This window comes from Peromyscus eremicus, chromosome 3 (genome assembly GCF_949786415.1).
Source record: "Peromyscus eremicus chromosome 3, PerEre_H2_v1, whole genome shotgun sequence".
NCBI classification, from domain to species: domain Eukaryota; kingdom Metazoa; phylum Chordata; class Mammalia; order Rodentia; family Cricetidae; genus Peromyscus; species Peromyscus eremicus.
This window is the reverse complement of record NC_081418.1, coordinates 141,388,893-141,460,981: the sequence shown is the minus strand read 5'-3', so window position 1 is coordinate 141,460,981 and position 72,089 is coordinate 141,388,893. Positions and strand designations below refer to the sequence as shown.

The window sequence follows — 72,089 nt, the reverse complement described above, 5'->3', positions numbered from 1 at the left end:
CATACATATATGATTAAAGTAGACTTTATTTATTCAAAACTTGTATTTCACTTATAGTAGGAAGTAAAGAAGAACCTTATTATAAAATTCAAGAGTGATAAAAATAGACTAAATTTAGTATCTATATGCCATAAGTAGTATGAATGCATATTAGATTTAATACAAGCAGCTGAACAGCTTGGAAAGATGTTGCTATTATAGTGTGATGGAGAAAGAAATGCCACAACTATGACTGACTCTAATGTTCTTATATGTTTTCACAGAGACAAGTGATTGATTTATTTGTACTCCTTTTCCTTTTAGAAATCGAGGTTCTATTTTAGTTGTTTTAGGTTGTTGTGGTTTTAAACCTTGTTAAGACCTCTGAATTGTCAAACATACCCTTCATTTTTACATTCTTAAAAATGTTTTAACATAAAAACAAGACAAAACTCTCTATTTCAAATGTAAAAGAGTGATGAAGTGCAGAAATTGCTATACATAATTCATAAACTAATCTGTAACCAATGAAATATAATCTATGAAATCAATGTGATAATTACTGGGAATTTCTTAAAACTGGTTTCTTAAAGTCTCATTTAAAATGGGAAATGAGAGGAATATCATAATAGAACCATTACAAGCAATTGGTAGTCTATGAGAGAAATTACAAATAGGCCAATTTCTCTTATGAACATAGATGCAAAAATTCTCAATAAAATACTTGCAAATTGAATCCAAGAACAAATCAAAAAGATCACCCACTATTATCAAGTAGGCTTCATCCAGCAGATACAGAGACAATTCAACACATGTAAATTGATAAATATAATCCACCTCATAAACAGACTGAAAAAAAAAACATGATCATCTCATTAGCTGCAGAAAAATCTTTTGACTATAAATACAGCACCTTTCATGATAAAAGTCCTGGAGAGACTAAGGATACAAGGGGCATACAGCAATATAATAAAGATGATTTATTATTATGTCAAGTCCACTGACATCATCAATCTATACAGGGTGAAATTAAAAGCACTAAAATCAGGAACAAGACAAGGATAGGATGTCCACTCTTTCCATATGTATTCAATATAATACTTGAAGCCTTAGAACAATGAGACAACTGAAAGAGTTAAAAGGGATAGAAATAGGAAAGGCAGAAAAAAAGCATCCTTTTTTTCAGATGATACATACATGACTCTAAAATCTCTACCAGGAAACTCCTACAAATGATAAATACTTTCAGAAGAAGTATCATGATATAAATTAACACACAAAAATCAGCAGTCTTCCTATATACAAACAACAAACAGCCTGAGAAAAAATCATGGAAACAATACCTTTCACAACAACCTTAAAAATAAAATAGCTTGGGGTAACTCTAACCAAACTTTAGACATTGAAGAGGATATGAGAAGAAAGAAGGTCATTGATCAGCAGGATTAATATACTGAAAAGGACCATCATACCAAAAGCAATCTTCTCGCATAATCCATATCAAAATGTCAACACAATTTTTCAAAGAATTGATAGGAAAATTTTCACCTTCATATGGAAACAAACAAACAAACAAACAAACAAACAAACATCCCAGGGTAGTAAAAAAAATCCTGGATAACCATCCCCTATCACAAATTATACTATTGAGTTATCATAATTAAAACAGCATGGTATTGGCATAAAAACAAACTTATTGACCAATGGAATTAAATTGAAGATCCATACATAAGTCATCACACTTAGGAATATCTGATCATTGATTATGATGCCAGAAATACATACTTGAAAAAACACATTTTTAATGAATAGTGCTGGTCACAATGAATGGCAGCATGTAGAAGAGTTCAAATATCTATCACTCTGCACAAAACTCATCTCCTATTGGGTCAAAAGCCTCAACATAAAACAAGGTACACTGAACCTAATGGTGAATGGTCTTTAATTCATTGGTATAGGAAAAGGTTTTCTGACAGAAAACAGAAAATCTGACAGAACACAGGCATTAAGATCAACAATTAATAAATGGTACCTCATGAAACTGAAAAGCTTCTGTGTGGCAAAGGACACCATCATTTGGAGAAAGTGCCAGGCTACAGAATGGGCAAAAATTTTGTCAACTACACATTTGATAGAAGCCCACTATCTAAAATATATAAAGAACACATAAAATTGAACATTAAGAATAAATAATGCAATTAAAAAATAGGATATAGCTCTAAACAGAGTTCTCAAGATACAAAACACAAATAGATGAGAAACACTTATAGAAATATTCAGCATCCTTGGTCATTAGGGAAATGTAAATCAAAATCACTTTGAGACTTCATCTTACACCAGTCAGAATGGCAAAGATCAATAAAACAAATGACAATTCATGCATACAGGAATGTCATGTAAGGGGACCATTCATCTATTGTTGATGGGAAAACAAACTTGTATGGCCACTATGGAATTCATTGTGATGTTCCTCAGGAAGTTTGGAATAGATCAAGCTTAAGGTCCAGCTATACCACTCTTGGGAACACCCAAAGGATTCTATTCTGTGCTACAGAGACACTTGACCACTCATGTTCATTGCTTTTCTATTCATAATAGACAGAAATTGGAAATAACTTAGATGTCTGTCAACAGAAGAATGGATAATGAAAATGTGGTACATATATACAACAGAATATTAGTTAATTAGGAAAAAATGAAGCATGAAATTCACATATAAATGGGTTTAGTTAGAAAAAATCATCTGGGGGTAATGAAGAACCAAAAGAAAAATATGGTATGAATTCTCTTATATGTGGATGTTAACTTTTAAGCCTTAAGTAGGGATGCCACTATCTGTATAACCACAGAGGTTAGTAGTAGAGTAAGAGACTAAGGAGGAAGGAAGGATTTCCTGAGGAAGAGGAATTAGAATATAGTTATGGAGAGACTGGGCATCAGGAAAGTGCGATAGGAAGATTAAACAGGGAGGGGGATAAGGGGGATGAATACAAGGATAGTCAGCTAAAACTAAGGGCCATTTGAAGGGACATATAAAAACCCATTGGACCTGGAAGTGTTATGAAAGAAACCTATGTGGAGTCACCAAATAACTGGGAGACAAAGCCCAAACTAGACATCTCTTGCCACCAAATGAAACTCCAGTTCAAAAAATAGATTATATTTGATTTTTTGTTCAAAGGGGTCCCATGGAAACCCACAAACAACTCAGTTGCCATTGCCTCTGAATTCAACGCTCAGCCCCTAACTCAGGAACTGATCTTTTACTTTGTTTTCTAGCTGTAATTTTTGGTAATTATCCCCTTTGGTATCCTCAGCTTATGTAGAAGATTCTTTGCCTAGGTGTGTGGATTAATGTCAGGGTCTTCAATTCAATTCCATTGATCCACATGTCAGTTTTTATGCCAATACCAAGCTGTTTTTATTACTATAGCTCTATAGTAGAGCTTGAGGTCAGAAATGCTGATGCTTCCAGATGTTACTTTATTGTACAGGATTGCTTTAGCTATCCTGGGTTTTTTGTTTTTCCATATGAAGTGAGTATCTTTCCAGGTCTGTGAAGAATTGTGTTGGAATTTTGATAGGTATTGCATTGAATTTGTAGATTGCTTTTGGTAAGATTGGCATTTTTACTATGTTAATCCTACCTATCCATGAGCATGGGAGATCTTTCCATTTTCTGATATCTTCTTCAATTTCTTTCTCCAGAGATTTAAAGTTCTTGTTATACAGGTTTTTAACTTACTTAGTTAGAGTTACTCCAAGGTATTTAATATTATTTGTGGCTATTTCATAGAGTGATATTTCTCTGATTTCTTTCTCAGCCTGATTATCATTTGTATATAGGAGAGGTACTATTTTTTTTTTAGTTAATCTTGTATCTTGACACATTACTGAAGGTGTTTATCAGCACGAGGAGTTCCCTGGTAGAATTTTTGAGGTCACTGATGTATACTATCATATCATCTGCAAATAGCCAAAGTTTGATTTCTTCCTTTCCAATTTGTATCCCCTTGATCTCCTTTTGTTGTCCTGTTGCTCTAGCTAGAACTTTGAGTACTATATTGAATAGATATTGGGAGAGTGAATAGCCTTGTCTTGTTCCTAAGTTTAATGGAATTTCTTTGAGTTTCTCTATATTTAATTTGATGTTGGCTGTTGGCTTGGTATAAATTGCCTTTATTATGTTCAGGTATATTCTTTGTATTCATGATCTCTCCAAGACCATTATCATGAATGAATGTTGAATTTTGTCAAAGATTTTTTCAGCAATAGTGGAGAGGTACCTGAACTGGCTTACCACAGTAATCTGATTGTGAATACCCTAACTGTCATCATAGAGCTTTTCCCCAGTAACTGATAGAAGCAGATGCAGGGATCCACAGCCAAGCACCAGGTTGAACTCCAGGAGTCCAGTCAAAGAAAGAGAAGAGGGATTCTATGAGCAAGAGGCATCAAGATCATGATGGGAAAACCTACAGAGACAACCAAACCAAGCTAGTGGGAACTCATGAACTTTAGACCAACAGCTGTGGAGCCTCCATGGACTGGACTAGGACCTCTGTATAAGCGAGACAGTTATGCAGCTTGATTTGCTTAGGGGGGTCCTGTAGAAGTAACCATCTTATTCAATAAGAAACACAGAACCAATACAAAGAAGAAAGCCAAGAGGACAGAACTAAGAGCTAAATCCTTACCATTCCTCTTGTGGTGGTCCTACCTCTCCGAAAGAGACCTACTTCCTGTGGGTCTGTCTTTATAAAGACTTTCTGTTCTGCCTTCTCATTGGTTGTAAACCCAACCACATGACCTCCTAGTCACTGCCTGTCTGTACAGACCTCCAGGTCTTCTATGATTGGTATTGAGATTAAAGGCATGTTTCTCTAATGGTGGATGTATCCTTGAACACACAGAGATCTACCTAGCTCTGCCTACCAAGTGCTGGGATTAAAGGCGTGTGCCACCACCACCCAGCTTTTGCTCTGGCTTGCTAATAGCTCTGACACCTGGGCAACTTTATTTATTAACATACAAATAAAATCACATTTCAGTATAAATAAAATATCACCATATTTCCCCTTTTCTATTTTAATAAAAAGAAAAAAGGAAAAAGGTTATGACTAACATAAGAAAAACTATATACAAAAGTACAATAACTATATACAATATATACAAGTAATAAATACCTAAACAATGTCTAGTCCATTTGTATTTGACAAATTCAGAGAAAATAATTCCATTATCTATCCTATTTTGGTAAGTCCAAAATGTACCTAATTCACTTTCCATCCTAACTAATCTTCAACTATAACTAACTAATCTTCAACTCCCTCAGAGATCCAAGAAGGAAAATAATATTACCTAGTAAAAAATAAAAACAGGAAGTGCATGCAAGCAGCTTCCAAAAAAATTGTCAGTTGACAGAAACAGCGAGCTGCCTGGACAGTCACCTGAGGTTCTCCGCAGTGTTGGGGCACCATATTCAGCCTATAGGCTTAGCATATCTGACAGACTCATTTGTGAAGTAGGATGTACACAAGGTCAACAGTTCAACCTCACATTGGGTGAGAGCAGTCCATGTACCAGAAACACCTGAATTCCACTAGTGTCCTATCATGATTCAGGATTTTAAATTCTGGAAATTGTTGATGGTTTTTTAATTCAGCTGTCCATTCTTCTTGGCTGTGTATATGTGTGTGTGGCTTCATCTCAGCATCCCGTTCTTTTCCACATCCCTCTATTAAATGCCAGTCTACTATTGAGAGGCGTGAGCTTAGTTACTCTTCAAAAATAACTGTTTCAGCTGCTGTTCCATTACACATCAGAAGCCATCAGCCCACTGCCTGTTCAGCTGCCTTCGAAGTAAGGGGCACTGTACCTTTTCCAGATTGCAAAGGCCACTTCAGGGATGGTGCCATATTGTCCTGGTCTCAGAAGTTGCCTTTTGATAAAGCCATAACCACATTTGTTTTGGCAAGAATCGGTAATCCTTTGTTTCATGTCCTGCCTGTCCTGTTTGTCAGCAGTTGATTTGAGGATACTTTGTTGTTCAATGGCTAACTTTTGGCACAATGAAAATTAACTCCATATGCAGTTTCTTCAATGCCCATATTTTCTCTGAAGTAGATTGGTAGTGCCAGGAGCCAACATGTCTCATAGTCATAACAAAAAGGAAAAATTTTCTAAGTTATTAAAACATTTTAAATGCCATATTCTGTAGATCTCTGAAGGGTTTGAAGATGACCTGTCTATCTAAAATATATCTTCTCAATCTGAAAACATATCTAATATGACTACAAGTTCTATTGTAATGTCTAACTACTAATTTTCATTTCTTTATATCCTAATAGTTGGTAATAATAACATTCAAGGATCAGAAAATTGCATTACGTTGTTAAATGAATGGTATAAGTACAATTAGAAATATACATATAGCATTTTCTAACAATATCAATTTCAATATATATAATTTGTATATAATATAAAACAATCCAATCCAATGTAAAGTATTTAAAACTAGTAATTGTCTTTTTCTTTTTTTTTAAAAAACAAGAACCTTAAATCTAATCTCCTTTGCTTAGCCCTTTTCTCAACCCTTGACAACTTGTAACCAACTCCCCTAAACAATGAAAATTATCCCAGACTCAAAACCCATTAAAAAGACCAAAAAACCACCCGCTCCACATCACCTCTTTGGGAATGTGGGTGTCGTATTCTTAAAATTGCTTCCTGCTGGGTATGGGCGAAGGTATCTTTATCGTGAAAAGAAAAAATTTAGGTTAATTGTCAAATTCTAGGAAAGGTAACTATATCCTTCATTATCCAGTCTGTGTTAATGCCAAAGTTCAGGGTTTATCTCAAGTCCTTATTCAAGTAGTCTTTGAGACTGGATCATCTCAGCTAGCCCTCTCAAATTTACTCTGAGCACTTTGTAGTTCAAACCTGATCTGTAGATGATGTTTGTCAGCTTAGTGATATTATTATTGTCCACATGGAATTGTTGTTGTTGTGGGGCCCCATCTTCTTCCTGGAGACTTCAGTTGATGTTAGGCCTGGCCGTGATTTCCTGCAGAAAACTGATAAGAGACTCCAACACAAAGACATATATATGCAGCTAATTGAAGCCTTCTTTCTAGAATTAGTTAGTACTCTATATGATCATTCATATCTTAACAAAGTTTAAAATGTATATATGTATATATATATATTAATCTTGTAAATTTTGATATAAAATTTATACTTTAAGAAAAGTTTAAAGAATCAGAATAGAATCAAAGAGTTGAGATTAGTAATAGAATAGTCCCTTAATTAATTTGGCTTTTCTCCTGTCCCATAGCAGAAGATGGCTCTTTTATTCTGGCATGATACAGGGAGTTTGCATTTTCCTTTTAACAACATGCTTGAGTTTAAAGAAGGAGAGAGCCATTCTCCAACTCCAATGTCAGCTTTAAATTTTAATTGAACTGGGACTATTAGAACACCAATAGTGTTAAATTTCTTTAGAGAAGAGCAGAAACAAACATTTAGGAAGACTTATAAAATTTTAGAGGTGATATATCAATAGGCCATTTTACTCTGTATCCTGGGATAGATGATTTGTCCCTTTTCTTCAGTTGTCTCATTTGTCCAGTGTTCTTCAGATTCCTTAGCCTTCATTCTCCTAAAAGACAAAAACAAAAACCTTTCCCCAAGACTAATTTTGGGGATGTTCCTTTTTGGCAAGTTATTATCTGATTAAATGAAAAGGCATGTGTTACTGGTATAAGTTAGTTTAAATTGGATGTTCATGATAGTTGATGAACTATCACCTCCTCCAATTAAGAGGCCTCTCTTGTTCAAATCGAACCTTTATCAATTTTAATGGTACCCACAGCTTATCTTCTCCTGTAGAAACAAAAGCAAAACCTCGTCCCCAATGTAACACATACCCTGATTTCCATTCTGAGGTCAGCACACCCTTAAAGTATATAGGCTGATTTAATTCTGTAGTTTTTTCTATTATCCAATGTCTCTTTGCAGCTGTTGTTCCTTTTTCATTGGCATTGAGAAAATTCAAAGTTAATAGAGCATTATGCAGTCTATTTCTGAGGGGTTATTTTACCCCTTTCTGTTTATTTAGCATAACCTTCAGAGTTCTGTTTGATTTTTCTGTAACTGCTTGACCTGTAGGATTATGTGGTATGCCTGTAACATTCTTTTTATTGTAATAAGCAAAAAACTGTTTCATTTTAACAGAGACATATGATGGAGCATTGTCAGTTTTGATTTGTGCAGGTATATTCATGATGGCCATAACTTCTAGCAAATGCTTGATTACAGAATCAGCTTTTACAGAACTCAAAGCAGTCGCCCATTGAAATCCTGAATAAGTATCAATGATATGGTATACATATTTCAATTTTCCAAATTCTGCAAAGTGAAACACGTCCATCTGCCAGATTTCATTCCTCTGAGTACCCTTTGGATTACATCCTGCTGGTAATGGCGTTTGATTGTAGAAAGAACAAGTAGGACATTTCTTTACTATTTCTTTGGCTTGTTGCCAGGTTATGGAAAAATCCTTTTTTAAACCTTTACTATTGACATGATGTTCTTTATGAAATTCTGAGGCCTCCAGCACATTTCCTATCAATAATTTATCAATCTCATTATTACCTTGTGATAGAGGGCCTGGCAGACCAGTATGGAATCGGATATGAGTTATATATAAAGGATGACTCCTTTTCCTGATTGTATCTTGTAATTGAATAAATAGTGAAGTTAATTCTGAAGCATCAGGGATAAATTCTTCAGTCTCAATATGTAATATCACTCTTTCAGCATACTGAGAGTCAGTTACTATGTTGAGAGGTTCTGAAAAATCCATTAATACCAACAGAATAGCATACAATTCTGAATTTTGAACTGAATTATAAGGACTTTAAACCACTTTACTTAAATTTTCTGATTTGTAACCTGCCTTTCCTTGTTTGTTGGCATCTGTATAAAATGTATGAGCTCCAGATATGGGTTTTCCCCATACAATTCGAGGCAAGATCCAATCACCTCTCTTTATAAGATCAATTCTATTGTTTTTGGGATATTTGCTGTTAATTTCTCCTAAAAAATTGCTGCAAGCTCTTTGCCAAGGTTCACTTTCTGTCCATAATTTTTCAATGTCCTCCTTAGTTAAAGGTATGACAATTTCTGCTGGGTCTATTCCTGCTAATTGACGAAGTCTCAATTTTCCTTTACAAATCAAGTCAGAGAATTTTTCCACATGTTTTTAATTTTTTATTCAGTTTATTTGGTAAAAATATCCATTCCAATATATTATGTTCCCTCTGCATTAATATTCTTGTAGGAGAATGCCTAGAAGGTAAAATAACCAAAATGCAATCCAGCTTTGGATCAATACGATCCACATGCCCTTCATGTACTTTCTTTTCTACCAAGGCCAATTCTTTCTCAGCTTCAGGTGATAATTCTCTTGGACTATTTAAGTCCTTGTCACTTTCTAAGTTTTTGAACAAGTTATGCAGTTCATCATTTTTTACCCCAACAATAGTTCATAGGTGAGAAATGTCTCCAAATAATCTTTGAAAGTCATTAAGAGTCTGTAGTCAATCTCTCCTAATTTGCACCTTTTGGGGTCTAATTTTTTGTAGTTCTATTTTATATCCTAAATAATTAATAGAATCTCCTCTTTGTGTCTTTTCAGGAGCAATTTGTTATCCCCAGCAAGGCAAAATTTTCTTTACTTCTTCAAACATTCTTTCTAAAGTATCTGCATTTGAGTCAGCTAGTAAAATATCATCCATATAATGATAAATTATAGATTTAGGAAATTTTTTATGTATTACTTCCAATGGTTGTTGTACAAAATATTGGTACAGAGTTGGGCTATTCAACATTCCCTGTGGCAGCACCCTTCACTGAAATCTTTTAACCAGTTGAGAATTATTGTAAGTAGGCACTGTGAAGGCAAATCTTTCTCTGTCTTTTTCTTGTAAGGGTATTGAAAAGAAACAGTCTTTTAAATCAATAACTATGAGAGGCCATCCTTTTGGTAATAGAGTAGGCAAAGGAATTCCAGATTGTAGGGAGCCCATTGGCTGAATTACCTTGCTAATTGCTCTAAGGTCTGTTACCATTCTCCATTTACCAGATTTCTTTTTAATAACAAATACAGGAGAATTCCAAGGGCTGGTTGATTCTTTGATATGCTGAGCATTTAACTGTTCTTCTACCAGCTTTTCTAAAGCCTGTAGTTTCTCTGTTGTTAAAGGCCATTGCTGCACCCATACAGGCTTGTCTGTTAACCATTTTAAAGGTAGAGCTGTTGGTGTTTTTGGAAGATCATCAGTTGTTGTGTCCTGTTCTTGTGTAATATGGATGGCTGGTGATCACTCATTAGAATAATATCTTCTAATATTTCTTTCAGAAACATGTGCTAGTTTATGATTTGTTTCTGAGGTTGGAGGGATGTTAATCTGAGTATTCCATTGTTGCAACAGTTCTCGACCCCACAGGTTCATAGCTATGTTAGCCACATATGGTTTTAATTTTCCTGTCTGTCCTTCTGGACCTATGCATTCAAGCCATCTTGTACTCTGTTTCACCTGAGATAATGTCCCAATTCCTAACAATTGAACGTTTACCTCCTGAAGAGGCCAAGTTGGATGCCAAAATTCTGGTGCAATTATGGTAACGTCCGCACCTGTGTCTACCAGACCAGACAACAAAACACCATTTATTTTTACTGTTAATTTTGGTCTTTGTTCATTAATAGAAGTTTGCCAAAAATTTTTCTTTATGTTTTCTCCTGAATTTTCTATTCTCTCTGTTTCATCATCCTGACCAGCATGATTTATTCCAATAGACATTTGGTTATTTAATTGCTCTGAGTAGGGGCTTCCTCTACAAATGCAGGAAAGGTTTGAACTGGATTTGCTGTGGGGGCTTGCCTGAGGCTCCTCTGGTAGTTTCCCAAAGCTCGAGGCAAAGGATTACTTTACCTGTCCCTTGTTGATCTGCATTCATTGGTCCAATGTTTACCCTTACCACACATTCTGCATATTCCAGAAGGAAGAGGCATTCTCTTACCAGTGTTCCTTGAAGAAACATTGTTTCTAGGAATGACCTGTTTACAGTCCCTTTTCAAATGTCCTTGCTTTCCACATCCAAAACATCTAACATTCCTCAAACCTTTTGAAATTGCTTCTCCTACCCTCATATCATCATGATCATGAGCCTCAACATTAACAGTGTCTTTAATCCAATTTTCCAAGGGTACAGATTTTGCCTTTAACAGCCTGATTATTCTTTTGCATGCTGCATTCGTGTTCTCAAAGGCCAAAAATTCAATTATTATCCTACTAGCTTGTGAATTCGGTACCATTCTCTTTACTGCTGAAGCCAGTCTTAGTAAAAAATCTGTGAAAGATTCTTTTGGGCCTTGTATAACCTTTGTAAATGACTCAGTTTTTCTTTCCTGCTGTTCAACATAGAATTAGGGCTTGGACATCATATAAACATTGTGTTTGTTGGAACATATTGGCCTTCTCCAATAAGCTGATCCTGGAAGACTTGTATTCCTTTATCCCTCCATGTTTTTCTATGTTTTTAGCCTCTTCCTTGAACCACATTTGCCACTGGAGCATTTGAGTGGGTTCTAGAAGAGTCTGTGCCAGCTCCCGCCAGTCCTGTGGTAGAATCCTATTATATGTTGACCAAGAGTTTAACATTTGCTTTACATATGGGGAATGCATGCCATAAGATACTATTGCCTCCTTAAACCTTCGTAATTCTAACATTTCAATTGGAGTCCAAATATTTTGTGTAGTCATTTGATTAGGCAACTGCTGTATGGTTACTGGATAAATTAAGAGTGACTGTGTCGAAACAGGCTTTCTTTCTGTAACATTATGATCCAGTCTTGAAACAAATTCACTGTTAATTTCTGTCTGAATTTGAATTTCTCTATAATTCATTTTAACAGATTTAACAGGTTTTTCTAAAACTTTTATCCTGGCACTTAAATTGACTATCTTTTTAAATAGTAAAATGAGGAGAAGAAAAGTAATAAAGGTCCCTGGCAGTAGGATCGGGATTCATCCCTCGTGTATGAGCTGGCTTTTTGGAACCTACTACCTGTGGTGGGACACTTTGCACAGCCTTGATGCAGGAAGAAAGGCTTGGATCAGCCTGCCTCTACTGAATGTACCAGACTTTGCTGATTCTCCATGGGAGACCTTACCTTGTCAGAGTAGAGAATGGTGGGTGGATTGTGGGGGGGAATGCACGTGGGGGGCAGTAAGAGGGAAGAGAGGGTGGTCTGTGGTTGGAATGTAAAATGAATACAAATTTTTTAGTAAAAAATTTAAAATAATTAAATAAATAAAAGAGGATTGTTTGCCTATAAACTGCTCTTAAAGTAGAACTGGAAATGTTTGGGTTACAGAGTGACACTAGCTGTGGTGGGGCTCCTCAGCATGTGTAGCTATCAATGGATATCTAAGTCCTGAATCTTCCCCACAATCTGTGAAGCTCCCTATGCCTGCTCTTTCCACAGAGCCTCATCCCAGGGTATTTTACATATCTCTTTGACTTTCCTGAGCTCATCATTGTTAACTGACAGGAACCACATCATATGGAACTGCCTTCCATTTGGTAAGTTTGCATTTTTATTTATTTATTTTATTATATGCAATAATATATATATTAAGGTTACTGAATATTTATATTTAATTCTCCATAAATATAATTCACTGAAATATGTCCCACATTCTTCTATTATACCTAAGTGTTAATATTTGTGGATATTTAAAAAGTAGATTGGATTCCTTTACTTTGCTCAATATTGTTTCAGGAGACAAAGGATAGTGAGCCTCTCATGCTATGCCACCAGGGTTATTCTATGTACTTCTCAACCACTTTTGATATTTACAATACAGTTTTTTTTCTGTCTCTGGAGGCAATGTTGAGTGTTTTTTTTTTTTTAAATTTTGTCTTTGTTTACTCTTTCCCTATTGAGGAGAAAGAAATCCTGTGATCCTGCTCTCTGCCCATTTCACCGAGGCAGCAAATCATCCTTGCCTTGCTTGGTTTCTGTAATGATGATTACAAAACAGATGTTGGGGGTGAGGGGTGATGGATAAAATCTGCAGGTCATTCATGACAATAAAATAATTTGTCTTACTGGGAAAGAGAGAGGGGCTGACACAGATTTACCTCATTGACTACTTCAAGGGAAGACAAAGTACCTTCCACCCATTTTCACTTGGATAGAACATATGACTCAAGGTTACTGAATATTTATATTTAATACTCCATAATGTGTACCTGAGGGTACTGTCTAAACAATGTTTAATACTAAGGCACTAATACTAAGATAAATATATAGTGCTGAGTAAAATAGCAAGCTGAGTTTTTACACTAGAGAAAGAGAAATTTGACACCAATTAATGTGCATGTATGTGTTTGCGTGAGTATACACACTTTTGCATGAAATAAAGTGATCAGTAAGTGTTATTCTCAGTATTAAGCACTTAAAAAGTCTTTATTTCAGCGAGATTATTAGTTATCAGTTTATACATTAATATTTGAATTATATCTATATCTATATCAATCTGTCTATCTATCTATCTATCTATCTATCTATCTATCTATCTATCTATCTCATTGTGCTGATCCATTTTTGAAGAGTCTAATGAGCCCTTGTGCTTAAGAATTTCCACACACTAGTACAGGTCTTTATTGCTTTTTATATTAAATAGAACATTAAATTTCCTAATACTCAATTATCCAGATAATAAAATATATTGAAAAGCAAACAAAAAAGCAACTAAATATTGTTATTTGTATGTTGGCATACAAAAACACAGTGTTTCCTTCAGCATCAACTAGAGAAGATTCCAGAATCCTGCAAGCTAGCCAGTGTTTGGATAAAGTTTCTGTGTGATCTTTAAGTCCAAGATTTTCATGGGGAAAGATGGAATGAGTCATTAAGAAAGCTTGATGCTTGTTTGTGTGATATTACATCTGCGAATTTTTAAAAGGAGTACAATACATCTTCTGAACAAACATTGGATGAATATATTAACAAATCCTCAGGAGTGACATCAGAAATTTGGGCATTGTTTTACAGACAATGGTTGCTGTCCTACAGAGAACATTTGCTATTATTTTCAGTGTGGAATTCATAATGAGAACCTTAGGAAATGGATTGATTGCTCTGACAAACTGTGAAGCCTGGGTTAAAAGTAGAAATATTTCTTCAAGTGGATCAAATCCTCACTGCTCTGAAAATTTCCAGAATCAGTGTGATTTGGTTGGTATTCCTAGATTGGTGGATATCTGTGATGACTGGAAAAATGTTAAGAGTATATTTTATCTCTTGGACAATGATTGGTCTTTGTAACCTTTATCTTATTACAAATTTAAGCATCTTTTATTTCCTCAAGATAGTCAACTTTTCTAACATTATTTTTCTTTACCTAAAGTTTAGAGTTTAAAATGTGGTCTCAGTGACTTTGTTATTGTCTCTATTCCTCTTGTTATTAAATACTATAGTTATAAAAATATACTATAATATGTGTGTTGATGGTGTTCAAAGAAATGTATCTTACACTTTCAGATTCTGTTAATATTCACAACTTTGCAAACTTCTTTCATTTACCAATCCTACGTTCTCATTCATACCCTTTTGTATATCCCTGTGTAACACAAATTGCTAAAAGATCTTATTAATAAAAAGAACCCTGGAGCCAGATATTGAGATGAAAGTCTAAAGATCAGAGAAACAGGACAAGCCAAAGTTCTTACCCCTACAAAATCCTCTGCCAAAAGAGAGTGAGTTCCTATTTCCTCACTCCTTATATACCTTTTCCTGCCCTGCCATCTTACTTCCTGGGATTAAAGGCATGTGTGCTTTCCAAGCAAAGGCATGAGATCTCAAGTGTTGAGATTAAAGGTATGTGCCACCATGCCTGGCTCTGTTCCCAGCGTGACCTTGAACTCATAGAGATCCAGACGGATCTCTGTCTCCCGAGGGATAGGATTAAGGGTGTGTACAATCACTGTCTGGCCTCTATGTCTAATCTAGTGGCTGGCTCTGACCTCTGATCCCTAGATAAATTTTATTGGAGTGCACAATATATCATCACATCCTAGGCAACTTTTTTCCTGCTCATCTTCTCCCTGTGGAGACATCTGAAGGGCACGCAGCAGCACAACATCAAAGGATTCAGAGACTCCAGCACCACAACCCACATCATAGCCCTGCAAACTGTCATTGTTCTGTTCTGTTATACACTATTTTCTTGTGAAAGTTTGTTCTGGTCACAGGATTGATACCTGATCCTTTTGTCTGTCTGGGCTCTGGGAAATGCTGTTCTTCCTGTTCTCCCATTTGTCTTGATTTTGGTAAGCAGTAGGTTGACATGGGCTTCTCTTTCAGTGATGTTATGGCTCAGGTACAGGTTCAAAAATATAGAAGCATAGGGGCCCTGACTATACAAGGAATCATTTCACATATTTTAAAGGAAAATCAGGAGACAAGAAATTCTCACATACATTAATTCATATATTGCAAATATTTTGCTGTATTTGTGAATGAAACAATGAAACAGTCTGGAAAGAGCATTGTGTAACCTTTGTTATAAACCTACATAGACAGGGATATCAGTATACACCACTTAAATACAGATGTCTATAGTTAGGACCTAGTCTAGAGCCAAGATCCACAAGTAAGAGAGAACATAAGACATTTGTCTTTCAGAGTCTAGGTTACCTCACACAGTATATTTCTAGCTCCACTCATTTACTTGTAAGTTTCATAATATAACCTGAAGTAACCACAGAGGCCAGGAAAATAGAAAAGGAACATGGGGGAGGGGCAGTGAAGGAACTCTAGAGGGGGATAGGACACAGGTGTTGTAGAGTTAAAAAGAAGAAAAACAATAGAGGGACTTTTTTTGATGGGACGGAAGAGGAATGAGAGAGAGATAAATAACACTAAGGATGTTTGAAAATCCATAAAGAAACATTATAAGTTCTCACAGATATAAATGTAGTGGAGTTGTATCCCATGGGGTGATAATACTAACCCAAGGGACATAATACACCTAACAAAAACTCTAGTGTCAGATATGAGAAATGTCTCCTCAAATGGTTGGTCAGGGTAGTGCAAGAGACTCCCAAAATGTAGGCTATTTTCATTGCCTCCCAGAACTTAAAGTAAGAGTCTATTGTTTTTTTAATTAAGAAAAAAATTCTTTTTTTTTCACTTTGCATACCAATCACAGATTCCCCCCTCTTCCCTCCTTCCACCTCTCCAGCCTCCCCTCCCCGAACTCCTCATTCATTACTATAAGAAGGTAAGGCCTGCCATGAGTCAGCAGAGCCTGGTACATTCAGTAGACACAGATCCAAGCCCTTCTCCCTGCCTCAAGGCTGTGGGAGGTGTCCCATCATAGATAGTGGCTCCAAAAAGCCTGTTCATGCACTAGAGATGGATCCTGGTCTTACTGAGAGGGGCCCCTTAAGCAGATGAAGCTACATAACTGTCTTGCTTAAGCAGAGGGCCTAGTCTAATCCTGTGGAGGCTTCACAGGTCTTGGTATAAATTTCATGAGTTCCCACTAGCTTGGTTTAGTTGTCTCTGTAGGTTTCCCCATTGCCACACCAACTCCAGTGTCGTCCATGTGACATAAACAATTATGACTATAATAGCAGACGGGAGATACATGTCCCACGGGACTAAGCTCCCTGGAGGTCCCTGACAGAGTGCCCGCATTATGCTTCCTTCTCAAAGAAGATGTACTTCACAGATCATGAGCTCCCTGGGCTATGGGTTCTGTATAACTGCTTTTCTGATAATGTTCTAATTAATCTATGAAGCACAGCAAAAATTAATGAATGCTTGGGTTGTGAACTATGGAGGAAAGGGGAAGCTGGACATGGATCTTAATTAAATATAACAAAATGAGCTATTTTTTAAGACCCCAAGCTGCTAGATAAAAAAAATATAAAGGTTCAGAAACTTCTAGGGAATGAACACTCACCCACTAGGAATTCTTTAGGAATCCCAACTGAAGTGATTTATGGTTAAAAAACAAAAACAAACAAAAAAAACGTTATCTCATAGAAGGCAGATGGTGGGCCCCTCTGTTGAGGAAGTTCAACATGGGAAACTTAAGGACTACAACAGAACCCCTTCCCCTTACAGGTGTAAAAGTATAAGAGTCCATATTCCAACAGGTAAAACAGTTTTATATTAAAAGATATGTGATAAAAAAAAAACTAAAAGAAGACTTAGGGAGGATCTATAACATCCAAATTGGCTAAGTGGGTCATGAGAACCAGAAAAGTAGAAGTGCATAATAAACTAGAGAGCGGCTGAGATAAAGATAAAGGACACAACTACAACCACAAAGAAGCCTACACAAGTCTAGGGACTGTACTAAGTTTAAAAAACACAGACTGCTCTTTGGGTCATAAAGTTCTTGTGGGTAAAGGGATATGTCTAGCGCCGATTAATGATTGTATGCTTGCTGTTTTTAAAAGATGATGCAATTAAATTATTGCCAAGCTCTTGTTGTTTCTTGTATAACTTAATAGTTTTCTTTTCTAAATATAAGCTACTGATTTACAAAAATAAAATTACAACAGATTCAAACCACTTCTGAGTGTGTTGTCTGTCTGTTATTCGCCAAATCCTTGCCTTCTTGGCTACCCAAGCCCTGGTTCCCCTATGGTCGTGGTACCCCCAATGGGCCAGTCTGTGACACCCCATCATGATCTTGGTGCCTCTTGCTCATAGAATCCTTCTTCTCTTTTTTCAACTGGACTCCTGGAGTTTGGCCTGGTGTTTGGTTGTGGATCTCTGAATCTGTTTTCATCAGTTACTAGAGGAAGGCTCTATGATGACAGTTAGGGTATTCACCAATCTGATTACTGGGGTAGGCCAGCTCAAGTATCCTCTCCACTGTTGCCAGAAGTCTAAATTGGGGTCATCCTTGTGGATTCCTGGGAACTTCCCTAGCACCCAGTTTCTCCTAATCCCCATGATGTCTCCCTCTGTCATGGTATCTCTTTCAGTGTTCTCATACCCCATCCCCTACCCTCTATTGCCCACTCCTCATCCCCAATTTACTCATGGAGATCTCTTCTATTTCCCCTTCCCAGTGTGATCCATGCATGCCTCTTTGGGTCTTCATTGTTAGCTAGCTTTTCTGGAGTAATTGGTTGTAGTCTAGTTATCCTTTGCTTTACATCTGGTATCTTATGAGTGAGTACACACATGTTTGTCCTTCTGAGTCTGTTACCTCACTCAGGACAATATTTTCTAGTTCCATCTTCCATCCATTTGCCTGACAATTTCATGATGTCATTGTTTTTCTCTGCTGAGTAGTACTCCATTGTGTATATGTACCACATTTTTTTAATCCATTCTTCGCTTGAGCAGCATCTAGGTTGTTTCCACGTTCTGGCTATTACAAATAATGCTGATATGAACATAGTTGAGCATGTGTCCTAGTGGTATGATTGAGCATTCCTTGGGTATATGCCCAAGAGTGGTATAGCTGGGTTTTGGGGAAGATTGATTCCCAATTTTCTGAGAAATCACCATACTGATTTCCAAAGTGGCTGTACAAGTTTGCACTCCCACCAACAGTGGAGTAGTATTTCCCTTGCTCCACATCCTCTCCAATATAAGCTCTTATCAGTGTTTTTGATCCTAGCCATTATGACTGATGTAAGATGGTATCTTGTTGAAGACACATACAGTTTAGGTACAGGACACAAAGTAATCAAATTGGAATTGCCTTGGAAGCCTCCTCCCTGAGGGCTAGCTCTCATAGTATCAGAAGGTGCCATGCAAGCTGCCAAGGGATAAAAATACTCAGTAGTACCACTCAGATTTAAAGCCTGTGAACCATAATGAGTGGCTCAGGAAGATATTCTAAATGGTGTAATACTGGCACTTGTATCTTAAAGGTAACCAATTGCTATCTCATTGAACTTATAAAGTCCACTCAATAGAAGGTAATTCATACCTGGCTCTATGAACTTAACCAATTATCTGTGGCAGGAGCGCCCACTACTGCCATGCTTCTAAAGCACTGTAATTTCTGCTTGTATTCTAAATACTTAGACCCACTGATATGAGCGCAGCTTTCACCTCTCATCAGAGAAACTTCTTTTGCAGCAGATGGAGGTTACTAGAGAGATCAACAACTGATCAAAAGACAGAGAATAAGTGGCCATGCATTAGTCAGTCCCAGATGATGCTTCTACAATGCAACTTGTATACCTAAGGCTCAGGGGACATTACAGAAGAGGTAGTGGAAAGATTATATGAGACAGATGGCCAGGATACTTCATGCTACATAGAGTATTTTAGATGTGACAGGAAAGTTCCACCCATTAATTCTTAACAATATGGCAGCCTAAACAAATACTTGAATAATGACAACAGCAGATGATGTCAATATAAATGAGGGACATTTTACAACACCCCACTCTTAGATGAAGAGCTTCAGGCAATTGATGCTGCTAAGACAGGGCATCCGTTTCTCCAGGGATGAATCTCCTAATTGGCTATCTGATCCCTAGTATTCAGTGTGTGAACACACACACACACACACACACACACACACACACACACACATGCATGCACACACAGATGAAATGCTCATAAATTTGAGAGAGTAATTATTCAAATCATTCTTGATAAATGTTACATAGACTAGATTTTCTTATCATAATTCAATGCTTTAGAAATCAAATCATTATGATAATGATATAATATGAACTTGGAATGTAAATTGTACCCTGAATCAAATGAACAAAACATACTAGCACTAATCTAAAACTGAACAATAAAAAGAACATCAGAATTCATATGGATAATTTCATCTTAATATGGAAAATTTCTATCTAGCTTTGGTAAAAGGAAAAATATTGAAACAATTAATAGGTAGAATATTTAATTCATGAAGTTAGAAAGAAATGTAAAAGCAGCTTAAAAGTTTTTGGAAGAGTATTTACTTAGGTTTAATTATAAAGCTAACATTTAGTATCCACATGTGTTATTATATTTCCTCTTGAAAATACAAATCAACACTTCGATGCATAAGGAAACTAAAAGCTGAAGAAGTTAAGAACATTATCAAAAGTCCCAGAGCAGGACAATGGAAATCAGCAACATGTTTGTATGAGCAATATGATTTCTAAGCTTAAATTCTTGACTTATATTATATACACACAGTCATTCTTTGGTAACTATGGGGGGTACCAACTCTAGGCCTCCTCCTGGACCCTAGAATCATGAATGTGCAATTCTGTATTATAAAACAGAATCATAACTATATAAACTATATGTTTAATCTTTAAAAGACTTATAGAACCTAATACAATGTGAGTGCTGCCCCAACACTGATACACTCTATTTTAGGAAATAACAAAAAGTACTAAGCCCAGGTGAATTTTTCCAATTGCTTTCAATACCTCTTTGCAGGTGAGTATATATGTGGGATATGTGCATATTGAGAGCTCTAATAATGAAAGAATAAATGAATGACAGAAAACAAATAGAATATAGGTTAATAAAAGTCAAATTTTCTTTCTAAAATCAAAAGCTACTATAGATGATTTTAGAAACATAAAACTGGCCCACAGTGTAAGGAAAGTGTCAGTCTACAAACATGTATTCAAAAAAGTGTATGATTCAGATGAGATGGACATTGTCAGTGCTTGAATTAGTAGAATGGGTAGCTTCTCCATACCAGACCCTGGAGATGCACACGGTGTCTAGCAATCAGAAGCTTCTCCCAGGCCCTTCTAAAGAATTTTGCTCGGGAAATTTTGGACAAGGTCTTGCCGTTGAGCAACTTTCTCAAGTATACGGGAATCTTGGGTGTACATAAAACCAGTTTTCTAACGCAACTCTTCTGAAACAATGTTTGTGTATAATGCACCCCCAACAAAAATCAGACTGAATTTAGAGATGTGTTGAAAATACATGAATATTTTAATTAAACAAGCAATGTTTAAGTATTAGAGTAAATTTTAAAAGTCTGTGTGAGAGCCTTAAACATGAGCAGCATGTTCTATAAATATTATCACCTCAGGAGTCTGAGCGGGAACAAAGATTCAAATCTCCATCATTTCTCCAGAACTGTTCCATCTTGAAATGCAAGGAAAAAAAATTTGTTACTCATTGTCCTTCAACTGTTTTCAGGAAATTCGTGAAATCGTTGCGTGGTCGTGGATGCAATGGGATGATCTATATATGGGTTACAGATAATAAAACTAGGTATCCAATGAAAGAGAGATTGCCATTCCTGTTGGTATCTAAAAGAAGTGGAAGGATTTGAAAGGAAAAACAAGCCTGTGGTGGTTTCAAAGAAAATTGACACTGTTAAAAGGTATGGCTTTTGTAAGTATGTCCTTGTTAGAGCATCTGTGTCACTGTGGGGGTAGACTTTGAGGACTCCTATGCTCAAGCTATGCTCACTGTGGCACACAGTTGCTTCTGCTGCCTGAGGGTCAACATGTAGAATTCTCAGCTTCTTTTCCAGCACCACGTCTGCCAGCATGCCAGCATGCCCCCTGCCATGACAATAATGGACCAAACTTCTGAATTATATGTGGTGAGATATTGTGTCCCCAATATATTATGCACACTAATAAAGCTTAGCTGAAGGTCATAGGAAAAAGCCAGCCACTATAGTAAACATAGATGTCAGGCAATGGGAGCACACGCCTTTAATTCTAGCATTTGGGAGGCAAATATCCAGCCAAATCTCTGTGAGTTCAAAGACACACTGGGGAACAGAGCCAGGCATGGTGACACACACCTTTAATCCCAGCACTAAACATAGAGGTCTGGAGGTCTATACAGACAGACAGGAAGTGATGTAGCTGGGCAGAGAGAGGAAGTGAGATGCAGAGCAGAGAGGCATATAGGTGTGAATATACAGGAAGCAGGTCTCTTTGGCTGAGGATTCTAGCAGGAAGAACATGGTTGGCTTCTTTCTGCTTTTCTGATCGCTCAGATTTTATTCCAATATCTGGCTCTGGGTTTTTTTTTATTAATAAGACCATTTAATAATTTGTGTTACAACTATAAGCTAGCCCAATTAAATATTTCCCTTTACAAGAGTTGCCATGGTCATTGTGTCTCTTCAGAGCAATAGAAACCCCAAATAAGACAAAGGCAAACTTTTAAAGTAACTTTTCAATGCGAATCTAATGTTTTGTTGAAATAGTTATAACCAGTAACAAGAACTATTCAGGCCACCTGCACCCAACTAAATTTTATCACCTTAAGTGTATCTGGCATACTTTTTCTACTTAGGCTTCTACATTCTGGTATAGTCCTCCAAGCTTGCTGAACCCAAATGATGTCAAAGTTAGACTAAGCAAAACACAGCAAAATCATGAAAAGGAATATGTCCTTATTTGCATGCTAGCAAATGAGAATTTAGCTTTTATTACAACATCAGTTATGAAAGCCTCCTGCTTATGATGTTGACATAGTTATACACACTGGAATTATTTTGAATGTCTTGTTAATGACAATGTTTCCCATAAAAGTAACATTGAGCTCTCATTTCAGCATGCTGTCATTATTTTCTGATGAATACTAGTCACAATTTGCAAAAAAAAAATGTCAAGAAATTTAATCCACATCCAGAAATCAGGTATTGGAAGAATTTTTGACTAATTAAAAACTACCACCATGGACAGTGGGCTTGTCTACCTCCACCCTCGAATATTAAGTAAGTTTTGTAAGTCATCGTGTCCTGAACATAATTTTCACCCAAGTAATAACAGAATTTGTTTTTAGAAATGTTGTATATCCATAGTATTGGTGAGTGTCATTGACTGAGTCATTAGATGTCTTCTCAGACGATGAAATTCTGTCAGCTCTTGCCATCTTTGGAATTGGTTTTCTTTGTGAACTCTATGTTTTTATTTTTAATTGTGTACCAATGTGTGTGTTTTTGTGTGGGTATTTGAATATGAATTCAGGTGCCCATGGTGACCAGAGGTATCATATCCAACCAGAGCTGTAGTAACAGAATATGGGGAGCCACATGGGTCCTGAGAAACACACTTGCTTCTTCTGCAAGAGGAATAAGTAGGTTTAAATGTTGAACCTTCTTTCCAGTCTTGCTTTGTGAGTTTTAATATGAAAAAACTTCTTTATATAGTTGACAAATAACAAATACTTCTGATTCCTGGTCAGGGAGTCAACCATTCTGATATCTGCTAGAATCTATAACTTTTGTTTCCAAGAACTTTTCTACCAAGAACTCATTTAAACTACTTCTAAACAAGCATATGAAGTCTTTCATCTAAGCTTATTAAATAAGAGGCGTAAATATGTACGTTTCAATATGCAAATGATAGATATTATAATAGACTTATAATAGCATGCCTATATATTTTTCAAATAATATAGTTACTTTTTAGTTACAGGTTAAAGATTTTGCAGAATTATAACTCCATGTTATTCCTTTACCTATTTAATGTTACTTTTAAAAAATAAATTCTTGATTTTATTTATATGTAGTGAATACCTATACGCTTACCTTGGTAAATTCTTATTCTTTTCCATTGTGATTTGTACCTCAGTACATTTAGATTTCATTTTTTAAATCTCTATTTCTTACATGTCAACAACATCCTATTCTAAGGCACATATGAAAAACATGTCTGAGGTAGATTTAGTCCATAACGAGTTCTTATTTCTCAAAATTATTCTTACTAATATCCTTAACTTGTCTACAGAATCTTGTCTTTCCTAGGGAATAGAAGTTAAACCTAAGGGGTTCCCCATCTAGAGTGAAAGGCATTGTATTGGAGCAAAAGAAATTTCCTCAGGGTAAGAGTAGCCTACTCTAAAGAGCCACGGCTGTCTCTTTTATGAACTACATGAAGTTCTGGTATTCATACTCACTTGTTTTAGACTGCTTATGTAATTTTTTTGCTTTTGATTTGTCTTCTTTTCAGTACTCAACCTTAGCACCTAATCTGAGATGAGCCAGAGAGGGGTTCCTTCTATTGTTACACTTTTCCTAAATTCTTAGAAGTTTTATATAAAGGTTTCACATGATGTTCTATTATTTCTATTCAAAACACCTACCTGAGGGTATTGTGTGCATTTCCATATATTGAATGACCTCTCTTTACTAGGGGTTGCTTAGGAAAATGGAGTTGGCGTCTAGGATATTAACAATATTAACCCATGTCTTTCTGTGCCATCTGTGAACTGGATGACAGGAATTTTTTCCTGTCTTTGATAGAATTTACAGCCTCACTTTCTTTGGTTCTTTGTCAATACCTGAAGCATGATGCTGTCATTCTGCTTACTTCTCATGAAAACCAGAAGCATGGCATCTTTGGTCTACCTTATTAGCTCTGCTGCCAGCCATACTGTAGATGTTGGTAAGAGGTGAAGCAGGTGGATAAAATCGGAATTCTTTGGGACTTATATGGGTATCAACTCTACTGGGCAAAGAAGAAGCAGTGAATGAGGGTAAATCTTGTTTAATATTACCATAAACAGATTTCCAATATTTTTCATGTGCCCAGGAAATATTCCATTGTTTACTTAATATTTATATTTTATAGTTAATATTAACTGAAGATTTTGAGGCACTGTCTTCTCTGCCATGGTCCTGAGCATGAGGTGTATTAACATTAAATCCTGAACTAGTGAAAAAATAGAATTATTGGAGAGAAAAACAAAGATAAATGGACCTCAATACATTTGTGTGTGTATATATATATGTATGTGTCTGTTTGCATATATACATTCACTTATAAAAAGCAAAATGTTGCATGAATATTATTATCAGAATAATGTCCCCAGAAGACTACTAGATGATGATAACTTTTATTATGAGATTTGGGTTATGTTTGCATATATACAATAGATATCATAAATCCTAAATATTTAGGAAGTTCCATGTACCAACACATATTTTTTCTGAGGCAGGCTCTTAATATGTAGATTTGGCTGTCCTGGAACTCCCTATGTAGACCATGTTGGCCTCAAAATCAGAGAAATTCACTTGTCTTTGCCTCTTGGGAGCTGAAATTAAATTATGCATCACCATATCCCATCCCATCTGTTAATACTCTTCTTGTTAGGTTTGTTTTAATTTGTTAGTTGTCCCTGTAAACAATTATCAGATCAAAATATGTATTCTAGTGGGAAAAGCAAAGGGATGTAAGTAATACATTTTGTTTATATAGTAGCACAGAAAAATCCAACATTTCTTTTAACAATAGCTGCAAAAGACTCTGGGTTTTTGTGTATAAAGTATCTACTATGTAGAATAAGCTTAGATAGGATGCGGGGGAAGATACAAGATTTTCATGAGGAAAATGATGAAGCCAGCCATTGGAATATCTTGAATTTTCCCTGATTTTACATTGGCTGTTAGAAATTTGAAAGAGAGACTCATTCTGACTTTTCATTTATCAAATAGAAGTATCATCTTAGATGAATGAAATGATAAGTAACAGAAACTGTGCTTCTCTTATAGGCAATGGCTGCTATCATAAAGGGCATATTTACAACAATTTTCCTTGTGGAATTCATCATTGAGAACCTGTTAAATGGATTCATAGCACTGGTGAATTGTCTGGACTGGGTTCAGCGAAGAAAGATCTCTCCAGTGGATCAAATCATCATTGCTCTTACAGTCTGCAGAGTTGCTCAGTTCTGGCTTGTAGAAATAAATATATTATTTTTTCTTATTCACTCAGTAAAAGTGACAGAAATAATAGTAAGAGTGGTAAGTTTTGCCTGGGTTGTGACAAATCATTTTAATCTTTGGCTTTCTACCAAACTCAGCATTTTTTACCTTCTCAAGATAGTCAATTTTTCTAATTCATTTTTTCTTTACCTAAAATGGAGAGTTAGGCAGGTGGTTTCATTGACCCTGATACTGTCTCTGGTCCTCTTGTTTTTACACATCAAAATCATCAACAGCCATGTCGATGTCTTGATTGATGTGAATGGAAGAAACTTGTCTTATTTCAATTTGAGGAACTCTACATTATTTCTCAAACATGCTTTATTTATTAGCTCCATCTTTGCCCTCATTCCCTTCGCTGTGTCACTGGTGGCTTTTTTTCTGCTCATGTTTTCTTTGTGGAAGCATAAGAAGAGGATGCATCACATCGCCAGGGATTCCAGGGATGCCAACACCACAGCCCATATTAAAGTCTTACAAACTGGGTTTGCCTTCCTCTCTCTTTATGCCATCTTTTTACTTTTTCTTGTCATCAATATCTTCAGCATTGAATTGAAGGAGAATTATATTATGTTTTGTAGACTGTTTATTGTAATAGCTTTTTCTTCATGTCAGTCCTTTGTCCTGATTCTGGGAAACACTAAGCTGAGAAAAGCTGCCCTTGCTGTGTTGTGGTGGCTGAGGTGTAGGCCCAAAGATGCAGAATGCTCCCGTCCCTATTAAGTTTCTGGATTATCATGCTTGTTCTAGAGGAGAGTCAATTCCTAAGAAGTACTTTTATATTTAACTTTGTTTCTCCTGATAATCTTTTTTTTTTTGTCTACAATGTTGTTACATTTACAAAAATACATTTGGATTCAGCATTACTCAAACATATTACAAACTTATTAGTGCATTTACAAATATATGACACACAGAAAAGGACATCAATGCAGCCTACTTGAATGAGATCTTCATAAAACATAGTATTAATTTTGTTGCCGCTATAATAGCATAAATTGAGGTTCCCAGAAAAAAAAAAGCTTCAACTATGTCCCAAATTCTACAAAAAGCTGATTTATTTATTACAAGTTTTGTTTGTGATCAGTTGGAGTCTTATAGATCCAGAGTCAAGTTATGCAGAGGTACTTTCATTTTCCTTAATAGCCATTCCTTTGTGTCTGATCTAACATCCTCTAGATTAGCAAGTAAAGTTTCTGGAATATAATCTTAGCAAAACAGGAGCTTTCTCCAAACCAAAGCTAAAAAATTTTCATCAGGTAGCATCTAAAACCACATAGACTGTTTCCTTGTTAACTCTAACTGGTCTACCTGTGGGCTCTACCAATGTATCTGGCAAATAACATGATGTATAATTAAAAGCTTCTGCACAAGCTCAGTGCTGGAACACATTATTTAGACATCTTGAATCTATGTTTCTAGCCTGCAATAATCATATTTGGCTTAATAAACTACCACTTATTTTATCTTAGGGTATAGCTGTTGTTTCATCAATAATAGTTTTTTTCAAGATTTTAAATTGAGACATTTAGGAAAGACATATTGTTGATATATGTGAGACATAGCTTTTAAGATACAAATTTATAATTTTAGATAAATTAAAAACAATTTAATAAAGATGTGCCTAAAGTTATTCATTAAAAATAAAAACTCAAACTTGACTTATAAAGCAGAACTCTACACACATCATTTCAAATATGTTACCCAACTTACAAACAAGGGTTAGAAATCCCTCAGAATTGTGAATCTGGTTTATGTTGTTTGAGTTTGCTTTTTTTCTGTCTCACTTTTATTAGTTCTGTGAGAATATCTTACAATTTATTCACTCTCCTGCCCCACACCTTAAGGTCCATTGCTCCCTTTCTAACATACATTTCTGCCAAGGTTCATATTTGTCCCCCACCCCCTCTCTTTTTTCAATTATAAAGTGGTTGTTTGATCTGATGATATTTGAGCCACTGTTGCAGCAGTGGGCCTATATTACTGGAGGAGTCATTTGCTGGTGGCCATGTCAGAGAAGTAGCAGTTGGCAATTGACTTCACAGGATCAGCCCACCAGGAAACAAAACCCTGATAGATGAATCTTGGATAGACAAGGCCTCAAGAGCCTTGGTCCCAGAATGTTTCTTGCTAGTGCTGTGTCTTTGCATGTTTGCCGCTGTCATTATTCTCTGGTAACTGGCCTGGTGTGAATGAACATCAAAGATCCCCACTGACCTTAATGCAGTGGGATTATTTCTTGGAAATGTCCTGTTCTACTGGACATTTTTACCTGGGGATTATTATGAAAATGATTTCCTCCTAAACTGTATTGTTTAACTGAAGCAGTGATTTTATAAAATAATAGTATTAGTTTAAATAGGATTTTGATGATCGAGGGTTTTTAATAAATATAGTAAGGAATTATGATAGAGGTTAGTTTAGTGGAAAAATTAACATAGGTAAAGGTAGGATAAAAGGTTGCCCCTGCCTCTGATAAAGTAGAGGCTGCGGAGGATAAAAAACAAAACAAGGAAGACTCACACAGCTAGAACACATGAGTTTCTACTGAGGAGCCATACAGACTGTGGTTTAGGTTAATGATTAAGAAAAACAATTGAGTCCAGTACCCCAGCTAGCTTAAATTCTTTTCATCTTAATGTTGGGAGATGTGTTCGCATGTTTTGGAGTGCATCATAGCTGAAACAAAGCTTTGAAAGTGACTTCAGGTTAGGTTAAGATGCTCTGGTAATAGTTTTGAGGTGAAAAAAAACCTTAGGAAACAACCTAGAGTTCACAAAGACACATGGCTGAGTGATAGATTCATTAAGGTTAGGAGTCAAAAACAAAGCAGCTCAATTATTATTAGCTGACATGCATTCCTTGCTAGGATTGGTTGGTGATCAAAGATGATGAATAATTCCTTGTGCCCATTTCTGCCCTCAAGTTTCTGATAAAAAAAAAAACTCAAAAAAACAAAACAAAAACAAAAACAAAATAAACAGTTGATGATGAGTAGGTAAGGATTTAAAATAGAACTGACTGGTTCTTTTTCATATATAAAAGTTTAGATTTGTGATTCTTCTAAGATTTCTTATAAGATTATCTTTTGAGATAAATAATACAAATATTGGTCCTTTCTTTGTAGCCACAAAGTGCTGCCTGCCAGCAAAAGAACTGGCTGAGAAAAATACCTTGCTTGCTCACACTCTGTTAATCCATAAGAAGTTGCTTGGACATGATTGTGTGTGGGTTCTGGGTACAACTTGTTTTTCACCTATAATATGTAAAATGTTTAATCATATAAGGGGTATGATAGGCATGCTTTTTTTATCTGTATTCATTATAATCATTCACTTGAAAAATAGAATGTAATCACATTACAATTTTTATATTGCTTGAAAGATTTTTCTGAGGTATGTAAGTTGTAAGGGAAACAATAAAGTGAGTTAGAAGGAAAACATCAAGAATGAGAGAATGAATACACCAGGAAAGATGTAGAGGAAAAATAAGGAGAAGGAAGAATAAAGAGAAAGTCAAAAGGAAACCCTCAAGACAGAGTGTGTGTCTTTTCCCTTAATCCCTCAGATAAAAAAGTCTTAGTTCACTGACTCTGTGGCTCCCCATAGAGTCCTGTGCTGCTGGAGGCTGGTGGTCAATAAAACAGCAAAAACAGCAGGCAGAGGTAGTCAATGTTATAACTCATAAGGTTTACAGCTGGATCTAATTGGTCCTTCCTTTTCTCCTCCCATAGCTTGCATAGCTCCGGCCAGCACTATGAAAATTAGGCAGTAGGGATGAATTTTTTAGCTGACTACCAGCTTGATATCAAGTTCTGGAGTATAAGCAGGAGTATTGGCATAAGCTTGTAATATTGAGGGAAGGGATCTTATTGGACCTCACTTGCTAACAACTTCAAAATTGGCAGCCCAATCTTGGCACTGGGCTTTATATTTATTATCATGTGGTGTTCAATAAGGGCATCACTGTTTCATTATAGGATTAGTCTAGATTCTTATTTTATGGGTGCATGTGAATAATTTAGGAAGCTTCTACACTAGTAGGTTTCCATATGATCTTTTTCAAAATGTATCTAGTGTTAGTTAATTCTTTCTGCATTCCCTTTAGTTCTTTGCTCCCATGCCCATTTAACCTTTCTTATAACACTATTTCCCTTTAATCCTTTATACCACTGCATTCCGTGTCTCTTCCATTTAAACTTCACCCTCATAACTCTTCACTAATTTTTGAAACATTAAAATCTAGGTGGGATTCTAGACTAAAATGTGGATAAGTGTAGTTGTCACTGAAAGAGAAACTGTAAAACGTCTGTGGCAAGTTAATTTATATACAGAGTAACTAGTGCTCACTCATGAATGCCTGTGATATTTTTCTTTTGAAGAAACTGAAGTTGTGATGTTTTAAAAAGCTTACCTAGTAGTGTGTGAAGATGATAATAGCCTGTGCAATTAGCCATTGGCAGAGTGAGATTTTCCTTAAGTTTACATGAAACATCCAGAGGAAAAGCATGCACAGAGATACATGAAATGTGTTAGAAAATAATGTTACAGAATATGCAATTTGAGTACATAGCTGAGGTATTTGCTTTTTCTGATATTTAAAGTTTAATTTGTACAACACAGCTATTGTGTTTGTTAGTTTGATGACTTTTAAGGAAGTGCCTTGTCAAACTATTACATCTACTTTGTGTTTTAAACTCACTCTCTTGTCTTTTGAAGGTAAAATCTCATATTATCTGCGCCTAAGTACAATGACTGTTACATCTTCCTGCCAGTGATTTGTGTTATTTGCTGTTGATTTATATCATGAATGTTTTGAATGTTCAAAATGCTAAGTAATTTGTGTAAGCTGGCATTGCTGTTTGTGAACTGAGAGCATGTTAGTGTTTCAGAAGAAATGATAATACTATTTCTAGGTTTGGGATAAAGTTCATAAAATTATCTCTACAGCAAATCTTTCTTGTGTTTTCTGATAAAATGTGCTAAAAGTATTTGGTATGTACTGTTATTTCTAAGATGATTTTAAACTGATTTATCTGCTGATAAATTAAAATAATGATACAAGCTAATATGGAATGCTAAGTACTGTTTTTGCCTCTGCCTCATTTTATTCTCACATACCAGAAGTTATAACAAAAATGTAACAAAAAAACAAGATAAACTGTGATGGTCATACTATTTGACTACTTAACAGAATGTAAAATCACCAGGAGACAAGTTTTTGGGTCAACCTGAAATGGGTTATGTAAATATCTATAGGGGATAATTGTGAGCTTTTTAATTGAAGTGGGAATACTGGGCCACTCTGAATCGCTATCTATGACCTTGGACTCAAAGTACATACATGTAGAAAGGAAGCTGAGAAGCAGTGATTATTCTTGTCCTTGCCCCCACTTTTTCCTGACTGTAAACTTGACGTGACTTCTTCAAGCTTCTGCTGTCCTAATTTCTCTGACATTGAATTGTGAGCCAAAATAAACCTTTTTTTCTTTAACTTTCTTTTTCAGGATATTTTACTACAGAAATGGAAAATGAGTCAAGATAAAAATAAAATAATAACAATGAAAATATCCCACTGTTATGTTTTCTACACTTATATTCAGTTTAACTGAAACTTTATGACATATTTCCATTTCCATACATTTCAGTGAAACTGCATGCAGCCATCACTGGCATACTGAAACTTAAAAAATATGTCAGAAATCAACTATTGAAAGTACGGGGTAGAGGCTGCGTCTGGCTCCCGCTCTCACAGCCATTGTAGTACATTGAGCTCCATAGAGACAGCGCTGGGGCAAGAGCGAGCCGGAAGGGCACTGGGTGACTCTGTGCCTCGCGGAGGAAAATCAACTAAACATGGGCAAAGGAGATCCTAAGAAGATGAGAGGCAAAATGTCCTCATACGCATTCTTTGTGCAAACTTGCTGGGAGGAACACAGGAAGAAGCACCCGGATGCTTCTGTCAACTTCTCAGAGTTCTCGAAGAAGTGCTCAGAAAGGTGGAAGACCATGTCTGCTAAAGAAAAGGGGAAATTTGAAGACATGGCAAAGGCTGACAAGGCTCGTTATGAGAGAGAAATGAAAACCTACATCCTCCGCAAAGGGGAGAACAAAAAGAAGTTCAAGGACCCCAATGCACCCAAGAGGCCTCCTTCGGCCTTCTTCTTGTTCTGTTCTGAGTATCGCTCCAAAATCAAAGAAGAGTACCCCGGTATTTACTTCCTAAATATAACAACAGTAGCACAGACACTGAGAGCAACAATAAATGGGACCTCTTGAAACTGAGAAGCTTCTGTGAGGCAAAGGACACAGTAAATAAGACAAAACAACAGCCTACAGAATTGGAAAAGATCTTCACCAACCCCACATCTGACAGAGGACTTATCTCCATAATATATAAAGAACTCAAGAAACTAGACATCAAAATAATGAACAATCCAGTTAAAAAATGGGCTACAGAGCTAAACAAATAATTATCAAAGAGAATCTCAAATGGACAAAAGATATCTTAGGAGTTGCTCAACATCCTTAGTCATAAGGGAAATGCAGATCAAAATGACTCTGAGATACCATCTTACACCTATCAGAATGACTATGATCAAAAACACTGAAGACAGATTATGTTGGAGAGGATGTGGAGCAAGGGGAACACTCCTCCACTGTTGGTGGGAGTGCAAACTTATACAGCCACTTTGGAAATCAGTATGGTGATTTCTCAGAAAATTGGGAATCAATCTTCCCCAAAACCCAGCTATACCACTCTTGGGCATATACCCAAGGAATGCTCAATCATACCACAAGGACACATGCTCAACTATGTTCATAGCAGCATTATTTGTAATAACCAGAACCTGGAAACAACCTAAATGCCCCTCAACCTAAGAATGGATTAAGAAAATGTGGTACATATACACAGTGGAGTACTACTCAGCAGAGAAAAACAATGACATCATGAAATTTGCAGGCAAATGGATGGGACAATATCATCCTAAGTAAGGTAACCCAGACTCAGAAGGACAAACATGGTATGTACTCACTCATAAATGGATACTAGATGTAAAGCAAAGAATAACCAGACTACAACCTACAACTCCAGGGAAACAAGCTAACAAGGAAGACCCAAAGTAGGATGCATGGATCACCCTGGGAAGGGGAAATAGATTAAATCTCCATGAGTAAACTGGGAATGAATGGTGGGCAATGGAGGGTAGAAGATGGAGGATGAGAACATAAGGGAACAGGATGATTTAGCTGGAACAGGGATGGAGTGAGAAAGCAGTGAAAGAGACACCATTATAGAGAGAGACATCATGGGGACAGAGAGAAACCAGGTGCTAGGGAAGATCCCAGGAACCTCCAGGGATGACCCCAATTTGGACTACTAGAAATAGTGGAGAAGGTTCCTGAACTTGACTGGCTTTCGCCAGAGATCAGATTGGTGAATATCCTAACTGGCATCACAGAGTTTTTCTCCAGCGACTGATGGAAGCAGATGCAGAGATCCACAGCCAGGCATCAGGCCAAGCTCCAAGAGTCCAGTCGGGAAGAGAGAAGAGGGATTCTATGAGCAAGTGCATCAAGATTATAATGGGGAAACCTGCAGAGACAACCAAACCAAACTAGTGGGAACTCATGAAAGTTGGATCAACAGCTGTGGAGCCTGAATGGGACTGGACAGGGCCCTCTGTGTGGCAAGACAATTGTGTAGCCTGATCTTCTTAGGGGCCCCCTGGTGGTAGGATCAGAACCCATCTCTGGTGCATGAGTAGGCTTTTTGGAGTCTACTACCTGTGATGGGACACCTCTCACAGCCTTGAGGCAGGGGGAGAGCTTTGAACTTGCCTCTACTTGATGTGTACATGTTGTTAAGAATTGTATTTCAGATTTTCTGTCATGGACAGAATTGTTTGAACTCCATGCAAAACATGTAAACCATAGTCCAACAAACAAAACATGCAATTGATTCTTTTTCACATTCTGATTGAATTAGAGAGAGGGACATTCAGTTAAAATTGTCAGGCGGAGGCCCTTAGTCCAATAGGGGCTTAAAGATAATAGAAATTAAATCAGAATGGCATGTGTTTTGAGGAAGATCACATAAGCTCAGAGGAAATGTTTCCTGATAAGGCAAGAACAAGCCAGTGAGAGGTGCCTCACCAGAAAACCGTCCATGGGACCTTGACTTTGGATTTCTAACCTTCAGAACTCTGAGAAAATTAATTTCTATTGTTTTAGCCCCTTGGTATTTTGTTATAGTTTCCCAACACATTAATAAGAAGACAGAAATCTAAAAGGAAAAGAGTAATGTCAAATACATAAGAATTGTTACTAATAAAAATAAAACATTTACAGAGTACCTATAGGATTTCAATGTTTCATAAGGATCTGAAAACATGTTGAGGCTTGGGATTTGGTTGAGAGGAGACAGAGATGCAATTCAGATATGATTAGTAAGAAGATTGTTAGATATACTAGCGAGTATGTGCTACTTACAGAATAAATAAGAATAGTAAACTCCTTAAGAGAAATTTGGGATACATATCTAAGCTGGTCCACCAATCTAAGATGAAGAAGATCAGGAGAGTTGCTGATAACAGGAGAAAGTATAAGCAAGGTGTTTGGATAGGACTCTTGGCTTTGACTTTTCTCTTTAAGGCTAAGATCAGAAAACAACTTTCCCATGTACCTTTCCAATTTTTTCATTTTCAGAATACAAAATATCTTTGAACACAGTCTTATAAACCTAGCACATAAAGCTGGTGTTTCTTTACTCCAATGAATCTGACTTTGTCAAGGACATCAGTGAATCTCTGTTACCAGCTCATAGTCATATTAACTGTCAGTATTATGGATTGAGTTTTTCATGTTTCTCAGGAACTGTTCTTTATGGTTTTTATCTTTGTTCATTTTTTAGTATTTCTTCTCACTCCCTGTTAAACTTTCATAGATAATGTTTCAACTTTATAAACTATTCTGTTACAGTAATCTTGCTGATGATCTCATACATTGTTCGGTGAACACAGCTAAGTAGATGCAGTAAAGTAAAAATACCTTAACTGAGCAGAATACAAACTCTACAAATATTGATTTGGCAAATATGTTTTAATTCATGTTGGTTCTGCAGGAAATTTGAAACAATTTAAGGTTGGATTACAAAGATAATATTCACCATGATTTAGTGTCAAAGCTATATTGTCTTTTATGCTCCTATGGTGGCATTTTTATTCTATGGTAGGTGATAAAGGTTGAAACATGTTGAGTAAAATAAAAATACTTGTATGAATGAAGTTAAAAATGAGTATTTAGATCTTGAATAAGTGTATGGTTTATATGAATATGTATAGATGTTTTCTGTTATAAATTGTAAAGTTTTTTTTCTTAATACTATGTATTCAAGCAATAGCATAATAGATAGATAAGTAATAATTTGTAGAAGAGCTTTGGTGATAAGCCCCTAGAGTCTTAATCTGAATTATTGAAAATAATGTCAATGTTCAAGAACTCCCTTATCCTAAGATTCTTGTTGCCTTCTACAGGCCTTAGAATGTTTTGAATATTCCTTGCCCATTACTCAAATTGTCAATTAAAATATGTAAAGAAAGAAAAACTAGAAAACTAATGCAAATCAACATGTCTATTTGTGTTTCAGCATCTGAGATTTCAGCATTTCCTTCATCATCAGTAGCAGTAGACTCGAGACTGCCATAGGACACACGGAATCTGGATATGACTCAGTGGGACTGTGTCAAAAGCGTACTTTCATATAAATACAACTATGATCAGCTACATTGGTAAATCTTGGTGTTTTCTTATTTGTTACTGTATTGGGAATTTTAGAAAGATGCTATGAATTTCTTTAAAAACATTTAAAATGAACACATTAACAAATATTCTTCATTGACGACAGACATCAGGATATTCTCTTACGGACAATGGATATTGCCATACAGAACATATGCAAAGCTACTATCATTGTGGAATTTATAATCGGGAACACTGCAAATGGATTCATAGCTCTGGTGAACATCATAGACTGGGTCAAGAGAAGAAAGATCTCTTCAGTGGATCAGATACTCACTGCTTTGGCAATCTCCAGAATAAATATGTTGTGGTCTGTATGTATTATTTCACTAATATATTCACTGTATCCAGATTTAGAAATGACTGTGAAAATAGTAAGAATGAAAAACAACACCTGGATTCTTGCAAATCATTTTAGCATCTGGCTGGCCACCATCCTCAGCATCTTTTATTTTCTCAAGATAGCCAATTTTTCTAACTCTATTTTTCTCTACCTGAAGTGGAGATTGAAGAAGGTGATTTCAGTGACATTGCTGCTGTCTCTGGTCTTCTTGTTTGTAAATATTTTAGTGATCAACATACATATTGATGTCTGGGCTGATGAATCCAAAAAAAGTCTCTCTTACGGTTCCACATCAAATAATTGCACACAGTTTTTCAGATTTATATTTTTAACCAATACAATGTTCACACTCATCCCCTTCACTGTGTCTCTGATCATTTTCACCCTGCTCATTTTCTCCCTGCTGACACATCTAAAGAACATGTGGTACAATGTCAAAGGCACCAGAGACCCCAGCATCATTGCCCACATAAACGCCTTGCAGACTGTGGTCACCTTTCTCCTCTTCTACACAGTTTTCTTTCTGTCTCTTGCCACACAAGTTTGGGTCTTTCAGTTTATAGAGAAATACAATTTGTTTTTTGCCGCTGCTATAATTACTTTTCCTTCAGTCCACTCATGTGTTCTGATTCTGAGAAACAGTAAGCTGAGGCAGGCCTCGCTTTTGCTGTTGTGGTGGCTGAGGTGCAGGTCCAGAGATGTAGACACCTTTGTCCCTTGATACACTTTATCAAAGATTTTTAATAATGAAGAAAGAAATTGCTTTGTTAAGAAATTTTTGTTCATTAACAAATTATATTTTCCAGTTTATTTATCCTATGTTACTTTGCTTATTAGTCATGTTTAGGATAACTGCTACCTAAACATACTACAGCTTTATCTGGGTATGTACAAATATATATAAATATTAATGTTAGCATATTTTAGCATTTTACAAAGAATGTTATGATTCTTACCTAAATGTAAGAATACTTTGTATTAGCTGATATAATTTTAGTAGCATTCTGGATCTTATTTGATCCAGTTATTTTATTTTATATAATAAAAAGCATTGGTGAGTATCTATGCATGTGAGATATAGTAAAAATAATACTGTGCAATTGCATACACATAAAAATAAATTCAAATCTAGGAAGTAGGCCTTATTTGAACTAAAAATGATGAATTACATAAAGACCTTCAAATCAAATATTATTAGAATTATCTCAGAGCCTTGATTATGTTTTACTCCAATGATGCTATGGGTATTATTACCTTGTAATATAGAAACTTGGACCATAGACAACACTATTCAGAATATATAATTTACATTTGGAAATATACTGTACTTTTGTCTGTAGTTTTTTGTCACACATCACATTCCATTTTAATTTTACTGATCCAGAAAAATAAATCCATAAAAACAAAGATTCGCTTATTGAACATCACACTGAAATGTTATTGTTTTTGCTTTATGTACTGGTATTCGACTATAGTGAGCATTCAGGTTGTCATATGAAGAAAATTTAATCACATAAAGTTAATGAAATAGTTGCATAAATATCTTGGTTGTAACCAACCACTTTCTGATTGGTTTTAAGGCCTGATACACAGAATGGAATTCAAGCCTGTTAACATTAATTGAATTAGATATAGACTTTTATACCAATGATTCCCATGAAAATATGACTATTAAATAGATTATAATTTATTATAAGAAGTTTAAAATACCTTAATTAACTATAGTAATTATAATTGTTTTATAAGCTTCAAAATTAAACTAAACCTTACTAAATTATAGATCAAATTGTAACAAAATAGGTATATCAATTTACATGAATAAAGATAAACCAGTGACAGAATTACTTTCATGAAAAAAATATTGTGTCATAAAAGCTCATTGGTGGCAAGTTCTCCACTAAGAAGAATATTTATAATCTCATGCAATAACTGAATTCTGAGTGACTTTAGTAGCTCTTTTTGACTTCTAGTCCTTTGAGTCTGACACATAGGGTGTGTGGTAAGGGAATATTTTCATAAATGAGTGAGTGAACAAATGGTTAGATCAACTACATTAAGACTGGGAAATATAACAGATTGCCAAATCTGAAGACAGCTTAAATCTCCTGATTTGGTTCTGCGTTGAGGTTATAGAAACATTTTTTAGAGCAAAAGACTGACCATTTCACAATCCTACATTTTACAAAAATATAGACTTGCTACAGCCTTTTCAGAGCAAAAAATGGAAAGAGTAGATAGAAATATGGAAAGCTGTTATACTTCATTATAATCCAATATTTGGGAAGTAAACACAATAGATTTTAATAAATTTAAATACATTTTTTTCTATTGTGAATAATATACTCTCGTAATGATATTTTTCAGTCATGTGTTTTCTAAACAAAAGTGAAAACTGACTTTATGTAACTTAATGAACTGTTTCTGTTCTAAAGTGATATTTGTGGTAATACCTTCCTAGCATATTTTCTGTATACATTTATTTTATGTTATCATGATGTAAATCCACAGAGACTGAACAAGTAACAATTTTGAAGTCCTTAAATGTCTTATTTCGGGTCTTTTAATCTAAAGTCAGTGGTATGGAAAGTAAGGGATGTATTTGTTTGAGAAAGTAAGGGAGGTCACATACAAATTTCTTCCCAGTACTGCCTACCCACATATCACTCAGAAGTATCCTGACCTCTGATTATGGCTGATTTTATGAGGTGTTTTGTGTCCTTTCATTGGGCCCAGTGCTTACAAAAAAGCTTATTGTTAGCTTTTGCTCTGCTGTCAATATTTTTTCCTGATGTTCAGTGTTCACTGTTGGTGAGGAAAGGGTTGCCTGTCATTAATTCAGTTTTGGTTTGTCCTCTCTTTCTCTATGGCTAAAGTCAAAGATGCATAGTGTTAGCATTACCAAAGCAGACTTGCTTACCTTATGTGACATATGACAGTTATTGAAAGTATAAATTTTACTAGAAATAATTTCCTAGAAATAATTCACATGACAGCTTAGAATGTAGGGATGTGAAACTTCATCTCATATCCTTCTCACCAGGAGCAGTGTTTAGATGTAACGACAAAATGAAGAAGAAGCATGGTGATCTATAATATGGGGAAAGAAAATAAGAAACAGGAGGGATGAATAGTTTCTCCTCCCATATGTTTCAAGCTTCTTATCTATTTGCAAAATGTAAGTTCAGAAAACCAGTGATATTTGCATAATTTGTATGTGGAATTTGAGCCTGTGGTGTGAAAAATCACACTGGATACTTGCAAAGACCTGAGTAAATGGGGGTGATATTTTAAAATCTTAGATCTGGATTTGGCTAACTCAGAATTTCTGAAAAACTATTTACACACTTTTTACCATTAATACCATACACCAGAGTGCTACATCTAACACAATTTGTACTGTTTATCTATGATCCTTAAGTCAATTGTGAAGTGAGAGAAGAAAATAAAATCACAAGATTTTCTTTCTCTGTTCCACTTTTACCTACTACAAGTGTCTCCAGTGGTATAGATAACAGTACCTGTAGATCCTTGTATTAATGACTTCATTCTGGTTGAAAATTTTCAGTCTTTAGATAACCTAGTAAATGTTACACGTTGGTATCATGAAATGTAATATGTTTTGGTTCCAAACTTTTAAGAGGCCCAATGAACATTCTAGCATGTGAGTTATAGGAAAAAGTTCTGTAGTATGGAATTCTAATGCACACAGAATAGAAGGATAATCCAGGTCACGTAAGGTGTTGATGAATAAAACAGGTGATGGTAATGACATCTGTAGACTTATGAGTTTAGTCTTCGTATTGTCTGCTCTCTGTGTGACTTGGGTGTACTCATGCTCTGTACTTATGGTGGGTTCTTATGAGCACGTAGCTTTTATAGGGTCACCAGGACTTGTGTAGAAGGACCCTACACATAATTTCATTCTTTCCTCTTGCAGATATTTTTTTTCCTTTTCTGAGACACAGGGTACTCTTCTGTTGAAGAGGATTTGGACCTACACTAACACAGCAGGGGTATGGCCTCCCCTTCTCCTGGTCATGTCAGAAGCATGAACAATGTCCTTGTTACTGAATCCAGTTCATTCCAGCCTATAGGGGAAGGGTTGATTCACATAGGAGATAACTATATAGACACAGAAGATAGCAATTCTATACATCTCTCCACAGACGTAGGGAGTGGAAACATTTATAAAACAAACAAGGATGGTAGTCTAAGGCATCCATTCTCCAGATTTTACCCAAACCACAAGCACAGTATCTCCTTTTCTTCTTCCTTCCCATATTTAAGTCCCTGCTGTCTATTTAAGGAATGTCTTTACGCCTTAATTTTGAGTTCTAGTTAATTCAAGAATTGAGGGATAATCTAGATTTTAGTCTCAATATTGTATACTCCTTGAGTCACTCATATGTTCTCATGTACAGCAATAGTGGCTGTACATGATATGACATATGCTGTTTCACAGGGCCACACACTAAGAAAAGAAACCCTATTTTTGTATTAATGTGATATCCCCATTGAAGACTTTCAGAAAGAGTATTTTTTCTCTGGTGAAAATAGGTGGCTTATATAGTTGTAATCAACTTTATGCTTTGGTGATTTGGTTACTATAGCTTTTATTCTTTAACAACAGAGAAGAGACAAGTTCAGAGTCTTTTTTTTCTATATGCAATAACATCTCTGTCTGTACAGGCAAATAAGCAACATGAAATCTTAGTGATGATGAATCTACATGTTTCAATTATATATCCAGAAATATGTAAACAATTATAAACCTAGTAAGTTCTCATTGAGATGCATGTGATTCAATGATCCAGGAATCATCAGTCACTCCCACTAGCTGGATTTTCTTTGATTCTCAGATAATAGTGTCAGTTCAAAATTCATACCAATGTGGAGACATGTCCCTTTCTGTGGTACTGTTATCTAAAGAATGGTATACCATATGAATGCATACTGAATTTTTTCTTGGGCGGCTCATTGGTGTCTCCCAACTCTATTCTCTTCTCCCTATATTTCTGCTTGAATTTTCTGGCTGGCTATGACCTGCCTTGCTATAGGCCAAAGCAGCTTCTTTATTAACCACTGGGAGCAACACATATTCACAGTGTACAGAAAGACAACCCATATCACAGTGTGTTCTCTCAACACATACCAACTATAATTTATATTTTTCTTTATTCCTCCTGTCCCACTCCTACAAATTCTCCTTGTTACACAGAAACAGCTCGGCCAGGACACTCTTCTTTGTCTATAAGGATACCACAGTTTTCTGAAACTCTTTTTCAAATTTTTTTTTCTGTAAAATATTTTGAAAACTACTTTACTTCGACTTTCGTATCTTAACTACCTTAACATACCTTTCAGATATGAGAAATTTCAAGGCATCTGGAGTCACACTGTTTTCTCACTACTGCTTTTAGAGTCTAAGATATATTAACTCTTCATACTCATGTTCTTTTATGCTATCTATGAGGATTGTGGTGCATGCATTTTTCTTGGTTGAGTAGTTGGCCTTACTTCATGTTTGCTCAACTATTTTTCAGATGTGGAAGAACAATTGTATTATAGTATATATTCTCTATCTTGAGTAGAGAGCACATTATCTTTTATTGAGCTTGGTGCACATTCTGTTCATTATAGAGCAGATTCTGGTGGCAGATAAGGGGACATGGATAAAATTTGAAGGTCTTTGGAACTGTTCAAGAAATTTGTCCTATTGGCCAAAGGAGAAAGAAGGAATGAGGATTCTGCTGTCAGGATGAGCTCCTTCTTAGTGACTGATCCAGGGGATGCCAATAATTTTCTGTAGGTAGACTTTTCTTTTCTGCCAGCCAGTTCCCAAAAACCACATGTAAATTTCTTATTAATTATAAATGCTCAGCGAATAGCTTAGACTTGTTACTAATTAACTCTTACTACTTAAGTTAATCCATATTTCTTATCTCCCTTCTGCCATGTGGTGGTCCCTTTTCTCAGCACTGGCATGTTCATCCCCTGCCTCATGTGCATCTCACTTATACTTCCCCAGACTCTGCCCTTCTTCTTCTCAACATCCTCCTAGTCTGCTAGTTCTGTCTAAACTCTACCCTCCAGCTATTGGCCAGTCAGCTTCTTTATTAACTCAATCACAGTGACATATTCACACAGTATAAAGAATATTCCATATTTCCTCTTTTGTCTAATTAAAAAGAAAGGCTTTAACTTAAATGTAGTAAAATTATATACAACAAAAAATAGTTATCAAGTAAGTATTATAGTTACAATATCCAGTCTGTTTATATTTGGCAAATTAGAGAAAATACTCCATCAGCTCTCCTCTCCTGAAGAGTCCAGAGTTTTGTACCCAATTTATTTTCTACCATGATATGGAGAACTGTAACTGTAACTATCTAGTCTTCAACCTCATCAAAGACCTGAACGATATAATACTATCTGAGTAAGCAGGAAGAACAGAGAAAGAAACTTCAAAAATTTAGAGATGACAGAAACCGCTGGTTGCCTGGACAGTCACCCTAGGTTCTTCTGTAACATTGTGGCATTCAACTTTGGCCTACAGGCTTATTATATCTGACAGACATTTTTGTGAAGCAGGGATTTTGAAAGACTTTCCTGCTTTGTCTTGGTAAAGTTCTGCAGTTGTTTTCTTTTGTGTCCTGCTTGTCCAGTTTGGGAAGTACACTGTCAGCAGTCAAGGCAGGGGTAGTTTCTTGCCCAGTGGCTAACTGTAGTCGGAAGGTTTTTCTGGTCCTGCCAAGCCCCTGTAGTCCTGTGGGCCTCTTATAAAATAATCACTCAAAAGCTTATAATAATTATAACTGCTTGGCCATTAGCTCAGACTTATTACTGACTAGCTCTTACATTTAAATTAACCCATAATTCTTATCTATATTTAGCCAGTGACTTGGTACCTTTTCTCAGTTCTGCCTTGTCATCTTGCTTCCTCTGTGTCTGGCTGGCGACTCCTGACTCTGTTTTTCCTCTTCCCGTATCTCTCCTGGATTTCCTGCCTGGCTATAACCTGACTCGCCATAGGCCAGAGAAGCTTTTTTATTAACCAGTCATAGTAACATATATTCACAGTGTACAGAAAGACAACCTACAGCAGCTAACTTTTACCACAAAGAAAGCAAACTCCATATGGAGTTTCTTCAATGCCCATCATCTTCTCTGAAGTAAATTGGTGCTGCCAGGAGCAGACATATCTCATTGTCATAAAAGATGCTCCAATACCTGGGCCATCCATTTTTATTGGTGTCTGGTCTCCTTGTTCTGAAACTTTTAAAGGTAACATACATTTTTGTATTAATACAAATATGGACTGTGTGTTGTACACAAGTTAGTCAAAGATTAATTTTGTTTTATGCTTGAGTAGGTAAAATATAAGTTACATGTTTTGAGTTTTTCTAGATTTATTTCTTTATGTCTGTAAGTCAGGATTTTCAGGGATTCTTCTTCAATCAATCCTGCTCCATATCAACCTGGAATGAATCCATAGCCTCCCATTCCTGTGGAAGTAAAAGCATAACTCTTTTCCCAAAGTAATATATCTTTTGACTTTCATTTTGAAGTCAAGGCATTTTTAAAATATATAGGTTGGTTTAATCCAGCAGTTTCTGTAATCCAATGTCTTAGCAGCTGTTGTTCCTTTATTAGCAATCAGAAAATCTAAAGACAACACAATAATACTGAATTCAGACTCTGTGCCTTTCCCATCTTTTCAAGGCTTTTTATTTTTTATTACTTTATTCCTTTTTTAAGGACTTTATTATTTTAAGCTATATTTTATTTAGACTGTATATATCCTTTCTCCTTTTGCTCCCAAGCCTATGTACATTTTTAAACACACTGTAATCTGTTTAGAGGTTTTTTTTTCCATCTGGATCTGTTTTTACTGAGTATCTGTATTATTCTCTGATCAAATGAGCCTTTAAATTGCTAAGCAGTGTGGCTATAACCACACATCTGCTTTGGTGGCTGGCTCTGCCCAATTCCTTGGTCTATGAGAGATGAGCTCTATGCCCTATGTACTTGGCTGAGAGTCATGTTTATTAACCAGGAACTGCATTCAATTCCCGAGCTCTGACATGGTGGTGCCCACAGTGAGGCAGGTATTCTTACTTAGTCTGCTTTTTTTTTTCAATCAACCAATAAATGAATGAATGAACTCAGTAAAAATATTACTGAAATACAACCTCACACTCTAAAGGGATTTCTTGGTTAAAATAAAAAGAGCAAAGAATCATTTATTATTTAAAAGGTAAAAGATGCGATCATACTGAAAATTTAACAGCAGTGAAGCACAAAGGACTATGTTTCTGTTTGTATCAATTCCTCAACCTACTTCAAGTTTTAAAAAATGATTTCAATAATTTTGTGTAATTCATTACCCTGTTTTTTTACAACAATATCAATGCTAGCAATATTTCTATAGAGAAAAAGACAGTATTAATTGTGTACTGTCATAATTAACTCAGAAGTTGCGCTAAATGTTTTTCCATAATAAACATAAAATAATGCTAGTACCCAATGGCATAGAGTCAAACGTGAATACAGACCTTACAGATAGTGATGGCATCATACAGAGCATACTTATATTCGTAATTGTGGAAGTCACAATAGGATGTTTTGGAAATGAACTCATTACTCTGATGACCGACATGGACTAGGTCAAGAGAAGAAAGATCTCTGCAGTGGATCAGATATTAACTAGTTTGGCCATCTTCAGAACTGATCAGCTATGGTCAGTATTCATAATTATATTAATAACTTCAGTATTTCCAGATTTATTGATGGCTGGAAAGATGGTAAGAGTGAGAGTGACTAATTTTACCTAGATTGTTTTAAATTATTTTACTATATGGATAGCTACCAGCCTCAACATCTTTTATCTTCTTAAGATATCAATTTTTTCCAATTCTGTTTTTCTCTATCTAAAGTGGAGGTTTAACAAGACACTTTTAAGGACATTGTTGATGTCTTCATTTCTCTTTTTAAATATCTTAGCAATGAAAACACATATTGATATCCAGATTGACTAATTAAAAATAGATTTATGGTTCTAGATCAGTGAATCTTTTACAGGTTTCCTTTATTAGTCAACACCACACTCGTATTCATTTCCTTTACTTTGTTCCTGACAGACTTCTTTCTGCTAATTTTCTCCCAATGGAACCATCTCAAGAAGATGCGGCTCAAAGCCAAAGGCTCCAGAGATGGCAGTGGTGTGACTCACATCAAAGCCTTACAAACTGTGGACTGTGGCTAGCTTTCTCCTATATACCGTTTTCATTCTTTTTTTTTTTTTTCTATTCAGCTTTGGACAACTGTGATTCAGAATAGATTTTCAGTTCGTTTGGTCCTTGTCTGCTCTTGTGTCTTGATTCTTGGAAACAGTAAGTGGAGATGGATCTCTCTTTGATACTGTGTTGCCTGATGTACGTAGTCTAATATTTGGGTCCCTGATACCCCTGGAGGGTAATTTTATATAATATAAATGAAAGTCACTTCATAAGAAATTCTTGATCATAACTACATAGTTTTCAAGTAGATTCTATGTTAATTTGTTTATAATTTAGGTCTGGAATAAACAGATCCTAAACTTACTATAAGTTTATAAGAAGATATGGAAGTATAGGTATTAATATAATTTTACAAAGAAGGGTATAAATTCAAGCTATTTAGATGTAGAAACACTTTATAGTAACTAACAATTTTAGTGGCATTCAGAAACTCATTTGAGATTTTTTTAATTATTGGTTTATGATAGGAAAAGTGAGGAAATATATATGAATATGAGATATAGTAAGTATACAACTGTGCAGTATATGTAAGTAAAATAATTCCAAATATAGGAACATGGGGATAATTTCAGATAAGAAGTGAGGGACTGCAAATAGTTAGAAATCTTTTTTTTTTAAATTATCTCAGAGGTGTATGTTGTTTTACTCAAGTTCCTTTGTGTGTGCTATTTACTTCATAATGAAGAACTATTATGAATAAGTGGTTTGCTTCTGGAAACATCCCACTTCTCTTAAGCATCAGTGTTTATCCTTTTCTTATTGAAAATAGATTCTTCTCCCATATAATATGTCCCAACCACAATTTCTTCTACCTTCACTCTTCCTAGACCCCAGTATCCCCATTTCCTTTACCCCAAATACATTCTTCCTCCATTTCCTCTTCAGAAGAGGACAGGTCTCCAAGAAATGACTGCCAAACAATACAAAAAAAGATACAATAAGAAAAGGTAAAAGCCCTCATATTGAGACTGGATAAAGCAACCCAATAGGAGGAAAAGACTCTCTCAAGCAGGTAACAGTTAGAGATCCACCAGCTCTTATTGTTAGGAGTCTCACAAAAACACCAAGCTAATGGCCATAACATACTCAGAGGGCCTGGTGCAGACTCATATAGGCCCCACACTTGCCATTTCAGTCTCTGTGAGTTCATGTGAGCCTTGCTTAGTTTATTTGATGGGCCATGTTCGCCTAATGTCCTCCATCATCTCTGGCTCCCACAGTTTGCCTGCTCCCCACCTCTTCTGTAGGGTTCCCAGATCTGTAAGAGGATAGCTCCAATGGAGACCTCCAATTTAGACTTTCTCTGCATAATGTCTGGCTGTGGATCTCTGCACCAGCCTCCATCTGATGTTGGAGGAAGCCTCTCTGATGATGACTGGACAACTCACAGATCTTCTCATGTCAAAGAGATTAGAATGTAGTGATGAAGGCTCCATGGAGACACCAGCTCTACCTCTCCACATTCAGTGAGCTGTGTGGATGTTTTCCTTGACAATGGGGCCCTGCTGTCAATTTTCAGAGAGTGACCCTCTGTCATAGCAACAGTCTGGGTTGCTTAGGGATCTCCACGGGACTCTCTCAGTCAACAACTCAACCAAATGTAACCCAGTCTCACCACGGGGAGACTTTCCTGCCTACAAAAGATGACCAGTTCAGACTTGATATGTTCCATTGCTAGAAACCCTCACTAGGATCACACTCATAGATTACTGTAGAAGTAACCGTCTTATTCAATAAGAAACACAGAACCAATGCAAAGAAGAAAGCCAAGAGGTCAGAACTAAGAGCTAAAAACCTTACCCTTCCTCTTGTGGTGGTCCTACCTCTCCGAAAGAGACCTACTTCCTGTGTGTCTGTCTTTATAAAGACTTTCTGTTCTGCCTTCTCATTGGTTGTAAACCCAACCACATGACTGCCTTGTCACTGCCTGTCTGTACAACCTCCAAGTCTTCTATGGTTGGTATTGAGATTAAAGGCGTGTGTCTCCATGCTGGCTGTATCCTTGAACACACAGAGATCTACCTAGCTCTGCCTACCAAGTGCTGGGATTAAAGTCGTGCACCACCAACACCCAGCTTTCACTTTGGCTTGCTAATAGCTCTGACCCCCAGGCAACTTTATTTATTAACATACAAATAAAATCACATTTCAGTACAAATAAAATATTACCATAGATTACAGGACGTTTCCACTGAACTAGGTTTCCATACCATCCCAAGTGTCCCCCAATTCCAGCTGTCCTCGAACACTATCCATCCATCTCTTCCTCCTCCCCAACCTGATCCCTCCAGCTCCTGTCCCAATCTGCCCTCAGTTCACCTGCAGAATATATTCTAATTCCAATTCCCAGAGAGGTTCATGCTTTATATCCCACCACTTTACCTAACCTTTCTGGGTCTGTGGTTTGTAGCTTGGTTCCCATTGACTTAATAGCTAATATCCACATATAAGTGAGTATATACCATATTTATCTTTCTGGGTCTGGGTTACCTTATTAAGGATGATTATTTTCCTAGATCCATCCATTTGCCTGAAAATTTCATGATGACATTTAAAAAAAATCGCTGAGTACTACATCATTCTGTAAATGTACCACATTTTCTTTATATATTTTTCAGCTGAGGGACAACTATGTTGTTTCCAGTTTCTGGCTACTATAAATAAAGCCACAATGAGTATAGTTGAGCAAGTGTTCTTGTGGAAGGATGGAGCATTTTTGGGGTATATCCCAATAGTAGTATAGTTGGGTCTTGAAGTAGATTGAATCCAAATTTTCTTAGAAAATGCCATATTCATTTCCATAGTGGCTATACAAGTTTACATTTCCACCTGTTTCAAGAACAGGAAAGTTTGTCAGGTGACAGTTCACTCATTGGATATCATACAAAGGTGTGGGTGTCTTTGTTTACTTTATGCTATCAGGTACCAGGATTTTATTATGATGGTCAACTTGTTTGTTATCTGAAAAAAATTTGTATAACTTCTAAGTTACTTATGTAAGCAAAGAAATTTACATTTTTGATCTGGATAAGTGATTTACACATTAATTTTTGGTAGAAATAGAAATGTAATGGAAAATTACGTAAAGTGAATGAAACAGGTAGAAACATTGTCCTATAACCTGTGCTCAGGGCTGATGAGTCTTCAGTAAGACACAATCTGGTAAGTCTATAAGATGAAGAATATTTTGTTTCTGTCTTACTTTTCCAAAGAAAGCTTTAGACTGATAGGTTGTGTTTAAACACTGATTTTATTTTGTATAAGTTAGATAATTCATCTATCAAATAATGAATAAAATGTGTGTTGAACTTAATTTCTCTGGTCCCTGAAGTCTTTTTTAATGCAAACAAGACATCATAGAACAGAAGCTGGAAGTGTTTGTAGATAACCACACAACACAGGGTGTTATTCTCATGTCAGATAATTGATATTTTGTACATTTTAGTCACTTATATAATATTTTTCAAGCAAAGAAGCTGGTGTTCTTAGATGTTCATTTTTGGCACATGGTTAATGTATAAAGGGATATACAATAATTGTGTTTACTGAATAGGAAGTCCTAGTTAATATATAGTGGGATATACTGTGATTGTGTTTACTGAATGGGAAGTCAAAATGCTTTAATAAAATGTTACATGAACTTTGTGTGCTAATCTCAGCCATTTGTCTTTTGTAATTATAAAGTTAACTATGGGTGATGGTGGCACAGGACTTTAATTCCAGCACTAGGGAGGCAGAGATAGGCAGAACTCTGTGAGTTTGAGGCTAGCCTGGTCTACAGAGTGAGTTCCAGGACAGCTGGGCTGTTACACAGAGGAACCCAGTCTTGAAAAAGAAAAAAAAGAAAAAGAAAAAAAGAAAGTCATATGATCTACATATAATGATTTCTTTGTCTAATTATTTATGATTTTAGGGTTTTTTTTTGGGGGGGGTTGTTGGTTATTTAATGAAATGGCTGGAACTTTCCAAATGTTCTATAATTGTGCTAATAACTGGCCCCTCAGTAAATGGAGCATTTCTTAGTTTTTTAACTAGCAGGTATAATAATATTTTTAGCTTTCAGATAAAAGGATTGAAACTTTCTTCACATTGAATTATTAGCTCCTCATTATTGATGAAATTATTAAGGCCACTCCACGTAGTTAAAAGGAGATTTATTTAATGGCATAACTTAACAAATTAAGGGATAGGTAGGTTGCGGGGTCTGGGGAAGGTGTATTGCAGTCTAGCAGTGTTCTCTGGAGCTCTGCTTGGCCCACCTCCACCGTCCAGGGTCCCGGAACAGAGAGAGAGCGCGCTCGCCCATCCAGATCTCGGGTCTCCAGGCGCCTCCCTTGGCCCCGCCTTGTAGGCGTGACAGTTGCCGAAGTCTCAATGGGGGTTGGAACTTCCAGATCAAAGCTGGAATGGCTACCCACTACACCTCATTTGATAAAATCCATTAGAAGTATAAAAATGTGTTATTTCATAAAATGCTATCATATTTCTCTTAAAAACCTTTAAATGGAAACATTACATTACTTTACTCCTTTCCTTTCCTTCATCCAGTCCCTCCTAGCTGCCTTCTCTTGAGCCCATCTCTCCTCCCTCAAGTTGATAGCCTCTTTGTCTTTGATTATATTTGATGTGTGTGTGGATGTGTGTGTGTGTGTGTGTGTGTGCGCGCGCGCGTGCGTGCGTGCGTGCGTGTGTGTCCACACGCACTCACATGAGTGTGTTTACAAGTATGTAGAACTACAACCTGCTGGGTCCACTTTGTCTTTTGTGTGTTTATGGTTTTAGGGCTGACCACTCTGCATTGAACAACCAGTAATGGACTCATTCTAGGTAAATTTGATTCGCTTTCTCCCAGCATACTTCTCTCATTTCTAATGAAAACAATGACACTTGTCAATCATACATAAACAGTGATGTACTTACTAATACACATATACTCGATTAGACCTTTGTATGTGTGAAACTTTTAAATAAAAGAAGCGAAGAAAAATAAGAATGTACTTACAAATAGTAAATAATGCCCAAAGTAAAAATACCAAATTCAATCACAGAAATGTTTTTTCTAAAAATCATAGTCTAGAAAATATTTGCATTTTACTATTAAGTGTTCAAGCATGGAGTTGGGTTGGTGGGGAGGTGGTGGGAAGGATCTGGGAGAAGTTGGGGACGGAGAACCATAATCAGAATATATTATGTGAAAAATATTTTTTCAATTCAAAAAAAAGAAATGCATGCCATCATATCCTTAACTTCCTAACTCAAAACCTGTCTTTAGTTGTCCCATTAATTACTACTATTTTTAAGTGACTGGTACAAGTATTGATGATTGATAGCATTAGAATACAGGGAAGTAGCTTTCTTTCTTTCTTTCTTTCTTTCTTTTTTTTTTTTTTCCAGAGCTGAGGACCAAACCCAGGGCCTTGAGCTTGCTAGGCAAGTGCTCTACCACTGAGCTAAATCCCCAACCCCGTGGAGGCAGCTTTCTTTAAGCTGTGTCCCCTGGTGGATTGAGTGTGCTTCAGTGATGGCCATACACTTAGGAGTATACAAGCAACAGTAATGAGACTCGATGGGTTCAAAGTAAAAGAGGACACAAAGTTGGGTATGGAGTAGAGAGTGGGTCTTGCAGGACATGGGTGAGCGAGTGAATATACTTGGAATACAATGTATGAAGTTCTCCAAGAATTCATTAAAATATGTATTTAAAGTGACATGTATAATTTTCTACACATACGTTCTCACTACAATATCTAGTAATGGGCCTGCTTTACAAAGACTGTAATGGACTGATTTGTTTCCAAATGCTGACGTCTTAACCCACAGTGAGACTGTGTCTGATGGTAACTATTTAAAGGATATCAGTAAAATTAAATGAGGTTATAAATCAAGGCTCTGATCATAAAAGAACAGTCCTCCTGCGAAGAGGAAAGGCCTCAGAAGTCTGTGTACACAGCATAAGACTCTGTGGAAATGTGTCCTTCTGCCAGCTACTAAGAAAAGCCTCACTAAAGTCTAAATTTGCTGGCCTCTTGATTTTCATGCATATCCTCTTGAACTGTGAGGAAGTAAAGCTTGATTTTCAAGATTATATGAATGGAATCATGCCACAGAAATTTAAACAAACTAACACACAGAGGAAAACTTAGGATAAGGGGTAATATGGAAGAAATGAAATAATAAATATTAAGAGAAAATATGCAAAATTTAGCTCTGTATAAGTCACCAAAAGTGTGATCTTATTACCTAAATTAGATTACATCTAAAGTTCTAAATAAAATTAACTATACCATCAAACATATGAAATTTTAATTGATTATAATATTCTTTAATAATGCTTATTAATAAAACAAAAATATCTGCATAATACCCAATGGAAAAGTTGGTTCATTCAAGAGGATGATAAAGTTGACAGAGTCATTGTCTAATTTGAAAAAGAACAAGACATAATCCAAAAACAATTAGGAAGATAAATGTTAGACATATGAGCAAGTATTTGTCACAATTAATAGTCAAAGTTGGGAGAGATGGCTCAATAGTTAATATCATGTACTGCTCATGTTTTCTGCACAGACAGCTCACAATTGCCTGTATTTCCAGCTGCAGTGTACCTATTGTCTCTGACTTCTTTGGATACCTGCACACATGTATACATCTTGACACTGTCAGAGTAAAAGATTGGTTCTTCCAATTCTAAGGAAAGTATTACTAGAAGTAATCTCTGAAGCAGCTACATGAAAATTGTGAAGAGAACTTAAATATCAAAGGAAAGTATAAACAATGATAAAAATAAGTTATTTTAGCAACATATAAAAAGATAATGCTAAATGCATATGTGTATTATTTTGGATGAAATATTTTCATCTATTTTTAGTTTTCATTTCTTATTAGTTATTTGAGAGTTTTGAATTTCATACAAGGTGTTATGATCACTTTCATACCCCATAATCTAATTCTTCCTAGATTTAACTCCCTTACCCTTTTTCCCTCCTAAACCCGTAATGACATATTCATGCTGCCCAAAGGTTCTTGGGTGTGTGGTGATCAAATTATCAGAGCTATACTAGAGAAAATCATTTCTCTCTCCCCCAGAAGTTAACAATTTGTATTGCTCTATGTCTAGGAGTAGGATTGTGTGCCTACCCAGTCTCTCTCTGATGGGATTTGATCTGGTTTGAGATTGTACAGGTTTTGAATGTGATTTGAGTTCATATGAGTAGTTGCCTTGCTAGATCTGGATGTTTACTTATAGTTGTCCAGTGTCTCTTGCACTTATGTTCCTTCTGCTCCCTCTTCCAGACTGGTGCCCACTGAGATATAGACAACTTAAAGAAATATTTCTTCTGGCTCATGGATTCAGAGAGAGGCTTGTCTATGGTTGAATGGTTCCATTGCTTTGGTCCCAACATAAGGCAGACTATCAAGGTATCAAGAATACATGGCAAGAGGGTTCCCTTTCTTCTTAGCAACTAGGAAGTAGAAAAAGACAGAAAGGAACTGGAGACAATATATACGAATGCATGCTCCCATCATCTCACTTTCTAATTATATATTCAATTATGAATCTATCAGAGGATTGATTCATTAATTAGGTTAGAGCCTTCATGGTACAATTTCCACCCATAAGCTTATAAGCTTGAATCCAAGTCTTTCATATATAAGGACTTAGATCATCATTTAGAAAAGTAAGTTCTGATGCTTATAAAAATATTTCTAGTCTAATTCAAACAGATTGATAATCTAGATCACACAAGGTATTAACTAAGGAAACAGAGGATGTTCATGGGATAAGAGGACTTGCATAGGCTAGTGTCAATTTGTTTACTACCTGTGTGACTCAAGTGTACCTGTGATCTGTAGTAGTAGCTGGGTTTATGAGCATAAAACTGTCTCAAGTTCTCTAGCTCTCATAACTAGAAGAAGTTTCACCTAATTTAATTCTCACTTTTGATGAGGAAGTGGCCTGCACTAACCCAGCAGGGGGTGGTCATCTCTTCTCCCATGACCCATGTCAAAGCATGCAGTATCCTTGTTCTTGAATTCAGTTCAGTCCAACCCTCTGGTCCTCTGTATTGCCTTGATTCCAAGAAATGACCCAGGGCTTTGGCTTTCCTTCACTTTTAATTTATTGAATTTATGTCAGTCCTTAATCAAGTGTGTTTGATAGGCTCATAGGCACACTTTCCCTGAGATAATTCTGATATACCCATCCACTCACATCTTTCTGATTTCATTTGATAAGTTCAAAAGTGGTAACTTTTTATTAATGTAATTGTTCTTCATTTTATGTTACGTTGCTGAAAAGAAAAGTAGTTGCTTGCTTGCACAAAAGTTTAAGTCATTCTGCTTCAGGATTACCAGAAATAGAGTAAACTGATACATTGTGTAGTCAAGTAACAGTGTAAGGCACACGCCAAAAATTCTGTTCTACCAGGAGTAATGCAGAGCAGGTCACAGACTATTCTCATCAACTACTATCATCAAAGGAAAATAATTGAAAACTTTTAGGAAGTGTGTCCAATTCACACCCCCTATTAAATTAGTTCATCTGGGTTCATATTAAATGAATGATGATAACCATGTATTTATATTGCCCCATGTAAGTACTGAAAAAGTGTGAGTTTGAGATTATTATTACATTATCATTACAGATGCAATGATCTAAGTAGAGAAAGATCTAAAAGCTTGGAATTACATAAACTCATCATTGTCAGCTTATGGAATGTGAATGGCAACATTAAGATGAAATGCAGTACTTTCTAAATATGTGTAAACTAAAAATTACAAGGAAATGAGTAAAGACCAAATAATCTCTGAAGAACTTTTTGCCACTTTGCTTTTGGGATGAAGTGTTGATGTCATTTTCACCCTGTCTGGAAGGACATCTTTCTCAAGGAGCTGTTGTCTAGGTAGAATGTAAGGTGTGTTCAACACATTGTAAGGTACAGGAACTGGTACAGTTATACTACTCACAGCTCCCTGGATGCACAAGTTTGTTTCTTTGCTACTTCTGTACAATCACACATCCACATTTGCTTATATTTTTCTTTGTCTATTTTGCCTTCCTTCTTTTTTACATGGAAGAAGCCAAGCCAGCGGGCTTTTCAGTCTCTAAGATGGTACTGTAGCTATGCTTCTGAAATTTCCAAAATATATGTCATACTGGCCTACCTACTTCCCAAACAGTTCATGTTGACTTCGTTCATTGTTCCTCCAGAGATCACAAAGTGTGTGAACTTCACACATGACAATACTCTAGATCCTTTTCTGACATCACAAGAAGTTGATGGTGCATCTTTTCTGTTTTGATCGGTAGCTGTTCCCGAATTGTTTCATTACTTGTTTTCTCTTCAGCTGTTACAGAACAGTGGCATTATGCTGTTTATTCTATGTCTCAAGCAGAGAGTATGGCGTCAGTTGTTAGTTGATTATAGAGCCATTAATGGTGGGATGTAAAGAGAGGTAGACAAGAAAAATCTCAAAGTCCTTAATGCTCACAAGGAATTTGCCCTATTGGGTAAAGAACAGGCAGAGAGTGAGAAGCACTCTTACTACATGCTTGAGCCCCCTCACCCTAGTGACTGCTTCAGAGGTGTCAGATAGATTTGTACTAGTTTTCATATGCAAAAGAAAAATTTTCCTAAGTTTATTGACTCACCATATTTAGTACCCTTTTGTTCTTTTGGGACTATTTTTAAACATTATGGCTATCTTGATACTAAGAATAAGATACATGAATAATAAATGTTGATTAAATGTAAAATCTGTTATATTGAAGTAAAAAATTATTTAGATAGAAATAAATGTGATGTGATGTGTGTGTGTGTGTGTGTGTGTGTGTGTGTGTGTGTGTGTGTTTGCCAGAATAATTCATGAAGTACTTATTCTCTTTACTAAATATTCAAGGACTAATGATCTATATCAAGTTAATTAGATAACTCATAGTTTGGACAATATGAGCATATGTCTCTCTGGATTCCTAGTTTGAAGTGTTGAAATACCATCACTACTTAAGAATAACTTATTCTGGTTTTGATTCCGGTTTCCTCATGCATGACTTAGAGTTTTTTCTAATGGTCCTTTTCCAGAACTCAGGTTATCAAATTCAAATACAAAAGGCAAATCCATGTAGATAATGCAAACAGATGTATATGAATTTGCATGCTAGCATATGAAACTTCAGCATGTCCTTTATCATCAGTTAAAAAGACATTGGGCTGCTATGGAACAAAGCATCTGGATGGAAATCAACCTGATTCAGAAAATGCAGTTCTTTCATGAAGCCAACTGAGCCTGTTTGTTTGTTTGTTATTGCATATTAAAACTAAAATGAGAGAATATGCTGTATATTTTCAAAAATTATAGAGACCTAGCATTTAAAATGATTGCTTTAACACCAATTCTTCAGTGACTTTAGGAACCAGGACATTCTCTTCCAGACAATGGTTGCTGCTGTACAAGTGATGTCTGCAATAATACTCAATGTGGAGTTCATAACTGGGAATTTGGGGAATGGATTCGTAGCACTGGGGAACATCGTGGACTGGGGCAAGAGAGGAAAGATCTCTGCAGTGGATGGGATCCTTACTGCTCTAGCCATCTCCAGGATCACTGTACTGTGGTCACTGTACATAATGGTATCAGTATCTTCAATATACCCAGACTTAGATGTGGCTATGCAAACAATCAGACTGACTAATACTATCTGGTTAATTTCTAACCATTTTAGCATCTGGCTGGCCACCATCCTCAGCATCCTTTATTTTCTCAAGATAGCCAATTTTTCTAACTCTATTTTTCTCTACTTACGGTGGAGATTTACAAAGGTGGTTTTAGTGGCATTTCTGGTGTCTCTGTTCCTCTTGTTTGTAGACATTTTAGTGACAAACATAATCATAGATAGGTGGATGGATGAGTTCAAAGCAAACGTATCTTACAGCTACAAACTAAAGAATTTTGCACACACTTCCAGGCATCTTGTATTAACAAATACTATGTTAACAATGATACCCTTCACTGTGTCCATGACAATGTTTGTTCTGCTCATCTTCTCTCTGTGGAAACATCTGAAGAAGATAAAGCACATTATCAAAAGCTCCCGAGATGTCAGCACCACAGCTCACATCCAAGCCTTGAAAACTGTGGTTGCCTTCCTCCTGCTGTATGTCATTTTTACTTTCTCTCTTTTTGCACAACTTTGGGGCTATGAGGTTGAAGAAAAAACTGTTTTCGAATATTTTTGCCCTGTTGGTATAATTGCTTTTCCATCGCTCCACTCATTGGTCCTGATTATGGGAAACAGTAAGCTGAGGCAGACCTCTCTTTTGACACTGTCACTGTTAAGGTGCAAGATCCAAGGATGTGGACCCTTGAGTCCCTGACACACCAGGGGGGATAATTTTGCATAATTTCAATGAAGATTACTTCATAAGAAATTATTCTTCATTTTCAATGTACACATTGCAAATATACTTGCATTCTGTAAGAAATAAGTGCTATACAAACAAAAAACAACTTTGAGAAGAATGGAATAAGAAACATCTACATGTAAGACTATTTTAGGTAATATTTCAATGGTGATAAACTATTTGAGATTTTAAAATGTTTAATTTATAATGTAAAAAGACAGCTATTTTCTAAGGAAATAGCTGAGTATGTAATTTCTTTTTACTGTTTAAGCATGAAGACCTGAAGTCAGCTTCCTAGCACCCAACTAAAAGCTAGGCTCAGTCCAGCACTTAGGGATCAAACATAGGCAGATCATTAGGACCACTGGCTAACCAGTCTAACTGAAACAGCAAACCAGTTTTAAATGAGAGACTCTATATCAAGACTATAAGGTTTAATTCATAGAAATAGACATCCAGTGTATACCTCTATACACACAAACATGTGCAGACAAGTATACCTACATACATATGCATGATACATACACATAAAAATAATGATAAATAATAATAAAATTACAAGTAAATGTGCACACCTATGAAACAGTAAAAATAAAACTGATGAATTTTATACACATAAAATACTTTCAAATTTAGAAAAATTGCTTGATTTCTCATAAAATTTTCTATATATACTTACAAATCAAATATTTCTTAGATTTTTTTCAGAATCATAGTGGCATTTTATTCAGTTACTCTATGGGTGTTAGTTTCACAATGAAAAACCACAGATTATGTATACCATTATTGGGAATATATAATTTACATTTGGAAATAAGTCACCATTTTAATGGAAATTAGACATTACAAAATAGAAAGCTGATGTGTTTAATAGGCACTTACCAGACAGATGATGTCATGTAGGTTACAGGGACCCAAGTATTTACACATGTTACAGTGCTCAGCAGTGTAACGTCAGTTTTCGTATGGAGAAACTGAGGTCTTCCAATGCAGCAAAAGTTTAGGACCTAGTAATACATATATAGAGACATAGAATTGCATTTGTTTTCTGAACTGGTAGCCAGGTGCTTTATTGATGCGTCACATGAATTTTCTATGTTAAGCTCACTCTTTCTTGTTCAAATACTCTGCATGTAATAATTTATAATCATTGTATCTTCTTCCTTTTAATTATTACAATTTTATCTTTTGGTGTTGATTCATAATGAAATGAAGTATAATTGTATTAATGACTGGTATTGCAGAAGTAGAAGTAATTTCAGAGTCCAGAGGGCTAACTTTTAGACCATGGAACCAGATGGAATATTTCTTAGTGCTTCAATGGCAGGTGACATACTAGCTTCACCTATGACATAAATACTTAAAAATTATCTTCACAATAAAACAATTTCTATTTTTTCTCATAAAATCTGTTATAATTATCAAATGTGTATTGTTTATTTAATTATATTTATTTATTTATACTTATTTCATGCACATTAGTGTTTTGCCTGCGTTTATGTCTGTGTGAGGATGTTATATCTCCTGGAACTGGAATCGCAGACAGCTGTGAACCGCCATGTGGGTGCTGGGAATTGAACCCAGGTCTTTTGGAAGAACAGCCACTGCTCCCAACAACTGATAGCTTTTTTTCCTTTTTGTTTTTTTTTTTTTTTGTTTGTTTGCTTGCTTGTTTTGAGACAGAGTTTCTCTATGTAGCTCTGGCTGTCTTGGAACTCACTCTGTGGACCAGACTGGCCTCAAACTTAGAGATCTGCCTGGCTCTACCTCCTGAGTACTGAGATGAAAGGCATTGTTATTTATAAGAGGATTTCATATTTCTTGTCTGTTGAATGAAAGTACTGACATATGTTAATAGTGTCACATAAACAATGGTATATCATCTAATCCATAGGACTCTATTAAATAAAGTATCTTGTTTGAGCTTTTCATGTGTGGGACTTTAAGCTATCAGATACAAAATAAAACTAAGTACCTAAAAAGGGTAAGTTATAGCCAAAGGGAAAAAGTCAAATTAACTGACTTGAAAAATATTGTAAAGATGTTTAAAGGTTATAGCTAGATATATATCTATAAATTATATGTGTTTGCATTTTTTAGACAATGTATTTTGGTTATATTTCTTTCTTTATCCAAACTTCTCCCAGATCTCCCTTCACCATCCACCCAATTTAATATTCTTTTTCTGTCTTTATTAAAAACAAAACAAAACCCACAAAATCCCCAAACAAAACCAACAAATCAATTAAACAAACAAATTGTGGAATTCATTATGTGTTGACTAGCTATTCCTGAGTGTATGGCTTTCCCTAGAATGTGGTCGATATACACAGTATCACTCCATTTAAGAAAACTGATTTTTCTCTCTGAAAAGCTATAAATTGTAGATAGCCTCTTGGTTAGGGATAGGACTTTAAGTCCATTTTCCCCTCTACATACTGAGATTTTTTTTCTGGGTTGAACTTGTGTCAGCCTTGTGCATACTGTCACAGTCTCTGTGAATTTATATGTGTACCAGTCCTGCCATGTCTGGAAAATACTGATGCCTTAGAGTCATTTACCACCTCTGGCTCTTACAGTCTGTCCACATCCTCTTCTACATAGATCCCTGAATCTTGAAGAGAGGGGGGTGATACAGGTATCCCATTAAGGATACAAGCTCTAAAGTCTTTCCCTCTCTTCTTGTTTGGTTGTGGGTTTCTGTGTTAATTGCCATCAACTGCAAGAACCTTCTCGGATGAGGGTTTAATGATGCACTGATCTTTGGGTACAGCAATATGTTATTAGTAGTCATTTTATTGTTATGTTTATTTATCAGAAAAATAATTTTTCCTTGTGCTTGTGATCTATCTGGTCACAGGTTCTTGGTCTCATTTACAAATCAGGTATGGATTCCATTTCCTGGAGTTGGCCTTAAAAATAGTAGTTGGTTACTCTATAACTTAAGTCATGTCACTCTTATACAAGTGGGTGTATCATGCAGGCAGGTTGTTAGTATATCTCACGAAGTTCAGAATTGGGCAAGACTAATGATTACTTAACTTCTAGAAATGATCATTAGTCTATAGGCTTGAAGTTTCCAGCTGAATAGCAGCTATATCTCTCCATACTATATGCCGTGTGTGGTGTCATCTGTAATAGGGTCCGTCTGTGAAATTCTGCAGGGTAATGAAAAGCATTAGCAGTAGCCTGTAGTGTTTAGGGGGTTATACAGCAACTCTTCAGCAAACAACTCAAAAAAGATGTAACTCACTAGGGGTTTTATTTCATGTGATGCATACAATGTGTAGTTGGGTCACTACATGGTAACTTCACTTAAATTTCATATATATATTATATATTAGAAGCATCTGCAGTAGTAGTTGGTCAAGGGCTTTTCATAAGGCCTTCAGATAGACATCTCAGTCAATATCAAACTTTAAACTGTCTTCCCATTCCCCTCTCCATTTAATCTTCCTATTCTAATTTCTGTCTTTACTACTTTATAAAATTGGAAGATACCCTACCACATCCAGGTACCTTACTAGATTTATATATATATATATATAAAATGTAATGTATATAATAAAGAAATATATACATGTGCACATATGTAACAATAACAATTAAGATGAAGTCATGAATTTGTAAGGCAGGAAAATCCATGGGAGGAGTTGGGGGAAGAGGGAGGAGTTACAATGTTGCAAATACACTGCTCATATATGATATTCCAAAAAACTTTTTAAAGAGTAAATAAGGAACTTACACACACACACACACACACACATGCATGTGCGTGCACCCACCTTTCTGACTTAGAACAACAACCTCTTGAATACAACACAGCTTACCAAAACACAGCTTACCACAAAAAGATAGTTAAATCTTCTGTTCAGAATCCACTTTGCAAGCCATTAATTCTCTACATTGTTTCTTGTTGAAATTTTTGTGTGGGCAATTTTCTGATTAGACACTGAACCGATTATGTGCAGGGATAATAACAACTCAATAAAAGGTGTGTGTGCTAGATGCATACAGGACATACTTAGTGTTAGAAGGCATAAATATGTATAATGATGACAAAATTGATGAAATCTTTGTATTAGAAAAATTTGACAATACAATGGGAAAAGACAAAAATATTAAAATTCAAAGAAAATGACAAGAATGATATATGTGTCTTGTAGTAAATTTGCTTGTGATTGCATACTGCAATTCAAAAATAAGTGGTATATGAATTTATCAAATAGAATCCATAAGTTAACAGTACTGCTATGCACTAGCAAAGGCTATTTAGGATATTTCATATAAAACTGGATGTTTTCACAATAGCAACAAAAATTTGAAGGGACCTAGATAAAACATCAAACATCATATGTTATTGAGAAAGTCATTAAATTATAATGATGAGTGTAAAACATACTCTGTTCTTCCATAGACAATGTTCATTTCTGAAAGTAAATCTAGTGTTGGAAAACTCATTCCCAATATAATTCCAGTGAAAATCAAAATGGATTTCAGGGTTACATGTAAAATTCCTGGATATATTTGGTAAATGGTGAATAATTGAACACTTAGTCAAGCCAGGAGATAAATTTTTATCAATATTGTAATCTGGAAGGTTGGGCACAGAAGGAAAGAATTTAAGTCCTAGTAAGTTTTCCAAGGTTGTTGTAGGAAGTTTAACTAAATTAATTTGTGTCTCATAGTTGCTTAGAATTTTTTTAAAAACCAAGTGAAACATATGGATCGTTTTGCTGGTGTCTGTAGTTTGTGTCTATTTCTATAGCTTGTGAACAGGAAACATGTGCAAGACTAGTTTTTTGTAGTTAATTATATAAATGATTATCTTATCTGGGTATTTCCAGAAGAAAAAATAAAATAAAAGCCAAAACATACAATAACAACAAAACAGACAAGCAAACAAACAAAAAAGAGAAGGTTTTGAAAGGAAAACTTTCCATAGAATTTCCTCCAAACTTTTCTACTTGTCTCCAATATTTCTGGCAAGATTAATTCTTTGTGACATTGAGACATTCAGCTCATTTACAGTGGTCTCAAGTTCATTTACTGTTGCAGACATTTTTATATGCTGCATAAATTAAGTTTTAAAGTTTACTAGCTTACATGTATAAACTTGGGAGCCTGGAGTTATGTAAATACTAAACCAAGCAAAATTCACAATAGTGACAAGTATTTATCTTCATTTGCCTACTGCCAAATTAATTCAGCTTACCTTCTAACACCTGCAAAAAAAAAAAGACTGTTGTTTAGTCTGCAACATGAAATAAATTAGTGGATTTATTTTGGGTATATTGAGAATAACAGTGTTTTATAGAAAATACTCCATTGACCCCAAACTTTAGCATACTGTGATACTCTCCACTTGACATTTTTCACAGAATTCAAAAGATAAGATCTTCTCATGAAGTAGGTAGAGATTGAGGTAATGACATTAATAAATAATGGTTTTGGTGACTATGCTTCACTATTTTTTTTTCCAGTCTTAAATTTGCTACTGAATAACATGACCACTCAAGGTATGGTAGCATTGATTTATAGAATACATTGCAGTGAACTGTAGTGATTATATTAAAATTGAATTGATTGTACAACAAAAACAATAATATGTCACTGCTTACTGCAGTGGTGAGCGTTATAGGCAGGTTATGGAATAAAGTTAGATGCTTGTCAACAGATGAAAGGATAATGAATATATGTGAATTGTAATCAGAAATAAGTACAAAAGTATGTCACTTGCAGGAAAGTGGATTCCAATGATGATTGTATGTTAAGTAAAATAAGACAGAATCAAATACAAATATTTTGTTGTTCATCTTCTATAGGTCCTACAGTTTATAGATACAATGTTATATGTGTGTGTTTTATTTATATAATTTTATAGTCAGACTCCTAGTCTATAATATTTATAATACTACACACACAAACACACACATGTATGTATATACATACATATGCAGTACTGAGATTCCCTGAAAAACAGCAATGTGATGACGAATGGGAGGATTGAGAACATATATATTAAACTGCATGATATACTTGTGGAGAATGTCTTTATAAATCAATCACCATATAGAGAGAATAAATGTCATAAACACACTTTTTGCTTTATCCTTCTCTAGAGTTGGTTTGATCTGGGCAGGTTACATTGACACTTGACTGAAATTCCTTCAGGTGAAGACTTAGACGTGGAAGAAGCCCCATTCTTATTGCTTGAGTCATGATGAAGCATTTTATGCCAGGTTTATGCACAGGTATAAAATATTCTCTTTGCTCATGATAGTCCATTTATTTAGCCTTATTTTTCTTAACTAAAGAGAAGAGAAAAATGTGTTCTAGTGATGCTTTTGGCTACTTGGTCCATTTGTTTTTTTTCCCTTGCTATAGGAAACTATTCCTGTCTAAAAATATGAAAAGAGCAACTTGGAAGAATAAATCATGAATTTTGTAAAAGCTCAATTATTACTGAATTCACCTTAGGAAACTTCATATTTTCCTATTGCATAATGACCTGATTTCTGATATTAATGCATTCCATACATAAACATTACAGGTTTAATTTTGTAGTAAATGATGACAAGATCTAGCACCATGGTCTGCATGATCTTGTTGTTTTATTTCTCAGACACAACCGTGTCCCTGGCTGGGGAGGAAATGATCTGAAACTAAATCTGTAGGGATTTGATCTCTCCTTTTCTTGTGTGTTTTGTCATGAACATGCAGATTGCCTTGTTGCTAAACAGGGTCACCCTGACCCCAAAAAGCATGACAATCTCTGAAGCAAGCATTAAGTATGAGAAGTAGAGAAATTATTGCAATGGGATAATCCTTCTGTACACTGTGTGAATGTATGTTGCTATGGTTGGTGTAATAAAAAAGCTGACTGTCAATAGCTAAACAGAATAAAGTTAGGCAGGAAAGTCAAACTGATAATGGTGGGATGAAGAAGGGCAGAGTCAGAGGAGTCACCAGCCAGATAGAGAATGAGTCAGACACACAGAATGGGATAGAGGTAAAAGCCACGAGCCTTGGAGCAACACATAGATGAATAGAAATGGATAAGTTATAAGGACTAGTTAGTAACAAGCCTGAGCTATTGTTTGATCTTTTGTAATTAATACAAGCCTCTGAGTGATTGTTTGAGAGCAGTTGCAAGACAGGAAAACTCCACCTACCAAGTATGAAGTAGAGAAAGAGTTAATTCACATGGTAGCTATGCATGTGAAGTTGGGAGTCACCATTTTATCCATCTTTAGGAAGATGATGTTTAGTGGGATTAGGAGGGATATTTGCACCTATAGATCAGATCACTGTGACCCTAAAGACATCACTGATACTACAGGTCTCAAATCTTTGCAGGCTTTCCTTTGTAGGCTTGTTAAACTTTTTATATTTTAATTTAATTTTGTATTGTTGAAATAAATGACTAATGCAGCAATCCCTGATTGTGTGGGATGCAGATACAAAGGATACATCTATATGAGTTTCGTAACCTAAGGTTCAAAAACTACAAGGAAGAAAGGACACAAAGATTTTAAGCACCAAAGGATGAGAAAGTCTGTTGTGAGATTGTGTTTCCTATATATGATACAGAAATTGGACCCATGAAATCTTAACAATATGGCTACCTGAACAAGGCTTGAAGAATGACAAAAGGCACTCTCAACTGGTCAGTCCCTAGGTAAAGAAGTGATAGGCATCTAATGACTGCTGAGAGAGGGAGAACTATTCTGTTCCAGGGAAGATTCCCTTAATTTTTTATCCAATACAAATGGTCAACCCTGAAATTATATATACACAACATTGAAACACTAAAAAGTTGAATAAAGGTGAGTATTCAGATCTATTTCTCTGATTTTCTATTTATGTCACATGAACTTTTAAATTCTATTGTCAAAAGTTTATTTTAAATTAACAATACTAACATTAAAGGGAAAAGAATGAAGTTCTGGTAATATGTATTCTTAATTTCCTCAAAATCAGAAAATTAATCATCCATCATTTAATCTAGACTTTAATATGAAAGTTAAAATTATATAGAAATATATATCAGAATTATTACAATAGGCATGATTATTTAGGCACATAGAAATAGAAAAAAAAGAGCAGTTTGTTGTTTTAACTTCAGCATAATAGCTGTGCATTACTCAGCCAGCAACTGTGACTCTGCAGTTACCAGCCTGCTTCTCTGGCAGCAGGCTGGCCACCCAGGCAGCATCCTGCTGGGAAATCTGTTCCTGCAGGCAGTGACTTTGCTGCTGCCACTAAAGGTAGCTTAACTAAATCTCTATTGTTCTGTTTATAAATAAATCTCAAGATTCAAAGACTGGGGCAAAAACCTGCTAGCTCAGAGAGGCTGAGTAGCAACTAGCTGACCTTCTCTCCTTGCTGGTTTCTCCCCAAAGCCCAATCCTTCTGTTCATAAAAATTAAAAAATAAAAAAAAGCAGCACCACTCGAAACTCCCTACTACTTCTGGTGCATTTCTCTACCAGATGTCTTCTGACACTCTAGGATTACTTTCTGTCAACTAGTTGGTAGCTCAGTCTCCTGATCCAACATTGATTGTATTTAATTAATGCTAATGCTAATTTGGAGTTCACAGTATGATTGATTGTCCCCCAATAGTAGTTGATTTATCTATTTTGACTACTTTAATTTGGTGTAGTCAGTGAATAGACCTGTTCATAAATGAAGAATTAAAATAAAATATACAAAGTTCTAGATAACACTGACATGTAACACTCACTTTGCAATGGATGAGGGCATTCTCCTCAGGACACTGACTTTTCCCCCAATGTAAATGAAACATTAGAATCATGCTACATACTGTGCTGGCCTTGTCTGGGAACTCTCACCAGGAGCTGTTTGTTGTACAGATAGAACCAAAAGCTTTTCCAATCCAGAATGAAACTTGCTTTCAGGGCTCTGAAAAGCTCCTTGCAGGTCAATGTAATTCTTTCTGGAGACCCAAGTCCTGGTTCTTTTTTTTTTTTTTTTTTTTGAAAGCTTATGAGGTCTCACTCTCAGCACCCATCCCACACAGCTCCACCCCTGCCTTACTTCTATTTGTTTCTCTTCATACCTGAGCTCAGTTTGCTACCTGGAAGGGACTAGGCCACAGGGATTTTGTGGCTGTACACTGAAGGTATGTGTGTTTTTTATTCTTAAAGTGTTTTCTCTTAAACTTCTCATATTAGCCTTCCATGCCTTATCCATAGGTCTCACCACTAAATGATGAATAATTGTGAACGTTTTCAATTGAATCACGTTCATTTTATTTGCTCAGTATTGCTTTATTGACTGAAGTTACTACCAGCCCTACTCAGATACTACTTATCTTTATCTGCCATCTCTTAGTATTATGATTTTTAGTTCTCTGCTACATTTAGCAATTGTTCCTGAATTTAAATGGGCCCTTTATTACTCTTTAGTTACTGATTTGTGACTAACTATACCATGATGCTCATTCTCCATCTCTACCAAGATGTATGACATTCTTCATGTGCCTTGGTGACAATTAGTGATGTTAACAAAGCAGGTATTTGAGGGAATTGAGGGTAGGGGCTATAATTTTAATGTTTTTGGTGCTGTGGATGCCTCAACCCTGCTGGACAAAGGTATCTTGCTGTATGAATGAGCTAACCCTCCTCAGTGACTGTTCACGGCAGAATAAGTGTTTTCTACTTTACATGAACGGATATAATAGTCCTGAGTTTACTGGAGATTTGACTTCAATTCTTCAACTATAAAGGAAAATATTGCATAATCATGGACTGATCAATTGTTACAAAACTAAGTATAAACTAAACGCACAATAAATATTGACAAAATGAGTAAATTATTGAAAAAGAAATAAGCAATTTGGATCTCAATAAATACACATTTATGGGTATTTGTGTAAATGTATCTATTTGAAATTTCTTAAAGCTTCTTGATCATAACTCAATTAGAACAAAATATGTAGACTAAGGCAAATGTAGAAAACAAATGTTTTTAATTTTTTATTTACACACTGCCATTTGAGATTTCAATATTTTCTTTATCATTTGACTAGAAAATACTACAGATACTACAGGAGCTGTGTGTGAGCAAAACAGTTCTGGTCTGACTTGCCTGATCTGCGTGAGAAAACCCATTTTCATGGAAAGAGCTTCAGACTCCATCATTGGCAAACTCCATGTTAGCTCCTTTGTCAGTGTGTGTGGGAGAGTCAAGAGTAAGTACACCATGAGAATCAACTCAGACATTCTCACAAATCTTCAAAAATGCATTTAAACAGATTTAGTGTTTCAAATAAATGTGTTAACAAAACTAGACATATAAAAAATGGAGTATTTTCAGCAGAGTACATGTGATTTCTTTCAAATCACACTTATGATCATCTTAACCATGGAATTAATAATTGGAAATTTAGGAAATGGATTCTTGGCATTGGTGAACAGCATGAACTGGGTCAAGAGAAAAAAGATCTCATTAGTTAATCAAATCCTCACTGCTTTGGCAACCTCCAGAATTTGTCTGCTCTGGTTTTTGTACACAGCTTTATTAGTTTCTTTACCGAACCCAGATTTGATGACTGGAAGGATGATAAAAATCATTAATAATCTATGGACAATAGTCAATCATTTCAGCATTTGGCTTGCTACATGCCTTGGTATCTTTTATTTTCTCAAGATAGCCAATTTTTCTAACTCTTCTTTTCTTTATTTAAAGTGGAGAGTTAAAAAGGCAGTTTCAGTGACACTGCTGGTGTCCCTGGTCCTCTTTTTTTTACATATTTTACTGGTCAACTTGCACATTGATGTGTGGATAAATGAATCTCAAAGAAACATATCTTATAGCTTCAGTTCTCATAACCCTGCAGAAATTTATAGGCAAGTGTTAAGCATTCATATTATTTTCCTGTCTGTTCCATTTGGTTTGTCCCTATCATCTTTCCTTCTGCTCATCTTCTCCCTGCATGCACATCAGAAGAAGATGCAGCAGCATGTCCAAGGATGTAGAGATGCTAGCACCATGGCCCACATGAAAGCTTTGCAAACTGTGATTACCTTTCTTCTGTTATACACCATTTTTTTCTTGTCTATTTTCATACAAATTTGGAAGTATGAGTTACTGGAGAAAAATCTTTTCACTTTATTTTGTCAGGTAATTGCCCTGGCTTTTCCTTCAGTCCATTCATGTGTCCTGATTCTGGGAGATATAAAAATGAGACAGGCCTTTCTCTCTGTGCTTTGGTGGCTGATATGCAGACCCAACTATATGGAAACCTCAGGTCCTTAAAACGTTGGAGATAATGTTGCACATTCTAGAAGAAGATTAACTAACACAAATTTCTATATTATCTATTTTTACTTTCTTAATGTTATTCTCCTATGTTTGACTTTATGAATTTTCTAAATGTTGTGTATGCAATAAACACCATGGAGAAATACTGGAAATTTAGCGCATTATATACAACTGATTTTGTAATACACTTATTTGAAAAGGACATGAATATAAACAACTGAAATACAACCATAGTAACATCATATAATTTTTATGTCAATCATTAATTTTAGAGATTTAAAAATTATTAGAGTATGCTATGTGTGTATTAATATTAAGCAGTAAAAAGTATATGGTTATAATCACATAAATATAATTTGGTAATATGAATATTTGGATAAAATTTCTGAGAATAAATAATATATAGACTTATACTTAAGTAGCAATAAAGATGTTTTATTCAATACTGAGCTATATTGAGAAGTTTTTTTCCTACCAGTTCTTTAGACTCATGAGGCTATTTTATTAGAATTATTGTACCTCTATTACTAGTTTCAGCATCAACAACTATTAAAATGCTTTCATCATTATTATTAATAATGGGGTTTCCATTTTAAAATATTATTGTATTATTTTCTATATTATTGAAAGAATATATTCTAATGTATTTTTGTCTTGTAAATTGTTTTATTTTTTTGAGATTGTAATATAACTATATAATGACTTTTCCCTTTACTCCTTCCCTCCTCTTTCATATTCCCCTTCTTGCCCTCATTCAAATTCATGGCCTCTTTTTCATTAACTGTTGTAATATACATCTATGTATTTGTCTATGTATTTATGTATTTATTTCTAAAGACATAAGCTGAACCTGCTCAGTGTGTATAGTGTTACTTGAGTGTGTATTTTAATGCATAACCATAACAAACCAAGGTTCATGATAGTTACACAAAACACCATATTGATATTGTTGTTTTTTAATTCTCTATGCAATTACATACATGTATCATCCCATAGGTAAACAGTAGAATTTCAAAAGAGCAGCACTCACAATGTCTTATTAGTGATGAATGCATAATCAAAATCAACTCCTATTCTGTTTAGATTCTCTTAATATATTTTGTATGGTAGAAACATAAAACAATAAAATTAAATGAATTTATAAAATAGTTTCAAATATTTAAAATTTCATACACAGATAATGAAATATAGTCAGATGCCCTATGTTCCACTCAGTTCCATATTCAGTAGATATGATTCTGAATAATATTATGACTAAAGAATTCTTTGTTTAGAAATATTTTCATAAAGAAATATCTTCAAATTGCTGTTTTACCTTTGTGATGCACTTTGTTATCTTTGCAAATTTGCTCATTCGTCTAAAAATTGAAGTTAATATCTATTCATTGTACCTTTTAAAGATATTTTAATGATAAATAGAAGTTATAAAATAAAAAAAATTAGGCATCTCCTATATTTAGGCACAAGAGACTGTGGAGTATTTATGGAGTCAGTAATATATATACCTTCATATCTTTTATATTTCCTAGACCTAGGGATCAAACCTAGGGCCTTGAGCATCCTATACAAATGCTTTATTTCTAATCTGCATCCCCAACAGTGCTCCCCCACCTCCTTCCATCTGAGTTCTCACACATGTAAAGCTACTTTTCATATGACTGTTACAAGACATGGCAAGACTTGAGGGTTTCAGTGGAAGGTGAGAGTAACAACCTTCAGTAGAGAACTCCCACACAAAATCAGGCAACACATAAGAAGATATGCCATCTATTTCCCCTTCTCAGAGATTTCCAAGCATACCCCCACCCCCGCCCCAACGGCTTGAGCCCTCCTTGTTACTTAGCATCTCTGGATCTATGGATTATAATATGGTTATTCTTTACTTTGCATGTAAAAGCCACTTGTAAGTGAGTACAGACCATATTTGTTTTTCTGGGTCTGGTTTACCTTACTCAGGATGATTTTTTTTCTAGTTCTATCCATTTGTCTGCAAATTTCATGGTGTCATTGTTTCTAATAGCTGAGTTATACTCCATAATGTAAATTTACCACATTTTCTTTATCTGTTCTTCAGCTGAGGGGCATCTAGGTTGCTTCCAGGTTCTGGTTATTATGAATAAAGCTGTTATGAACATAGTTGAGCAAGTATCTTTGTGGTATGATTATGCATCCTTTGGATATATGCCCAAGAGTCTTATAGCTGGGTCTTGAGGTAGATTTATTCTCACTTTTCTGAGAAATTGCCATATTGATTTCCAAAGTGGCTGTACAAATTTGCACTTCCCCCAGCAATGGAGGAGTGTTCTCCACATCCTCTCCAGCATATGCTGTCATTAGTGCTTTTGATCATAGCCATGCTAACAGGTGAAAGAATGTCAGAGTTGTTTTGATTTGAATTTCTCTGATGGCCAAGGATGATGAACATTTCTTTAAGAGTTCCTTGGTCATTTGAGATTCTTCTGTTGAGAATTCTATTTAGATATGTACCATTTTTAATTGGTTTACTTGTTTTTTTATGTCTAATTTCTTGAGTTCTTTATATATTTTGGAAATCAGCCATCTGCTAAATGTGGGATTGGTGAAGATCTTTTCCTATCCTGAAGGCTGCCGTTTTGTCCTAATGACGGTGTCCTTTACCTTGCAGAAGCTTTTCAGTTTCATGAGGTACCATCTATTAATTTCTAAACAGAAATGTCTCTGTTCATGTGTGTGTTAATGGTGTTCTGTTCAGGAAGTTGTGTCCTGTACCAATGTGTTCAAAGCTATTTCCCTCTTTCTCTTCTATCAGGTTCAATGTAACTGGATTTATGTTGAGATCTGGGATACACTTCAACTTGAGTTTTGTGCAGGGCGATAGATATGGATATATTTGCCTTCTTCTACATCCCAGCATTTAGTTATAACAGTACCATTTTCTGAAGATGTTTTCTACTTTTCATTTTTAAATTTTGACTTCTTTGTTAAAAATAAGGTGTCCATTGTTGTGGGGATTTATGTCTGTGTCTTCAATTTGATTACATTGATCCTCTTATCTGTTTTTATGCCAATAAAATGTTTTTTATTACTATAGCTCTGTAGTAGGGATGGTGATACCTCCAGAAGTTCTTTCATTGTACAGAACAGTTTTAGCTATCCTGGATTTTTTTGTTTTTCCAAATGAAGTTGAGCATTGTTCTTCTAAGATCTAAGTAAAGAACTGTGTTGGGATTTTAATGGGGATCGCATTAAATCTTTAGATTGCCTTTGGCAAGGTGGCCATTTTTACTATGTAAATCCTATCAATCCATGAACCTGGAAGGTCTTTCCATCTTCCGATATATTTTCCAATTTTGTGGGTGGACTTGGGATGAGTGGAGATGGAAACGTGAAAGATCAGGTTGGGGGAAGGATGGAGGTAGTAAAGAAATGAAAGAGATGACTGGAAAGGGGGACATTTTGGGGTCAGGTAGAAACCTGCTGCAAGAGAAACTCCCAGGAATCTAAGAAGGATGACTTCAGTTAAGACTCCTAGCAATAGTGGATAAGTAGCCTGAATTGGCCATTTACTATGACCCAGAAAGACCTCTAGTAGAGGGATTCTGACATCAACCTAGTCACATAACCTTCAACTTACGGTTTGTCCTACATATGAGATATGCTGGGGTAATGGTGGTGCAGAAAATGTGGGAGTGGCCAACAAATGCCTTGTCCAGTCTGAGACCCATACCACAAAATTAAGCCTACCACTGATACTGCCTGGAGTACCAGAACCCAGAGTCTAGATGGCTCAAAGATCTAGGATAGAACAAAATATGACTGGAGAAAAAAATAGTCAACATAATGATACCTACAGATACTCATAGATTGGTGCCTACCCAAATTGTCATCAGAGAGGCTTCAACCAGTGACTTATGGAAACAGATGCAAAACCCACAACCAGACATTAGGCTGAGCTCAGGGAAGCTGAAGATAGGGAGGAAGGATTTACAAGCCAGAGGGTCAAGGACATAACAAGAAAACCCAGAGCATCTTCTAGCCTGGGCCCATAGGTGTAGTTAGATTTCCTGTGTCTCGCCCAGTCCACAGCTTCTCAGACCCAAGTAATCACACAGAGGCTTATATTAATTAAAACTGATTGGCCATTAGTTCAGGCTTATTACTGACTAGCTCTTACATTTAAATTAACCCATAATTCTTATCTATGTTTAGCCATGTGACTTGGTACCTTTTCTCAGT

At 35.7% G+C, this 72,089-nt stretch overlaps 3 protein-coding genes and 1 pseudogene across 3 annotated transcripts; all 4 read left to right on the top strand.

Annotated features, from left to right (window-relative positions):
• The first annotated feature begins 14,110 nt into the window (after positions 1-14,110).
• Positions 14,111-15,462, top strand: LOC131906548 (taste receptor type 2 member 113-like; annotated as a pseudogene).
• A 16,008-nt stretch (positions 15,463-31,470) lies between these two features.
• On the top strand, positions 31,471-35,446 carry LOC131906547 (high mobility group protein B1-like). Its single transcript, XM_059257160.1, has 2 exons — positions 31,471-31,949; positions 35,388-35,446. The coding sequence occupies exons 1-2, from the start codon at positions 31,595-31,597 to the stop codon at positions 35,444-35,446; spliced, it is 414 nt and encodes a 137-aa protein (XP_059113143.1). The 5' UTR covers positions 31,471-31,594.
• Positions 35,447-35,670: 224 nt separating this feature from the next.
• LOC131906546 (taste receptor type 2 member 125-like) lies at positions 35,671-36,603 on the top strand. Its single transcript, XM_059257159.1, has one exon. The coding sequence runs from the start codon at positions 35,671-35,673 to the stop codon at positions 36,601-36,603; it is 933 nt and encodes a 310-aa protein (XP_059113142.1).
• A 30,308-nt stretch (positions 36,604-66,911) lies between these two features.
• On the top strand, positions 66,912-67,868 carry LOC131906170 (taste receptor type 2 member 117-like). Its single transcript, XM_059256959.1, has one exon. It carries the CDS (start codon positions 66,912-66,914, stop codon positions 67,866-67,868), a length of 957 nt encoding a protein of 318 aa, XP_059112942.1.
• The last annotated feature ends 4,221 nt before the right edge of the window (positions 67,869-72,089 follow it).

Bases quoted from the DNA above. Each gene is read 5' to 3' on its own strand.
- LOC131906547 (XM_059257160.1), top strand. From the start codon at position 31,595: ATGGGCAAAGGAGATCCTAAGAAGATGAGAGGCAAAATGTCCTCATAC. The intron at 31,950-35,387 runs GTATTTACTTCC...TTTGTGTTTCAG, and splicing joins AATCAAAGAAGAGTACCCCG to CATCTGAGATTTCAGCATTT.
- LOC131906546 (XM_059257159.1), top strand. From the start codon at position 35,671: ATGGATATTGCCATACAGAACATATGCAAAGCTACTATCATTGTGGAA.
- LOC131906170 (XM_059256959.1), top strand. From the start codon at position 66,912: ATGGAGTATTTTCAGCAGAGTACATGTGATTTCTTTCAAATCACACTT.